The following is a 71,263-nucleotide window of genomic DNA, read 5'->3' as shown; positions in this document are numbered from 1 at the left end:
GGAGAGGAAGAGGGGCACTGGCGCACACGATCGGTGGCCATAACCGTGGCAACCTCACCGGTGATCACTGGATAGGTTAGTATGAGTCACGGCGGCGTGGTTAAAGTGCTGAGGCACGTGGCACAAGACCGCGAGGTGTCTAACTCTGGCGAGGGTAGATTCAAAGCGACCGGGGCTTAGCGGACACCATGGCTCAATAGAGGTGAAGACCTTTCTACCCTGAGGCGTTATCCGGGCCTAAGTGCGCACAAATCACCTCACCGGCGTGAATCCACGCCCGGGGTCGCCGGCGGCCGGTTCACTGAACCAACAGATCTTTCTGGTTACTGTACCATCAGGAACTCCTTCAGTCAGTCTGACAGATCATGTTTGGGGCAAATTTCCTCTAGATTTTGTATGGTGACTAGATCAATGCTCTGCATCAAAGTTGTAGCCTAACAAACCAGCTTTAACTTTGTTACATTGTGCACCCACAAAAAGTCACAGGATCTTACTCAAAATCGAGCTCTAAGTTCATCCAACTTCACTATTTCTGAAAATTCAGACCTAAGGTTGACTGACACCACAACTTTGAGCTTGTTCTTCTCCAAACTTTGTATGAAATCAAAGCTTAATTACTTAAGCAAAGTTGTTCTCCTGTTATAGCTCTATACTTTTTATGTGTTGACCCTAGGCAAATTCCTAAGATCTTTAGAACTACAGAGCTCCAAAGTCAGCCTTGTTCAACTGTTTTCACACTTAACCATTGGAGCACTAAGATGGCCTTTGGCAAATAAGCCTAAAACTCGTGGTTTCTTTTGCAAATCTTCAAATATGTGAACTATATGACTTTAGGTACCCTAACTCCATGGTTTTTGCACTTAGGTCCAAAAGTGTGCATATTTTTACAGATAAACCCCTAGGGTTTCAGTCCAGGGTTTTCCAGGGTTCTATTTAGGGTTTCTGGCACTTCTAGGGTTTGGATGCCACTTAAGTCTATTAATGGTGACATTTTATAATCATTACTAATAAGTTTTGAAGCATTTTCTTATTTAGGCTTTGTTTATTCTTTTAGGCCCAATTTAGGGTTAAGAACCCTACTCTAGGGTTTTACCCATGACATGTCATATCAATAGAACTCATTTGAAATTTTTGCCTAGTGAATGCATTCTAAGTGTAACAATCACATGATATGCTAATGCACATGATGTTATGCTCAAGTTTTAGTGGCAGTAACACCAGAGGTGTTACATCCTCCCCCCCCCCCCCATAAAAGAATCTCGTCCCGAGATTAAAAGTCCTAGGGCAAGTAATGGAAAAGGAAACGCGTCATGACTTTATTTCCTTATTTCTGGTACAAGGAAGGGGTGGTATGGGGTTTATTTCTTTATTACAAGTGTACATATCTTACAATTTACATGAAGCTAAAGAGCCTGGGAATTTCTTGTCTAAAAAGTCTTGAGTTTCCCACGTAGCTTCATCTTCCGTGTGTTGGTTCCATTGTATCTTATAAAACTTGAGAGTTCTCCTTTGGGTAATTCTGTCATTTTGATCCAAGACTCGAATAGGATGTTCTAAATACGTCAAGTCTAGTTCTAAGGCAACATCCGTTACTTCAACAGATCGATTTGGAATCCGGAGACACTTCTTCAATTAAGATACGTGGAACACATTGTGCACAGCAGACAAGATTTCGGGTAATTGGAGTCGGTATGCCACTGGTCCACATTGTTCAAGAATAGGAAAAGGACCAATGTTCTGGGGTGCAAGCTTCCCTTTTACCCCGAAACGTGACACACCCTTCATTGGTGAGACTTTCAGGTAGACATAATCTTCAACTTGAAAGTATAAGGGCTTGCTTCGCTTGTCTACATAACTCTTTTGGCAAGCTTGGGCTTCTTTCAAATTATGCATTATTCGTTGAACCTTCTCTTCTGTTTCCTTTACCATATCAGGCCTGAAAAACCATCTTTCTCCTGGTTCAGACCAGTTTAACTGAGTACGACACCGTCGTCCATACAAGGCTTCAAAGGGTGCCATTTTGATGCTCTCTTGATAGCTGTTATTGTATGAGAACTCCGCCAATGGTAAACAGTCATCCCATTTATGTGGGAATTCCATAACACACGCTCGCAACATATCTTCAAGTATCTAATTTACTCTCTCAGTTTGCCCACTAGTTTGAGGATGATAGGCCGAACTGTGGAACAACTTAGTACCCAAGGATTTGTGAAGTTCTTCCCAGAATTTGGATACAAATTGAGGTCCACGATCCGACACTATTGTCTTCGGAACACCATGCAAACCGAGGATGCGAGCAATATACATCTGGGCATAAGTGATGACCGGGTAATATGTCTTGACTGGCAGGAAATGGGCGATTTTTGTAAGCCGATTAATTATAACCCAAATATAATCATATCCTTTTGCTGTTCTGGGCAATCCCACAATAAAGTCCATGCTTATATCCTCCCATTTCCAAGTTGGGATAGGTAACGATTGCAATGGCCCACCAGTTTTCATATGTATGGCCTTGACACGTCTGCAAGTGTCGCATCTTGCCACATAGCGTGCAATTTCAATCTTCATTTTCATCCACCAATAATGCTGCTTTAGATCATGATACATCTTAGTGCTTTCGGGATGAATAGAATAGTGACTAAGATGTGCTTCATCTAAAATTTGCTGGCGGACCTCATCATTCTTGGGCACAACTATGCGGTTGTTGAACCATACAATGTGTTGATCATCTTTTCTAAATCAGTTGGCTTTACCAGCCTCCTTTTTCTCATGAATGTGTTTCATACCCTCATCATTTCTTTGTGCATCAATTATTCTTTGCAGAAGAACCGACTCAAGCTTCAAATGATTTGAAGTTCCATGTGGAATCATTCCCAAGTTCAACTTCTCCATTTCTTGGCATAATGTAATGTCAGAAGTCTTCATTTTAAGACAATAGCAAGAAGCCTTGCGACTTAGTGCATCTTCCACTACATTGGCCTTACCTGGGTGATAGTGAATTTCCAATTCATAATCCTTAATCAGCTCGAGCCATCTCCTCTGCCTCATATTCAACTCTGACTGGGTAAAGATGTACTTCAAGCTTTTATGATCTGTATAAATATGACAGATATTCCCCAGCAGATAATGACGCCATATTTTTAGGGCATGAACCACAGCAGCTAATTCTAGGTCATGAGTTGGATAATGTTCCTCATGCCGGTGTAACTGTCTTGAGGCGTATGCTACAACTCGGCCTTCTTGCATCAAGACACAACCTAAACCACTGTATGATGCGTCGCAATACACATCAAATGGATTTTCAATGTCCGGTTGAGCTAATACCGGAGCAGTGGTTAATAACACCTTCAGCTGCTCGAAGGCTTCATTGCATCTTGAAGACCAACAATTAAATTTAGTATCGTTCTTCAATAAACTTGTGATTGGCTTCACAAGCTTGGAAAAATCTGGAATAAATCGGCGGTAATAACCAGCCAATCCAAGGAAACTTCGGACTTGATGTACAGTGGTTGGGGGTTTCCACTCCAAAATATCCTTGACTATGCTGGGATCAACCGCAATCCCCTTGGCAGACAATACGTGTCCCAAAAATTGGATCTCCTCCAGCCAAAACGAACATTTACTAAATTTAGCATATAATTGATGCTCCCTTAGGCGTGTTAATATGATCCGCAAATGCCGAGCATGCTCCTCTTCATTCTTGGAATATATCAAAATATCATCAATGAATACCACCACGAATTTATCCAACTCGGGCATAAATACCGAGTTCATAAGATATGTGAAGTGGGCGGGAGCATTTGTTAATCCGAAAGTCATAACCAGATATTCAAATAATCCATACCGCGTAGTGAATGTGGTTTTGGGTATATCTTCGGGTCGGATACAGATCTGATGGTAACCCGACCTAAAGTCAATCTTGGAAAATACCCGAGCTCCGGTAAGCTGATCAAATAAGATATCAATCCAAGGAAGAGGGTACTTATTCTTGATTGTGACCTCATTAAGGGGTCTATAATCCACACACATCCGAAGCGTTTGATCCTTCTTCTTGATAAAGATGGCTGGACAACCCCAAGGTGACGAGCTTGGTCGGATGAATCCCATTTCTAGCAGATCTTGTAATTGTGTCTTGAGCTCTACCAATTCATTCGGAGGCATTCGGTACGACCTTCTAGAAATAGGAGTCGTACCGGGCTTCAATTCAATCACAAATTCTACATCTCTCTCTGGAGGCAACCCAGGCAGATCTTCCAGAAAGACGTCCGGAAATTCACATACTACCGGAATATCTTGGATCTTCGGTATGATGGCTTCATAAACTCTGCCCAATGGTTTAGCTAGAATAGCTACAGGAATGGACAAGAGAACCTCTTCCTGGCCATAGCTCAACCTGATGGTTCTCAGATCAGTGTTGAGGATAGCTTTGTGTTGGGCTAACCAGTTCATGCCCAGAATTACATCTATATCTTGGCCTTTTAGAACAATCATATTTGTAGGAAAGTCATGTTCAGCCAATGTTACGGGCACATGGAAAGCCACTTCTTTAGTGAATATTTGTCCCCCAGGCGAATGAATAACAAACCCTTCCCTTGATTCAATGCATGGAATGCAATATTTCTCCACAAACTTCTTGCTTATAATTGTATGTGAAGCACCAGAATCAAAGAGAATGACTGCAGGATGATTGGCCACGAGATACGTACCCATCATGACCGGCTCTCCCTCCAGTGTCGTGGCCACTTGGGTATAATAGATTCGCCCAGTTTTCTTCATATTCTTGCCCGCTGCATTGTTTGTCGTGTTTCCCTTGCCTTGGCTAGAACTTCCCGGGTTTTGTTGATTATTGGAGTTGTTCCGCTTTGGATATGGGCAGTCCTTGATGAAGTGTCCAGACTTCCCACAATTGAAGCAGCCAGTAGATGAACTCGGGAGTGCAGGGAAACGAGCACCAGGGGCATTCGGCTGAGTTGTTGAGGTGGGGGCAGTAGCAGGGCGGATGAATACATGTTGTTTAAAGGGGTAGGAGGGTGGATGAGGTGAAGAACGGTTTTGATTGAAAGTTCGGATCACCAACCTTTGTTGCTTTTCAGGCCCTTGGTTGGACCTGTCACCTCCATAGCCCTTTGACTTTCCTGGGCTTGCATACTTGGCTTCAACTGCCAGCGTCGTGCTGACAGCCCTGCTGTAGGAGAGGTCGAGGCAGGTGGCCATCTTCTGTTGTAGCCGGTCATTGAGGCCTCTCATAAAACAATTTCTCTTCTTCAGGTCAGTGTTGACTTGGTCAATGGCGTATTGGGACAAATGGTTGAACTTGTTGAGATACTATGTAACAGTATCTCCACCTTGCTTCAGCTTCATAAATTCTTCTTGCTTCATATGGAGCACTCCTTCTGGAATGTAGTGCTCCCGAAATGCCAACTTAAATTCATCCCAGGTGACTTGATGGCCGGCAGGCTGAATAGCCACATAATTTCCCCACCAGGTGCTGGCAGGGCCTCTTAACTGTTGCGCCGCAAATAATGGCTTCTAAGTTTTCGTGCATCGGAGGAGTCCAAACTTTTGCTCAATAACCCGAATCCATTCGTCGGCTTCGAGGGGATCTTCGGCCTTGACGAATAGTGGGGACGTGTTTCCGAGAAATCCAAATATGAAGTTTCGCGGGGTCCTTGCGGATAAGCTCTCCTGCCTTACTGCTGCAGTTGATGTCCTGCCATTTCGCGAAGGAAGTGGGTGTTGTCAGCGGTCACGGTGACCAAGGCGGTGATAGCCTCGGCCAGCGTGGGTGGAACCGGCGGTGGATTTCGTGCATCATCTTGGCCACGGGATGTTCCCGCGCCGACATGTGAACGAGTTCGGGATGGCATCTGAAGCAAAGAAATATTTGGAAAATATCACATGCTGATACATACCATCATTTTACATTACATAAGAGGTAATGTTACAAACTCGTAGTACAACATGACTACATTACCTATTCTACATTAACACTATTTCTATACTATACTACTGCTAGCATTTATTATCCTTAGCAGCTTCGTTGTTGGGTGTAGGAGTCCATTCATCAACCAGGTTCATTGAAGGAGGGGGCTTAAAAAGATCCAGTTCCCCACCAAATACTTCACCTGCTGCTCCAGAAGGTCCAGCTCCCATTCCGACAGGGTCTGTAGGTACATCAGGATGCAGTTGCGGATACAATTCATGAACTTCCTCATGCAATGTATTGCAGTACACCTGCAAGTTATCCACGGCCGTGCTAAGCTCCTCCACACGGGCTCGAGCTTTGGCCTCTCGGTCCCAAGCAATGGAACATGAGTTGACGGCCCAATCGAGTGCCAAATCTCGTTCGACAAGCTCGTCTTGCAGATGTCGAATGTCAGTTCTTAACTCATTTATGTGCTTACCATCCTCGACCCACACACTGTTCCTGTGATGGAGCTCCGTTCAAAGCTGCTCCACCTGAGCTTCTAGATCTCCAATGGGATCGTTGCTGCCGCTGCTACTATCCTCATGCCTTGAAGCTAGCTTATGGCGAGGCACGCCAATCGGTCCGGTGGACTTGCGCGCAGTTTTCCTTGTGCGAGGCGGCATATCTCCATAAGGGGGAAAATCTTATTAGTATACTTTTTAACATGATGCATGCATAATTATAGAATCAACCTTAGTTGATTCACAACCTTCTATACATTGCACTCTACTATCTGGTCTTTAAAATAAGTACTTCAGAAGGTAGTTTAGACAAGAAGAAAAGAAATTTTTTTAGATAAGTCTTTGAAAATTCTTTTTGAAAATGCCTCATAACATCTGTAGAGATGGGCTTCGCTCCGATACCAGCTGTGACGGAACCTCCCAAGTCATTAGGCCCACCTACAGTTGTCCTTGTCCAACGGACCTCAGACAACTCTGTAGGGGCTCCTGATCACTTGACAAGTTCGGTATTTGTATTCTTTACCTTGCCCAAGAGCGTTTCACCCGTCACGAAGGTATTACAACACATCGGAGGAACGAGAATGCGGAAGCAGTTACAATAACTTACTTTATTTTTTAAAGTAAGACAGAGTAGTATTATTACAGACCAGAGCAAATATAGGAGTGCTGGAGTAATATTATTACATAACTTGGGAGGCAAAACCTCCTCCCGATAAATAGTAAAAAGATTTTCTTAAAGGAGGACACTTCCTCCCGAGGCTTCAGTCTTGATTTTCTTCCTTAGGCACCACCTTGGAACAAAAGCAACAAAAATTTGTTGTTTCCTCACCTAAAACATGGGACAAAGCCCTGAGTACGAAGTGTACTTTCGCAAGTCTTACCCGTCAAAATAAAAAGACTCTCAAGGATATGCTAGCCTTTGGGAGTCAAGGTATGGCTTATCAATCATCAAAGATTCTGTTTGCAGAAGTGCTTACTAATAGTGGATCCTTAAAAGTCCAGTTTTATTAGCAAGTTAAGTCATTACCTGAGCTCTAGAGTTCTTTCTACCCTAGTTCAAGCACTTGACCTATACTAGCCAATTTGTTATCAACCCTTCTTGTTTACTGGAATGCTACGTGTAGGTCAGTGACCAAGTCTTCAAGTCCGAGAATTTACGGCGATCCGACTCGATTAATATTCAGCTGAGGATCTCCAATCACACGACATATGTAGCACTTAACCCTTGCATATGTCAACTCGCCACCGAGGTTCTTAAGACTAGATCAGGTTCACGCCAACCGAGAGCACAGATACACCACCGTCCAGCCTCTTGCCATGGAGGGTACACGCTACTCTCGCCATCTCTCCACTCCCATTGTGTGTTATCTTATTCTGGTATTAGTCTGCCCGAGGCAAAGCTTACCCATGATGAGGCATGTGACCAGTTAAAGGGTCCTCGATCATCAAGCCTACATCGACAAGGTCTTTAATCGACTTAGATGGAGACACTACACCGAGACTCTCTTCTCGTGCAAGTCACCCGCCCGGTCTCATCTTTATTATTTCAAACCCAAAGTTTGGTACCTGGCAGAGGTACATCTTTTCCGATGTTGAACCCATCATGGCCATGATGGATCCACCATCAAGTTTTATTTTTGAAAACATCCCACCCACTTTAAAGCATCATCTTTTGTTAAAACAAAACATTTTGTTTTTCTGGAGCAAAGCTAAGCATAAGAAAAACCTTTTCATAAAACAGGGAATTAAGGTAATTAAATCCTTAAGGAGGGAAATGCAGCAACTGGTTTAGCACACAACTCCTATCACCTAATGCATCAAGCAAGTGAAAAAGATTTTAAAATAGCAAGGAGGTGGCAAATGCACCGGGGCTTGCCTTGTGTGATAGGTGAGTTAGGCTCTGCTCCATAGATGTCAAAATAAAAGCAGTTCCCTGCCTGAGGTTCTTCAGGTGGTGGTGGTGGTGTAGTCCTTGCTTCTTCAACTTCTATCTCCTCTTCGTTTTCTATATATAGCCATATATAATCATGAATGCTCATGTAAAGCTTATGAAAGTGCAATGATAACGAAAGTATATTATCTAAGGTCTTGAATATAATTTTCCTTCACGGATCTCCGGGAAACTAGGGTTTTTGGAGTCTATAGTGAAGTTCATAAGGCAGGAGACTAGGGTTTTGGGTTCTAGGTACCAAACAGGACCCAAATCATACCAAACTTTACCCAAGGCTTCTAAATAATATGTAAAGCTTTTCTTAAAAGTTTGGTGATTTTTGGGATTATTAATTAATTTCTAAAATTCCAGAAGTATGGGTTTTGGCTATTTTAAATACTTCATAATTCCTTATTTAGAATAAAAAAACCTAAAACTATTTTTATTAAATACTATAAAAAATCAGGAGTCTAGCAAAATTGGCCTGGTATTTTTAGCATTTTTCTACAATTTTCTAGGAATTCTCTAGTCCTGGCAGAAAAAGAAAAAGAGAAAGGTGCTACAGTTTTGGGCTCATTTCAGTCCGAGACGGCCCAGCAAAGACAGAACTCGCCACCGCGCGTGCCCGCGTGCTGACTTTGCAAAGAAGACCCTGACCTTTTAAACAACCCGAAAGAGTCTGCGACACTATTTGTTTCAGTCGCTGACGTTTGCAAATAGACCCCTGCACTTTTATCTCTTTACAACCCGAGGTCCACGACGGCGAGTGACGCCAGACCGAACTCCGGCGAACTTGTACTGGCCAAACTACGCAACGGCTAGCCCTCCCCTTTGCTGGACACTGAATTCAACCTTATGCGACTATTTCCCCTCAATCAATTTCACTAGCGAAACTCTAAATCACCTAGTCTACGGGGACAGCGCAGACAACAAGTGAACAAGCGTGTTCTCGTTGATCTAGGGCAGTATAGTTCAATTGAATGAGTCGAGCAGCATTAGGAGAGCCTAAGGACACTAAAACGAACGATCAGAGAGTATGAACCGACCTGGAACAAGCTGGCCACGGTGAGGGCTCTTTCACGGTGGCAGAAAACAGATTTGGGGACAGAGAAATTGGAGAGCTATGGTGGCTAATCGGAGGCAGGAGCGGGTGCTCTGGCTTCGTGATTATCTAACGGAGCTAGAGGTGTGCTTAATTTATAGTGTTCAAGAGCGGTGTCTTCCAATTTTGGATTGGCACGCTGGCGGTCGGAGAGGAAGAGGGGCACTGGCGCACACGATCGGTGGCCATAACCGTGGCAACCTCACCGGCGATCACTGGATAGGTTAGTATGAGTCACGGCGGCGTGGTTAAAGTGCCGAGGCACGTGGCACAAGACCGCAAGGTGTCTAACTCCGGCGAGGGTAGATTCAAAGCGAACAGGGCTGAGCGGACACGGCGGCCGGACGGAACAGTGCCCATGGCTCAATAGCGGTGAAGATCTTTCTACCCCGAGGCGTTATCCGGGCCTAAGTGCGCACGAATCACCTCACCGGCGTGAATCCACGCGCGGGGTCACCGGCGGCCGGTTCACTGAACCAACAGATCTTTCTGGTTACTGTACCATCATGAACTCCTTCAGTCGGTCTGACAGATCATGTTTGGGGCAAATTTCCTCCAGATTTTGTATGGTGACTAGATCAATGCTCTACATCAAAGTTGTAGCCTAACAAACCAGCTTTAACTTTGTTACATTGTGCACCCACAAAAAGTCACAGGATCTTACTCAAAATCGAGCTCTAAGTTCATCCAACTTCACTGTTTCTGAAAATTCAGACCTAAGGCTGACTGACAGCACAACTTTGAGCTTGTTCTTCTCCAAACTTTGTATGAAATCAAAGCTTAATTACTTAAGCAAAGTTGTTCTCATATTATAGCTCTAGACTTTTGATGTGTTGACCCTAGGAAAATTCCTAAGATCTTTAGAACTACAAAGCTCCAAAGTTAGCCTTGTTCAACTGTTTTCAGACTTAACCATTGGAGCACTAGGATGGCCTTTTGCAAATAAGCCCAAAACTCATGGTTTCTTTTGCAAATCTTCAAATATGTGAACTATATGACTTAAGGTACCCTAACTCCATGGTTTTTGCACTTAGGTCCAAAAGTGTGCATATTTTTACAGATAAACCCCTAGGGTTTTAGTCCAGGGTTCTATTTAGGGTTTCTGGCACTTGTAGGGTTTGGATGCCACTTAAGTCTATTAATGGTGACATTTTATAATCATTACTAATAAGGTTTGCAGCTTTTTATTATTTAGGCTTTGTTTATTCTTTTAGGCCCAGTTTAGGGTTAAGTACCCTACTCTAGGGTTTTACCCATGACATGTCATATCAATAGAACTCATTTGAAATTTTTGCCTAGTGAATGCATTCTAAGTGTAACAATCACATGATATGCTAATGCACATGATGTTATGCTCAAGTTTTAGTAGCAGTAACACCAGAGGTGTTACAACCAGCTTTTGGGGATACCCGCTTTTTTCACCAAAAGCCTTTAGATGAGACCCTAGAGTGCTAACATGGCAGACCAGGGTTCAGGGGTTTTGATACCCGCTTTTGTGGATCCTTTCAGGTGCTGAATCAAATTGTCTATGATCTTAGTAATACAATTGAAGGTAAACTAGAATTAAATGTTTGTGCGTAGTATCGGCGTTTCGACCCCGCTGCGTGTCCCAGCCAAGATGGGTCGGCGCGAGACGGAACACAAGGGGGGAAACAGTAAGGGGAATCGCGGCCTCGTGTTGTCCTGTTCCCAGGACGGATGCGCTTGCAGTAGGGGGTTACAAGCGTTCACGAGGGAGAGAGAGAGCGAGAGCCTTGTGCGTCGGCCCGTTCTCCCGCGCGGCCACCTTCTCGTACGAGAGCCCTGGACCTTCCTTTTATAGATGTAAGGAGGGGCCCAGGTGTACAACGGGGGGTGTAGCAATGTGCTAACGTGTCTAGCAAAGGGGAGCCAGAGCCCTATGTACATGCCGTCGTGGCTGTCGGAGAGGTGTTGCTGCCCTGTTCATGTGATGTCGTGGCCGTCGGAGGAGCGCTTGAGCCCTGTGGAAGTACAGCTGTCGGGGCTGTCGGATCCTTGCTGACGTCTCCTTGCTTCCGTAAGGGGCTGAGAACCGCCGTCGTCATGGAGCACGCGGGGTGCCATCATTACCTGTTTTACAGGGGCGAGCCAGATGGGACGCCGGTCTTGTTCCCCGTAACCTGAGCTAGCTAGGGGTAGGGTAATGATGGGCCCCCCTGTGACGTGGTCGGTCCGCCCGAGGTCGGGCGAGGCGGTGACTCCTCCGAGGTCGAGGCTGAGTCCGAGCTCTAGGGTCGGGCGAGGCGGAGACCGTCTTCCGGAGTCGAGGTTGAGTCCGAGCCCTGGGGTCGGGCAAGGCGGAGACCGTCTTCCGAGGTCGAGGTTGAGTCTGAGCCCTGGGGTCGGGCGAGGCGGAGACCGTCTTCCGAGGTCGAGGTGGAGTCCGAGCCCTGGGGTCGGGCGAGGCGGAGACCGTCTTCCGGAGTCGAGGTTGAGTCCGAGCCCTGGGGTCGGACGAGGCGGAGAACGTCTTCCGGAGTCGAGGTTTAGTCCGAGCCCTGGGGTCGGGCGAGGCGGAGCTTCCTATGGCGCCTGAGGCTGGACTTGGCTACTGTCAGCCTCACCCTGGCGGGTGGCACAGCAGTCGGAGCAGGGCAGGCGGCGATGTTTTCCTGTCAGGTCGGTCAGTGGAGCGGCGAAGTGACTGCGGTCACTTCGGCCTTGTCGACTGAGGAGCGTGCGTCAGGATAAGGTGTCAGGCGATCCTTGCATTGAATGCTCCTGCGATACGGTCGGTTGGCGTGGCGATCTGGCAAAGGTTGCTTCTCCGCGAAGCCTGCCCGAGCTGGGCCTCAGGCGAGTCGAAGGTGCGCCCATTGCTTGAGGAGACCCTCGGGCGAGGCGTGAATCTGCCATGGTCTACTGTTCCTGCCCGAGGCTGGGCTCGGGCAAGGCAAGATCGTGTCCCTTGAGTGGACGGAGCCTTGACCGGAATCGTGCCCATCAGGCCTTTTGCAGCTTTTGTGCTGATGGGGGTTACCAGCTGAGATTAGGAGTCTTGGGGGTACCCCAAATTATGGTCCCCGACAGTAGCCCCCGAGCCTCGAAGGGAGTGCTAGTACTCGCTTGGAGGCTTTTGTCGCACTTTTTTGCAAGGGGACCGGCCTTTCTCGGTTGCATTTCGTTCCGGTGGGTGCGCGCGAGCGCACCCACCGGGTGTAGCCCCTAAGGCCTCGGAGGAGTGTTTTGACTCCTTCGAGGTCTTAATGCCTTTCGTGATGCCTTGGCCGGTCTGGTTATTCCCTCATGCGAACTGGTCGTTGCCCGGGTGCATAGTCAGGTTCCAAGTTCTCGGGCTGGTATGTTGACGCTGTCAACGGTTTGGCCGGAGCCGAGTTTGCGAGAGCAGCCCTCGAGCCTCCGCACAGAGCGAGAGGACGGTCAAGGACTGACTCGGCTTTTTTCATATGCCCCTTCGTCGCCTTTTCTGCAAGGAGGAGGGGGAAAGCGCCATGTTGCCCTCGGAGGGCGCCGAACATGGTGTCTCCAGTGAGTTGCTAACGGGTGATCCGAGTGGACGCCTGAGCCCCGTTCGATAAGGGTTGGCTAGTGGCCCAGAGGCGCGCTCCAAAAGTACCTGCAGGTGATTTGTCGGACCCGGTCCCATTTGATTGGGTCCGAGGGCTCGATGCCTCCCTCTGATGGGATTCCATTACAGAATCGCTCCTGCTGGTCTCAGAAATGTCCTAGGGTACCACGAGAGCGTAGCCTGAGCCTCGGCCATGTATCGGACGTACCCAGAGTCATCCCTCGCTCTGCGTGCTCTAAGGCGGCTGTCGAACCCTTCGGGGGCCAGCCTACGAACCCCTGATCAGTAGTGGGCGCGGAGCCCGAGTGGCCTGAGGCGGCTGTCGAACCCTTCCGAGGGGCCAGCCTTCGAACCTCTAACCAGTAGTGGGCGCGGAGCCCGAGTGCTCTGAGGCGGCTGTCGAACCCTTCCGAGGGGCCAGCCTTCGAACCTCTGATCAGTAGGAGGGCTCGGGGCCCGCTTCCTTCGCGGAGAAGGATCCCTTTCGGAGTATCCCCTTTCCCGGTCCCTGTAGCAAGAGAGAGAAAGGGGAAGAGGAAAAGGATACGAAATTGAATGACGTGGCGCACCTTTTTTGACGCGGTCATCATGGCGGAGGTGAAGCGTCGCCAGCTTCGCCTGCCAAAGGTGTCGCTTGCCTTGCCGCAGAGTTAATGCGACGGGACGAGTGGTTCGCGGGGCAGCCATTGTGCGTGTGCGAGCCTTTCGAGGAACAGAACACGGGCGCATAGTCTTCACGCCGTGGGAGAGGGTTCTCTCGCTGTCCCAGGAGGAGACGTGAGCCTGCAGACGACTTGATCGCTGCTTCCGCCCGCCTGCCGCCGCCATTACTGCCGGCCCACTTTTGGCCATATCGACCGTTGCGCCTTCTCCCGCGGCTGACTGACCCATGACCGATGTGCTCGGTTGGCACTGTTGGGCCATGTGCAGGGTTGCCTCGAGTCGTGGCACCGGTTCCGTAGTCGAGAAGGCGCGGTACTGGCGCAAGTGGCGGTGCAGTTTCTCGCACGTAGTAACCGGCGCGCCAGTTACATGACGTGTGGGCCTGGGCCTCCATGCTGGATGCGTCGAAGTCGAAAGGGTGCGCCCCCTTGGTGCGGTTGCATGCCGCCTGCATGGCGGTCCGCCCTTTCACCCGCTGGTCTAGGCGAAAGTGGAGGAGTGCTTGTAACCGCTGGGCAGTTACGTGCTCTGCGCGTGGTGGTTTGGCTCCTTCTGTCCTGGGCCCGCTTGCATGACGCGTGGGACCCAGCCCCCATGCCGTAGGGGGAGGACCTTGGAGCGTATTGGTGAAGACTCAGTCCGCGACGGCTGAGGACGCAAGTGGGGAAAGTCGCCTTTAAAAAGGGGGCGACCCCCTTGGATGGCAGCCATGCCTTCGCACTCCCCTCATGCATCGCGTCCTTCCACCTTCCGAGCCCCCGGATGGGGAGCGCCCGCGTTGCTTTCGTCTTGCTGTCGTTGGAGGAACGCAACTTCGCGGAAGTTGGTACCTTTCAGCCATCGCTCGGCTTCAAGGATTTTCATCAGGCCGCCCGGCTGCATCCCCTCGCCGATGGTCACCCAAGACGGTGACCACCAGTTTGATGGTGGGGAGAAGCAAGCCGGACTGCGGCCTCTACCCCGCCCTCAGCTTCAAGGATCTTCATCATCCTTGCTGGGGCGGAGGCCGGGCTGAGCCGGGGCCTGCCTTCGCGTGGGCCGGCGTCCCGCTTCTTCCTCCAGCTTCTGGGGGTGGAAACCATCCTCCAGCTCTACGGAGGAGGCGCCCTCCAGCCATGCTGGGGAAGGCGAACTGTTGCTATCCAGCTAGGGTGCAACATTCCGTCCTTTGTCCGGGCGACGGTGGCCAGCCGCATCGGGGGGTCTCCCAACACGTCATACACCGCGAGGGCGGTACTCGTGTTCCGGGATGGTCCCATTCTCGTTTTCGTGGCAAGGACGGGAGTGAGGACCTGCCGGTGCGCTTTGGGGCGGCCGGCGCCCGCTGGTGCGGGGTTAGTGGGCAGGTGGACGTCACCGTCGGTGCTGAGGTGGTGGCAGCTGGAGAAAGCTTCTCCGCCGACGAGACCGTCAGCGCCACCCGCGGACCGACCTCCGGCTCTTTGGCTTTAATATCTGGTTCTCGTCCCTTGAGTGGGGACGCGAACGAGAGCCTTCCAGCGGTAGCGTCTGTCCTGGGACCATCGCTGCTGCTGTAGAGGTCGTTGGCGAGTCGCCCGGAGTTTGTCGTCCCGCAGGCTCTCCGATGTGGAGGTTGTTCATACCCGCGGGAGTGGAACCAGAGTTCCGTTTGTAATAGCACCTTGAGTGCCAGTGTCTGTTCATTGTGGCTGTCGGGGCCTGAACATGTGTGTATTTGGGCGTAAAGCCGTGTTTTTTCCTCATTTCGAGCACTAGGACTCGCCTGTCGGCTAGCTAAACCGCTTAACCAAGTGTGAGTTGCCCTGTGCGGAAGGTGACCAGTGAGGTATCCGTATCCCGGAGGTGTAGGAGTCCCTTGGCTCGGTCGGCCTTGCCACCCGAGGCTTCTCTTGCTTAGTTAAAGAAACCCTCGGCCGCTCTGCGATGAGCCGGAGCCGGAGGCAGCGGTGTCAGCATGGACAGAGGCGGAGTTGGCTCGAAAGGAAGACTTCGTCGGCCCAGGAACAAGTGACTTCCCAGGCCGAGGAGGCGTAGCAGTGGCGGCCGGAGCCTGGCCGGGTCGTCCACTGGTGGGACCAACGCCGGAGTCGGGCTGCCGAAGCCATGAGCCTAGCCGGTGTCCCCGGGAGACGGCTAGCTAAGGCTACGGAGCGGCCGGTTCGGCCGTCTACTTGGGCCGGGGTCCTAGAGGAGGCCCTGGTGGCGATGACCCAGGTGCTGTGCTGACATTTTCCTTCGAGGTGGAGATCCTTCGACCGTGTTGTCGTCCGAGGCTGGGCCGGATTTCGCCAAAGGTGGAGTCGATGCCGAGGGTGCTGCTGCTCCCCCTACTGATGTCTGATCCTGCGGGAACAGTTTGCATGTAGTGTGCGTATGTTTTTTGCGGCCGCCGAGGCCCAAACATACTGTCGTCGTGTTGTAAAGCTGTGTTTCTTTTCCCCTTGTTTCGAATATCAGGACTTGTTCGTCGGTAACAGAATTGTTTATCCGACCGAGAGTTACTTATTGCGGAAGGTGATGAGTGAGGTATCCGTATCCCAGAGGCGTAGGAGTTCCTCGGTTCGGTCGGCCTTGCCGCTTACGTGCATTCTTACTCGTCCGTAGGATCCTGTTATCGATATAGTCGAGAAGGTACGAAAAATCGTTTCGGCAGAAAAGTTTTCGAGCGTTAAGACTTGTTCGGTCAGCGGAACCGCTTATCCGAGCGTGAGTTACTTATCGCAGAAGGTGATGAGTGAGGTATCCGTATCCCGGAGGCGTAGGAGTCCCTTGGCTCGGTCGACCTTGCCGCTTACGTGTACTCCGTCGTTTTCAGGATCCCACTATCGAAGTAGTCGAAAAGCACAAAAGATGTTCTGGCAGAAAGACTTTTTCCGAGGAAAATTTTGACTCGGAGGGGGTTCCCCCCTTCTAGCCCCCGAGGGAGGGACGGGCTTTGCCGAGGCAAGGCTGACCCTTCCTTGATGGTTAGACTTTATTTGCGTATGTAAATGAGGTGTATGAATGACTTGAAAACATCTTAAGGGTAGAAGCGACGTAGCTGTTGGATGTTCCAAGCGTTGCTGTAGACCTCGCCTTGACTGTTGGCCAGCTTGTATGTTCTGGGCTTCAAAGTCTTGGCGATGATGAACGGCCCTTCCCAGGGAGGTGTGAGCTTGTGGCGCCCTCGGGTGTCATGTCGTAGCCGAAGCACCAAGTCGCCCACCTGGAGGTCTCGGGACCGAACCCCTCGGGCGTGGTAGTGTCGTAGGGACTGCTGATACCTTGCCGAGTGTAGTAAGGCCATGTCCCGAGCCTCTTCCAGCTGGTCCAGTGAGTCTTCTCGATTTGTCCGGTTGCTTCGGTCGTCGTACGCCCTTGTCCTCGGGGATCCGTATTCTAAGTCTGTGGGCAAGATAGCCTCGGCCCCATAGACTAGAAAGAACGGCGTGAAGCCCGTGGCTCGGCTTGGCGTCGTTCTCAGACTCCTGACCACCAAGGGGAGTTCCTTCATCCATCGCCTGCCGAATTTGTTGAGGTCGTTGTAGATCCGTGGCTTGAGTCCTTGCAGAACCATGCCGTTGGCACGCTCTACCTGCCCATTCGTCATGGGGTGAGCTACGGCGGCCCAGTCCACCCGGATGTGGTGGTCCTCGCAGAAGTCCAGGAACTTTCTGCCAGTGAACTGGGTGCCGTTGTTGGTGATGATGGAGTTCGGGACCCCAAAGCGATGGATGATGTTGGTGAAGAACGCCACCGCCTGTTCGGACCTGATGTTGTTTAGGGGTCGGACCTCAATCCACTTGGAGAATTTGTCGATAGCGACCAGTAGGTGCGTGTAGCCCCCGGGTGCCTTCTGCAAGGGACCGACGAGGTCCAGACCCCACACAGCAAACGGCCAGGTGATGGGTATTGTTTGCAGGGCCTGAGCGGGCAGGTGCGTCTGCCTTGCGTAGAATTGACACCCTTGGAAGGTGTGTACAATCCTAGTGGCATCGGCCACCGCGGTTGGCCAGTAGAAACCCTGTCGGAAGGCGTTTCCAACGAGGGCCCGAGGCGCTGCGTGGTGACCGCAAGCCCCCGAGTGTATTTCTTGTAATAACTCCTGACCTTCAGCGATGGATATGCATCGCTAGAGGATGCCTGAGGGGCTGCGGTGATAGAGCTCCTTCCCGTCACCCAGCAAGACGAACGACTTGGCGCGCCGTGCCAGTCGCCGAGCTTCGGCTCTATCAAGGGGTAGCTCTCCACGATGGAGATATTGCAGGTACAGGGTTTGCCAGTTTCGATTAGGCGTGACCCCATTCCGCTCTTCCTCGACGCGCAGTGCCTCACCCTCGGGGCCCGAGGGTGCCTCGGGCTAAGCCGAGGCCTCCTCAGGCTCGGGCGTGTCGTCGGTCTTGACGGAGGGTTGATGTAGGTCTCGGGAGAAGACGTCCGGAGGAACCATTGTCCGCCTCGAGGCTATCTTAGCCAGCTCGTCCGCAGACTCGTTGTATCGTCGGGCGATGTGGTTGACCTCGTGCCCGTAGAACTTGTCCTCCAGGTGCCGAACCTCATCGCAGTAGGCTTCCATCTTTGGGTCGCGGCAGTGTGAGTTCTTCATGACTTGGTCGATGACAAGCTGTGAGTCGCCACGAGCATCGAGGCGCCGGACCCCTAGCTTGATGGCGATGCGCAACCCGTTAACCAGAGCCTCGTACTCGGCCACGTTGTTGGACGCCGGGAAATGGAGGCGCAGCATATAGCGGAGGTGCTTCCCGAGGGGTGAGATGAAGAGCAGGCCCGCGCCCGCTCCTGTCTTCATCAGCGACCCGTCGAAAAACATGGTCCAGAGTTCTGGTTGGACCGGAGCTGCTGGAAGCTGGGTGTCGACCCATTCAGCCATAAAGTCCGCCAAGACTCTGGACTTGATGGCCTTCCGAGGGACGAACGAGATTGTCTCGCCCATGATCTCCACCGCCCACTTTGCAATCCTACCCGAGGCCTCTCGGCACTGGATGATCTCCCCCAGGGGGAAGGATGACACCACAGTCACCGGATAAGACTCGAAGTAGTGTCGCAACTTTCGCCGCGCCAGAATTACCGCGTACAGTAGCTTCTGGATTTGCGGGTAGCGGATTTTGGTCTCGGACAGTACTTCACTGATGAAGTAGACCGGCCTCTGGACGGGCAATGCGTGCCCCTCTTCTCGTCTCTCGACCACGATCGCGGCGCTAACCACCTGAGTGGTAGCGGCGACGTAGATCAAGAGGGCTTCTTCGGCAGCGGGGGGCACCAAGATGGGCGCGCTCGTGAGGAGTGCCTTTAGGTTCCCGAGGGCTTCCTCGGCCTCGGGGGTCCAAGTGAAGCGCTCGGTCTTCCTTAAGAGGCGGTACAGAGGTAGGCCTCTTTCGCCGAGGCGCGAGATGAAACGGCTCAGAGCCGCAAGGCATCCCATGACCCTCTGTACTCCTTTCAAGTCCTTGATGGGCCCCATGTTGGTGATGGCCGCGATTTTCTCTGGGTTGGCCTTGATGCCCCGCTCGGAGACGATGAACCCCAGGAGCATGCCTCGGGGGACTCCGAAGACACACTTCTCGGGATTGAGTTTTACGCCTTTTGCCTTGAGACACTTGAATGTCGTTTCAAGGTCGGAGAGGAGGTCGGAGGCTTTCCTCGGCTTGACTACGATGTCATCGACGTAAGCCTCGACCGTTCGACCAATGTGCTCTCCGAACACGTGTTTTATGCACCTTTGGTATGTCGGACCCGCATTCCTCAAACCGAATGGCATAGTAATGTAGCAGTACATGCCAAAAGGTGTGATGAAAGAAGTCGTGAGCTGGTCGGACTCTTTCATCCTGATTTGGTGATACCCTGAGTAGGCATCGAGGAACGACAGGGTTTCGCACCCAGCAGTAGAATCCACGATTTGATTGATGTGAGGCAGAGGGTAGGGAACTTTCGGACATGCTTTGTTTAGACCAGTGTAGTCTACACACATCCACCCTTTCCCGCCTTTCTTTCTCACAAGCACCGGGTTGGCTAGCCATTCGGGATGGAATACCTCTTTGATGAACCCTGCAGCCATCAGCTTGTGGATCTCCTCGCCTATGGCTCTGCGCTTTTCTTCGTCGAATCGGCGCAGAGGCTGCTTCACGAGTCGGGCTCCAGCTCGGATATCCAGCGAGTGCTCGGCGACATCCCTCGGTATGCCAGGCATGTCCGAGGGACTCCACGCAAAAACCTCGGCGTTCGCGCGGAGAAAGTCGACGAGCACTGCTTCCTATTTGGGGTCGGGCTCGGAGCTGATCCGGACTTGCTTGGAGGCGTCGTTGCTGGGGTCAAGAGGGACGGACTTAACCGCCTCTCCTGGCTCGAAGTTGCCGGCGTGGTGCTTCGCATCTGGCGCCTCCTTGGAAAGGCTCTCCAGGTCAGCGATGAGGGCCTCGGATTCAGTGAGGGCCTCGGCGTACTCCACGCACTCCACGTCGCATTCGTACGCGTGTCGGTACGTGGAGCCGACGGTGATGACCCCGTTGGGGCCCGGCATCTTGAGCTTGAGGTAGGTGTAGTTGGGGACGGCCATGAACTTGGCGTAACATGGTCTCCCCAGCACTGCGTGGTAGGTTCCTCGGAACCCGACCACCTCGAACGTAAGGGTTTCCTTTCGGAAGTTGGAGGGAGTCCCGAAGCAGACGGGCAGATCGAGTTGCCCAAGGGGTTGGACGCGTTTCCCGGGGATGATCCCGTGAAAGGGTGTCGCGCCGACCCGGATCGAGGACAGATCGATCTGCAGGAGCCTGAGGGTCTCGGCGTAGATGATGTTGAGGCTGCTGCCTCCGTCCATGAGGACCTTGGTAAGCCTGACGTTGCTGATGACGGGGTCGACAACGAGCGGGTACTTCCTTGGGCTCGGCACGCGGTCGGGGTGGTCGCCCTGGTCGAAGGTGATGGGCTTGTCGGACCAGTCTAGGTAGACTGGCGCTGCCACCTTCACCGAGCAGACCTCCCGACGCTCTTGCTTGCGGTGCCGAGCCGAGGCGTTCGCCACTTGCCCACCGTAGATCATGAAGCAGTCGTGGACCTCGGGGAACTCCTCTGCCTTGTGTTCCTCCTTCTTGTCGTTGTTGTGGGCTCTGCCACCTTCCGCCGGGGGCCCGGCCTTGTGGAAGTAGCGCCGAAGCATAACGCACTCCTCAAGGGTGTGCTTGACGGGACCCTGATGATAGGGGCACGACTCCTTGAGCATCTTGTCGAATAGGTTGGCGCCTCCGGGAGGCTTCCGAGGGTTCCTGTGCTCGGCAGCGGCGATAAGATCTGCGTCGGCGGCGTCGCTTTTCGCTTGCGACTTCTTCTTGCCCTTATTCTTCGTGCCGCGCTGAGTGGACGTCGCGGGGACGTCTTCCGGCTAGCGCCCCTGGGCCTGCTTGTCCTTCTGGAAGATGGCCTCGACCGCCTCCTGACTAGAGGCAAACTTGGTGGCGATGTCCATCAGCTCGCTCGCCCTGGTGGGAGTCTTGCGACCCAGCTTGCTCACCAGGTCGTGGCAAGTGGTACCGGCGAAGAACACGCCGATGACATCCGAGTCGGTGATGTTGGGCAGCTCGGTGCGCTGCTTCGAAAATCGCCGGATGTAGTCCTGCAGGGATTCTCCCGGTAGCTGGCTGCAGCTTCGGAGATCCTAAGAGTTCCCAGGGCGCACGTATGTGCCCTAGAAGTTGCCAGCGAAGGCTATGACCAGGTCATCCCAGTTGGAGATCTGCGCAGGAGGCAGATGCTCCAGCCAGGCTCGGGCGGCGTCGGAGAGGAACAGGGGAATGTTGCGGATGATGAGGTTGTCATCGTTCGTTCCACCCAGCTGGCAGGCCAGCCGGTAGTCCGCGAGCCACAGTTCCAACCTTGTCTCCCCCGAGTACTTGGTGATGGTAGTCGGGGTTCGGAACCGGGTCAGGAACGGCGCCCATCGTATGGCCCGGCTGAAAGCTTGCGGACCGGGTGGTTCGGGCGAGGGGCTCTGATCCTCCCCACTGTCGTAGCGTTTCCCACGCCTGGGGTGGTAGCCTCGGCGCACCTTCTCGTAGAGGTGGGCTCGACGGTCGCGGCGGTGGTGCTCGTTGCCGAGGCGACCCGGGGCCGCAGGCGCTATGTTCCGCGTGCGCCCGGTGTGGACCGAGGCTTCCCGCATGAAACGGGAAGTCGCGGCGCGATGCTCCGGGGGGTACCCTTGCCTTCGGGAGGCAGAGCTTTCGGCCCGTCGGACCGCGTCATCTTCCAGGAGATTCTTGAACTCTCCCTGGATACGCCGCCCCTCGGTGGTGGATGGTTCTGGCATCGCTCGGAGTAGTATTGCTGCTGCAGCCAGGTTCTGGCCGACCCCACTGGAAGCCGGGGGCAGCCTTGCCCTGGCATCGTCGGCGATGCGGTGCTGGACGTCCTGGGCCAGATGACGCGCTTCTCCAACCGGTGCTCGGCCTGCCCACTCCTGCCCGATATTTTGCCGAAGCTGCACAAGTTGTCCTGCTTCCTCGTCGAGCCTGGCCTGCATCTCGCGGATTTGCTCGAGCTGTGCGTCCTGACCCCCCGCAGGGATTGGGACCACAGCTAGCTCCCGAAGGATGTCAACGCGAGGCGCAGGCCTAGGGGGATCGCCGTCCTCCGGCATACCAAGGTGGTTGCCTTCGTCGAGACCCCCTAGATCGACGTGGAAACATTCACAACTTGGGCCACAGTCCTCGTCGTCAAGGCTGTGGCCATCATCGGAGCAATCGGAGAGGCAGTAGTCACATGCGGTCATGAAGTCCGGCATGCCACTGGGGTTACCGAGCCTGGAGAAATCCCAACCATAGTCGGGCTCGTCATCTTCCTCGGAACCCGGGGGCCCGTAGGTCGAGACGGCTGTCATCCGGTCCCAGGTTGACCACATATGGTACCCCAGAAGGTTTGGATATGCCTTTATGAAAGCATCCACCGAAGCGGGGTCGCTTGGTGGATCGAAGCTGAATCTAAAAGGCATAGGATGGGAAACGGACGGTACCTCCTGATCGACGGATGGTGACGAAGTCGCGTCAAGGACGGACTGCACTGTTATCTCAGGCACGAGGCTAACGCCCAGCAAGCCCTTCGCGAGCGTGCTGGCGTCGTCCGTCTGCTTGGGGTTAGCGTGTTGTGGGGAAACAACGCTCGTCTTCATCTCAGACGCGAGGTCAACGCCCGACGTGTCCCCCGCTGGGGCGCCGACGCCATCGACTCGCTCGACAGCCGACGAGGTGCCGCCTCCTGCTTGGCCATGGCTGCCCCGCCTCCTCCTCCGTCGGCGGGGAAGGTGACGGGACAGACCTGGATGTTTCTCTTCCGCCACGTGGGGAAGACGTCGTTGATTCCGCCGCCGGCGGGCGGGCTGACGACCGCCATTGTCGTTGTCGCGCGGCGGAGGAAGGAGTATCATGTCGTAGCTGTCGTCGAGGGACATGAACTCAAGACTCCCGAAACGGAGCAGCGTCCCGGGCTAGAGAGGTTGCTGGAGACTACCCATCTGGAGCTTGACGGGAAGCTGTTCGTCAACACGCAGCAGGCCCCTACCTGGCGCGCCAACTGTCGGCGTTTCGACCCCGGGAGGTCCCTGGACCGACGAGTAAATTGTCGCTACGTGTCCCAGCCCAGATGGGTCGGCGCGAGACGGAACACAAGGGGGGAAACAGTAAGGGGAATCGCGGCCTCATGTTGTCCTGCGCCCAGGGCGGATGCGCTTGTAGTAGGGGGTTACAAGCATTCGCGAGGGACAGAGAGAGAGAGCGAGAGCCTTGTGCGTCGGCCCGTTCTCCCGCGCGGCCACCTTCTCGTACGAGAGCCCTGGACCTTCCTTTTATAGATGTAAGGAGGGGGCCCAGGTGTACAACAGGGGGTGTAGCAATGTGCTAACGTGTCTAGCAAAGGGGAGCCAGAGCCCTATGTACATGTCGTCGTGGCTATCGGAAAGGTGTTGCTGCCCTGTTCATGTGATGTCGTGGCCGTCGGAGGAGCGCTTGAGCCCTGTGGAAGTACAGCTGTCGGGGCTGTCAGATCCTTGCTGACGTCTCCTTGCTTCCGCAAGGGGCTGAGAACCGCCGTCGTCATGGAGCACGCGGGGTGCCATCATTACCTGTTTTACCGGGGCGAGCCAGATGGAACACCGGTCTTGTTCCCCGTAGCCTGAGCTAGCTAGGGGTAGGGTAATGATGGGCCCCCTGTCACGAGGTCGGTCCGAGCTCGAGGTCGGGCGAGGTGGTGACTCCTCCGAGGTCGAGGCTGAGTCCGAGCCCTGGGGTCGGGCGAGGCGGAGACCGTGTTCCGGAGTCAAGGTTGAGTCCGAGCCCTGGGGTCGGGCGAGGCGGAGACCGTCTTCCGAGGTCGAGGTTGAGTCCGAGCCCTGGGGTCGGGAGAGGCGAAGACCGTCTTCCGAGGTCGAGGTGGAGTCCGAGCCCTGGGGTCGGGCGAGGCGGAGACCGTCTTCCGGAGTCGAGGTTGAGTCCGAGCCCTGGGGTCGGGCGAGGCGGAGACCGTCTTCCGGAGTCGAGGTTGAGTCCGAGCCCTGGGGTCGGGCGAGGCGGAGCTTCCTATGGCGCCCGAGGCTGGACTTGGCTGTTGTCAGCCTCACCCTGGCGGGTGGCACAGCAGTCGGAGCAGGGTAGGCGGCGCTGTTTTCCTGTCAGGTCGGTCAGTGGAGCGGCGAAGTGACTGCGGTCACTTCGGCCTTGTCGACTGAGGAGCGTGCGTCAGGATAAGGTGTCAGGCGATCCTTGCATTGAATGCTCCTGCGATACGGTCGGTTGGCGTGGCGATCTGGCAAAGGTTGCTTCTCTGCGAAGCCTGCCCGAGCTGGGCCTCAGGCGAGTCGAAGGTGCGGCCGTTGCTTGAGGAGACCCTCGGGCGAGGCGTGAATCTGCCTTGGTCTACTGTTCCTGCCCGAGGCTGGGCTCGGGCGAGGCGAGATCGTGTCCCTTGAGTGGACGGAGCCTTGACCGGAATCGCGCCCATCAGACCTTTGCAGCTTTGTGCTGATGGGGTTATCAGCTGAGATTAGAAGTCTTGGGCGTACCCTAATTATGGTTCCCGACACGTAGTAATGACTATGATAGTTTGTAATGAATAGACCTTTTTGTGCTTTTCAGAAACAATAATATCCATATATATATGTTTTTAAACTTTGTTAGGGCACGTACAACGTTATTAATGAAGATGTTTCTAAACAGCCACATAAGAAGCCACTATTAGCAGAAATCCTACGTGAACAGTAATTAAGGAAGAGAGAGGCATCCATCGCCGTCTTGCAAGGCGCCCGGTGCGTCTCGTGCTCCTATGCTCAAGAGACGACGAGGCGATGGTTGTACGATGCAGACAGGAGCGGATTTAGAGTAAAGGTTAATGCTTTTGAGTATCACTTCCATGTCCGGGTTCGATCCTTCTAGGGAGCGAATTTCGGACTTAGTTAAAAAAAACAAACTCTCCTCATTATGTCTCGTCCGCTTTCGGGAATCGAGATCCTGCGTGCTACCATCCGGCTAGGCCGTTGCAGAGTGGATTGTTGATCGGTCCGTTAGTGATGGTAGGTCAGAGTTCAGGAGCTTTTTTGGCCTGAATCATGTTTCATCTTTTTTTAATATAATACCAAAAGAATGGTCTTTCCCTACCCGCTGATTTTTTTAAAAAAAACTGAGTAAAACTGAAAGGTGACTGACCTAAATCTTAGTTTTAGTCACCTCATATTTGTCCATATCATATAGTTTGGGTCACTTTATTATAGCACTCGACAGCAGCTACCAAAGTTTACTGGACCAGCTCCTGCAATGACAGTTCACAGCAATGTTCCATTAATCCGTCACACCCAAATAGGAAAAAAAATAGATTAAATAATACAATATTTTTGGCGGTGACACATAGTGCCCGTCCCTGCTAATAGCTAGTTGGTTCAACTGGTAATCAGGTTTTTAGCTGCAGTATCTGATATTATTCGATATTAAGGCCTTGTTCGTTTGTTTAGAAATGGACCAGAAATCATTCCAACTGATTAAAATTTATATAAATTATAGAAACAAACCGGTTAGTAATCAATTCATGCCTCCGTTCCTGAAGTAACGAACGACCCTAATAGTGTTGGTCCCGCGCGAGCCACACAAAACAATAAAGAGTGCTAAACAACGTTGTGAAACGAAAGATCACCGAGTAAAGCCTACTTGCTCTTTTAATGTCCCAACTACAAGATACATTAAGCTCTGTGGATGATAGAAATATATATACTCCTAGGAGCTACTAGCATCAATCTCACTCGCTCGTGTACATTAAAAGCCAATCCACCCTAAGAAATGTAATGCTAACAAAACAGCCACGCCATACGACTCCAGTTGATCGATTTTACTGGTAGAATTTGTATGTGGTGGCTGACAAAATGATCTGCCGGAGCCCTCCTATCGGACCCAGAATCAACAGCAGCACTCCAATAACGATGCAGATCTGAAGAACATGCATGGGAGACACAGATAAATCAGAGGACACAACCTTAGCAGAGTCATTATTATACTAGGAAGGCTGTTTATGTTTCTCAGTTATTACCCAGTTGATGAACCATGAAAGGCCGAACCGTTTGGGCTTGTAAACCTTGAGCCACATGATGCAGGGAAGCTGGAAGAAACATGCAAGGTTTGGTCAGCTCTAGAATACATTTCCGAACTTGATGCGAAATTCAGAATGCGCCATTGTTGTTGTTGCAGGAAAAAAAATGGGTCAATTAATGCAATCATGCATGGATCTTTGGAAAAGCTTACAAAATAAGTTGTCGGTGCGAAGGCTAATCCGCCGAAGAAACTGAGCAATCCACCGAAGAAGGGGAAAGTGATGCCTAGAAACATTGTGAACGCTGCACACATGTTGCACGCACTTGTTTGTTAGGACGTCAGATGCTTGTCGATCTACTGCTTTAGGGTTCAGTTCAGATAGAGGCATTACCAACATAGACGCTCCGGGCAATAAGACGGAGCGTGAGGCTCGGAGCGAACCTCATTTTCTTGACCAGCACCGTCTCTATCATGTCAAACACCGGCATGGCATAAACCTGCACCGACAACCAATGACATGGATATGGAGTGTATGTGACTTGGATATGGAGAAGTGAAATGTTTGTACCGTACGTACCTGGTAACTGCCAATGACATGGACGACGACCATCATGTTGGCGAGGGCAATGAGCCACTTGGGCTTGGAGAGCGTGATGAGGATGTTCTCGTCGACGCCGCTGCCGAAGGCCCAGTACCCGACGAACGTGACGGGGAAGTAGCAGATGGCGACGACGACGTAGGCGACAAAGGCGCCCTTCCACATGGCCTTCTTGGACGGCTTGTCCGGCGTGGACGGGATGGTGGCCTGGATCTCCAGCACCACGTTGTGCCCCGAGTAGGCGAACGCCACGTCCCCTAGGCCTCCCAGGAAGCCGAACACCTTCCCTGGGGTGGTCGTGGCGCGCAGGTGGTAGTCCACGTCCTCTCTCCTCCCTCTGTGCAGCGACGCGCCCCACGCAATGGTGGAGTAACTGAGCGACATGACGGCGGCGGCGAGCGACACGGCGGAGATGGAGTTGAAGTTGGGGAGCTGGGAGAGGACCAGGTGGACGGAGGCGAAGATCATGATGAAGTAGGAGAGCTTCAAGTCGCCGCCGCACCTGCCGCCGTCGCAGATGACGTCGTGGAACTTCTTGAGGGACTGGCCGCCGGTGACCATGTAGATGATGTTCAGGCTCACCTCTACTGCCAGCTGCTGCGCCACCACGATCCAGAGGCCCAGCCTGTCGCCGAAGACGTGCTGCCCGAGCTCGTGGTACCGGTCGAACCGCTTCCCAGGCACCATCTCGTGCATCTCCACCATCTGCCATAGCGTGTATAGGGTGATTATCCACGACAGGATCATCACCGCGATGCCAGGGCCCCTGTGTGCACGCCAATAATCAACAATGAACCATTTATCTGCCCGTGACCCCCTAATAATCTTTATCTGACAACGAGTTAATCGCTCGTACAATTGAATCACTTTATTCAGCTGTTGATAAAAGGATCGTATTTTAATTAATTGTAGTCCACATGTTACTATATACGATACAAACTGAGAGCACCAACTTAAAAAACCCTATTAAATATGATAGTCATCATGACGTGCATATATATGATGATATAGATGCCAAATATTCATGTATATACTCTCAAATTATAGGTATACATCATGACGTGTATTTAACTTATCGGGTGTGACCGGTATTCAGGTTTTTGTTCATGTACCTATCATGTTACTTTTGTAACTGTCACATCGTCTAGACAAAATCGGCCCAACAGCGCAAATTAACACACATGAGACTACTAGACCAAAAAAAAAAGAGGCAAGTCATGAGACATAAACATAAGGACCGGAAAGAGACAACAAGCTAACTTGAGATTTTTTTTCCCGGCACCAATCAGGGTGGGGGAAAGAAAATCTGGATTTTTCTTATCTCATCAATCTTCTTAGCTTGTATTGAGGTCGAATCGATCATCATCGGAAGCCGGATTTAGGATTCGTGACATGAAGTATACGTACCAGCCAAGCTCGGACATGGCGTAGGGGAGGCCGAGCACGCCGGCGCCGACCATGGCGGTGACATTGTGGAAGGCGGAGTACCACCACTTGGCCTTCCTGGAGGAGTTGATAGGGAGCCAGTCGTCGATCGACTTCTCCTGCTGCTGGGTCGTCCTGCCGCCGCCATCGTCCACGTCCTGCTCCTGCATCTGCATGCGAGTTTTTATATGTATGTTATTGACGCCCCCAGCCCCCTATAGATCATGTAAGAGATCGATTTCCTTGGTAAGAGAGAGAGATCGAGAAGAAGGCGCCGCACTGCACGTACTACGTCGTACGCGCACCTTTTGAGAAGAGAAGCTCTGGGTCTGGGGCGGTGCTTGCGTCCCCAATGGAATCGATATGGCGAGAGAGAGAGAGAGAGAGATGGAGAGGAGGCGGCGGCGGGTCCTGCTGCCGAGAAAGACGACTCAGCGTCAGCTGGTTTCCGATCCACCCGATCGATGGCCTAGCTAACAGCACATAAGTAGCCGAGTTAGTTTCGGTGGCAGCGCGTATACCGCTACGTACATATTCTCTCTCTCCGAGTTATTATCAATAATAATAATAATAATAATAATACTGTGTACTGTATCATTAAGGCCCTGTTCGTTTTTATCAAATCTATGGAGATTGAGAGGGATTGAATCCCCTACAAGTCAAAATCCTCCTCAATCCACTCCAATCCCCCTCAATCCCCATGGATTAGGGATGAAACGAACAAAGCCTAACGTGGTACACGTGTGGTTTTGATTTGTCAACTACGTGTACATTTTTTTACTAGTACGTACGTATGGCAGTACCAGTACTGGGCTTGTGTATGTCGTGCCGAGAATTTGGAAGCAGGGAAAGGACACCTGTGTGGTTCACCGCGGCGCCGTCCATTGTTCAGAAGTTATATATATTGCTTTTTTACGCTTTCACACACCGAAGATAAGTCAGCTCAAACCTGATCGATGATGTGTCGTCGTCAGGGACTCAGGGTTCAGGAATTGCGTATGCGTCTTCTTGTGGAAAAACGTGTCTCAAGAGTCAAGAGTCTTCTCTCCACCGTCGAATCATGCACTTATACTAGCTAGCTATATCTTGACCGCACATCAAAATATAGCTATATCAAGATATAGCTAGCTAGTATATGTGTATGATTAGAGCTGGAAACAAGCCGGCTTGGCTCGGCAGTGCGACGAGCTGGGATAACCGGGTCGGCTTAGCTCGAACAAGGCTCACGAGCCACTGTGCCACCTAGACTGTGCCGCCCAGGCAGTGGCGGTCCTAACATTTTAGGGGCTCGGGAGAAGGTTTCAAATAGAGATCATTCAAATTATTTTTAATATATAAATGTTACTAATTAAACATTTTTAATACATCTAAAAATATTTATGTCAAATAATAAGTAAATAAAAGGATATATGCACTTTAAAATTTTCTTCTAACATGTTTAGATATTCATTACTTTATTAATAGGTTATTGAATCACATGATTAGAATTGGGTCCTATGAATTCGGAGGCCCAGGGCAACCGTCCCTCTGCGGCATCCTCAGGGCCACCACTGCGCCCAGGTGACAGATTCGGTTGCCAGCAAGCATAAGTTACAGATTTGAAGCTATTTTCAGGTCACAAGATAGACAACACAGTAATAAACTGTTAATACTTAATAGACGAGAGATGAAATAATGAAATTATAATTTATTTACACATCCATGACCCATACCATGCGGTCCAATGATCCCATCACATTCCATATTCCATAAGACCATGACCAAAAGTATGATACTCTAATCTAATAAGCTATCACCAGTCACCATAAGGCATAAGTCTCATCACATTTCAAATTTCATAAAGCAGTCTAAGCAGCAGAGGACAAAAGATCTGTTAACAGATGCATGAGGACAGCCTGACGTACGGTGCACAGCAGTGTTCAGGCGCCCAGCAGTTTGACAAGAAACCTGTTAACAGATTAAGTTTGACAAGAACTGAGTAAGTTTTACAGATCACATCAGATAACTTAGTACTCTCAGATAAGCACCAGCCTCCAGGCTGCAGCTGAGCAGCAAGCAGGCAGGCAGCAAACATGCTGAACTGCATAAGTGCATAACATCATATATAAGCATAACAATACCAAAAGCAAGTGACAGCCTGACAGGTTTTTCAGTTTTGAACCACCAACTTCTAAGTATCAACCAGAAGCACGACTTGCATCTTTCAAAAATACCAAAAGCATCCAGCAGCTTCTATCAACCAAAAGCACCAAACACTTGCATTGCACCTGAACAAGAAAACAAATGTACATAAGCAGCTTACATTCTTACTAGCCATAATTAAAGTATTAAATACAACTAATAAATTGCAACGTATATTACTAGTTGCTCTGCACAAAGCTTTTTGGAAATGAGATAGTCTTCATACCATCGTCATCTTGTATGCCCTAAAACAAACACAAATGTGAATCAAAATCTGAAAACAAACATAAGAAATGAACTCTAATAAACAATAAAAGAGCAACTAATAACCACATATGTTATGCTTAAATCATGCGAACCCCGAATCCAGCTCGAGGAGCATACCAAAGCCTCCACCAAGAAGGGATGAGAGAACTCCGATAATTATCTAAAGTTCTACCCCCGTGCAAAAAGTAGACTCTGAAGGCACAAATGTTGCTCGTACAATTAAGAATTTCATTGCCATCCTTGAGACAACCAGAAACCTATGTGAATTAACCTTCCACTAGCTCAACAAATCAAACTCCTTATCTGCTAGACTGACATTTGTCTCATCTAAATAGATAAGCAACTCACCCTTTGATGGGTTAGCTTCAGTGGATGATATAAATGACTGAAATTTGCATGAAGCAGAAGACAAGCTACAAGTAGTATCAATGGTTAAATATGAAGAACAACCACTAGATTTGCTTTGAGGAGCTTTTCTCACTCTATGTTGCAACTAACAGTCCTCAAATAATTTTTCCAACTCACCTCGAACTTCATCTATCTCAAATCTAACTTGGTCACCATTAGAGATCTAACCAAAGCACCACTCGATATACCTCATCTTACACCTTGGATCTAGAATTGTAGCAATAACCATAACATTATGTTTTTTCTTCCCAGTACTTATTGATCTTCTCCATCATCACAGTACCCATTTTTCTCAATGCAATCTTGACATCCACATGTGAGGATAGAAAAGATTTGCAGTAGGATATGTAGAAGCTAACAATGAACTGGTTACTTTGGCTAAAGAGGCAAGAATTGGCTCAATCGCAACAAATAAATCCCATTCCTAATTTGTAGTTTCCCATTTATAATTTAAATCAGCATCGACACGTTTGAATTGCTTCTTTGTAAGCTATACTAGTACTCAACAACTTGTATGTTGAACTCCATCTAGTTGACACATCAAGACTCAAACCCTCTCCAATTTGCAATGCAAGAGATCTACAAATCTCTACAAATTTATGCATATGAGATGGGGATTTCTTAATGTATTTCACAGTTGATCTTAGGTTGTCTATCAAAGAAGCCAAAATAGTAGTCCCATCATTGACAACCAAATTTATAATATGTGCACAACAACGAACATGGAAATATTTTGAACTGAATGTATTTCCCCGTCTAGCAGCAAATCTAGCCCTCAAACCACACACAACACCATCACTGTTTGAAGCATTATCTAAAGTGATAGAAATAATCTTATCCTCTATTTTCCATGTTGTAACACACTCATAGGCTGCTTGCCCTATCATAGGTTCTTTGTGTGGAGGATCTAACTCAAAGAAATTGTAATACCTAACTTTGGAATATAAGAGAAAGAAATAAGTCTTTATGTGTAGTATCTCTTCATTCATGAGAATTATTAGGAGACTTATATAAAGTGGATAATTCTCAATAAAATGTGCATCATGCTGGAGTTTAGTTGTTTGTGCATCTAATAAAATAGTAACAGGGATAAAGAGATAATAATGAGTTGAGAATTTTGATTTAACCCTAAAAGGGCAAATTAGGGGAAATTGGAAATAATATAGAAAGAGAGAAATACTATACAAAACAAAATAAAATTATAAAAAAATAATAAATTATCCCATACCATGTTCAAAATAAACATTTTAATGTGAAGGCAAAATTGCCACAAAGATTTGGATTAAATTGGAATTGGAGTTTGAATTTGGAAGAGAGGAAAAAGGGAAACAGAAAATAAAAAGAATAAAAGAAAAAAGGAATCCCGGTGATTGGGCCCAATTCTCGGCCCATCTAACCTTTCTCTCCCTGTAGCCCAACCCTCTGTGCTACTGACGTATGGGTCCCACGGGTCAGCGTCCTACGCGCACGCTGGCTGCGGAATACTCGCGATGGCAGGTGGCCCCCCAATGTCGGCCACTCCCGCACCCGTTCCTTTCGCTGAGTCCACACGAGCTTCTGCTGGTCTGCCGCTGGCAAGTGACCCCACCAGTCAGCTGCTTCGTCGCCGTTGCAACGGACCCGCAAAGACAGCGGCGATGCACCCGCGCACGCTCTGCCTCATCGAGGCTATAAGCTCGGTAGTTCCTCTCCCTCTCTAGATCGCAACGCGCCTGCGAATCCATTCCCCGTCGAACGCTCCCGCTGCCAGAACCCTAGTAGCGCAGCGCTCGGTGGAAGTAGGTCACGCATGGCCGTCAGATGAATCACGCCTGCGCCACCGATTGGTCACAGCATGTGGCTTTGGGGTGTTCGGCTGGTCATCGCGGAAGTGCGGGTGGTCATCAGGGGAGCAGAAGGGCACCACAACTCCGGCAATTGCTCGTCGGAGTACCTTCAACAACACCGGACCGCCAAGCGTCTTGGTCGGCCTCTTTCGACCCCGTCTCCGGTGAGTATGCCCCCCCATCGAATCCGCACGTGTCCCATAGTCGTGTACAACCCGTTAGAATGGAGTTTGGGGGCACAGGGGTGTGCTGCGGCGAGGCCCGTCTATGACTTGTGGGTAAAGATATGCAACCTCTGAGAGTGTAAAACTGGTATATCAACCGTGCTCACGGTCATGAGCAGCTCGGGCCCTCACATGATTAACTTATGGAACTAAATTCAATTTGTCATCTGCATTGCATTGGTATTATTTTACTATTACTTTTATTTATTATTACTATGGTTTGATATTTACTTACACTTAGTAACTGCTAATAAAATTTTGACCAACTTATAAAAGCAATGCTCAGCTTCAACCTTTATTTTGTTGATCAGCCTTACACTTCACATGAACTCCCACCTTTGGTGAGTTCATGCACATTATTCCCCACAACTTGTTGAGCTATGATCTTTTGTGAGCTCACTCTTGCGATATATAACCCCCTCCCCCCACAGGTGAAGAGCAGGTGGTCGAAGAGGAGCCGCGCAACGAGGAGTTCGACTTGATCTAGGTGACGTCTCCCAGTCAGCCTTGTGGCACCAGGGAAATAATAATTAGTTCATTTTATGTTTATCATTTATTTTATAAGACTTCCGCTATGTAATAAGTACATTTATGATATTTATGACATTTATCTCTATGCACTCTGTTATTATATCTATTGTTCTTCCTTGGCGCACATATGAGACACACCCGACTTTATCCTTTGAATCTGGGTGTGACAGAAATTTAGCACACGACATTGCATTTTCCAATCACTATCTATGTAGTATGCAACCAAACACATATGTGACAATGTTTGATTAGAAGTCCATAAATCAGTGGTCAATGAAATATAATCCACTCCTTTAAGGGCCTTTGAAAGTATTTCTTTTTCAGACTCATACACCTTCAAGCATTCTGCTCTAATTGTCTTCCTACCAATGAACTCATATTGTGGATTCAAATACTTCATGAAAATGTTAAACCATGTATGCTCAACCATCCTAATTGGGTACTGTTGGATTAATGTGGACTTGACCTAAATTAATATTCAATAATAGTCAATGCTAAAGGATCACTTTAATGCTATGGTATACTAATAATTTAGTACCATATTGGAAGTTCAAGGAAGAAATCAATCAACTTAAATAGGTGGAGCATTGGTGCATCTATTGAGAACTTGAGAAAAGGATGAAGGACTGCCACACGCGCGCGTGCCGTCGGCCGGGTCGGGCTATAGCCGTGGCTCGTGGTAGATCGGACCTTGGTCTGATTATTCCTTCCTAACAATTGTGCATTGTGCCTGGAGTAATGACCGTCTATGTCCTGTCTTATGGCTAGTAACGGATGTCTCTTATGGCACGTCGGTTTCTAGCGGTTGTCAATTTCTGGCTCTTATGGCGACCGTTACTATCTGTTCCCCTCCCTTTACGCATGTTTATGGCGACCGTTACTGCCCGTTCCCCTCCCTTTGCGTGTGTATAAACACGGAGGAGGTGGACACTCTTTCGGTTACGTGAACGCAAATAGGCTCTCAGACATGTTGCACTCAGCCCATTCCTGTCGCACCTTCTGCGAGCACAGAGCTCCTGAAGGCTACTAGCGGAGGAGGACGCAGGAGCAGGAGCGCCGTCTCACTGAGGCACGGAGGCACCGAGCCACCAACAATCGACCACATGAGGCTGAGTCCTCGCAAGCTCCAAGCAGGCGAGGATGAGGTGATGGACTGGCAGTGGTCAACTACTCGACTTCGACTAGATGGTGGAGGGCCTAGAGGGCGGAGGCGGCATCGACGCGACGTCGTCCAGTGTTCTAGTCTCGAGCTCTCGGTCGTCTCTCGAGTAACCAGCCACCACACAGACGCAACATATAGGATTAGGGGTGGGGTGGTTATGTTGTGTTCCTTACTTGTAACCTTTGTAACCTATGTACATGTAACATGTTGGTCTATTGCAAGATTAGGCCTTGGGATTATGGGACGTTGTGGGTTGTAGCCTGTAGCGTTGTGCAAGGGCTAGCTTGTGAGCCAGCTTGCGAGCTCATACGAGTTGGATTGGCTTGACCCGCCCCTTTACCGAGCTCAGAAAACCGGCTTGGCTCGGCTCTCCAGGAGTTCACGAGCTGTCTTGAGCGGAGCCACAACGAGCTCGAGGTGGCTTGTCGAACCCGAGCTTTTTCCAGCCCCATTGATGGTACTCAACTATCTTTCAATGTACATTTCAGATCTTTCAGCATCTGAACAGAAGCGAACGACACAGATTAGATCTGTCCTCATCTGAATAGGTACTGTACGTAGGCCCTCATATCTAGATCCAACGACCACAGTTTTAAATAGCGCGGATCGCATGGCATCCGCCTGATCGCGATCCAACGAATCATATCCACCTTGTGAAGGGTTATGCCAAATTCCAATCTCAACCATTGGTTTTATGATCTATGGGCACACATACGTCTTCACCTATTCCGGCGGCACGCCGTGGCAGAGCCCAGCGCTCCCTGGTAGGACCTTGCCGGCGAGTGGCACCTCGACGCACAGATGCCCTATTATAAAAATGGATCCACTCTAGACGTAATAGGGAAGATGACGAACTTCAGAGAAGGTGTCTTACTGGCAATTGCAGCGCAGACACCCCTGGCCACGGCGCACGGTGCACACGCGGAGGAGCTCGCACTATGACGACGAATTCTGAGGTCTCCAGCCACCAACCCACCGCAGCGAGACCATCGATTATGTCCCCGAAGCACGCGAGACTCCTAGGCACCAATTCGTGGACCCGACGGCGATGAGCCCACCGAATCGGACCCAGCAACCCTCTCCCCTTCACTCTTCTGTACTGGCGACTTTAACTCTCCCTCGTGGTGGTGGTTAGACGAGGCGGATGAGAGGAGTCAAGAGGGATTGGGTTCGCTTTTGTAGTTGGGACAAGGCGAGGCCGTGGGCGGTGGAGATATCAGGCAGCGCAACAACCCGCCAGAGGTGCCCTACGAGGAAGAGAAGCAGGAGAGGGGGGGTCCCATGCGCCAGAGAGAGATGGAGTGGCTGGCGCGCGCGTGACTACATGATCAGCGACAGACACGTGGGCCCCTCACGTCAGAGGACATGGGTGCACGGTCGTGCGTGCGTGACCGAGACGGGCAGATAGGGCCCGCTCGACAGCGTCATGCTGCGCGATCGATAGTTGGGCCGCACATAGTGGATAGGTGAGCCGACCTGGCGCTTTTGGCCCAGCCACAGGTTAGGGTCTTTTTCTTTTCATTTTTTATTCTCTTTTCTCCTTTGAATTTTTATCCATGTTTCAAATTAGGTTAAGCTCCACTTCAGCATTTAATGTATATTTATCTTTTATTATTATTATTATTATTATTATTATTATTATTATTATTATTATTATTATTATTATTATTATTATTATTATTATTATTACTATTATTATTATTGAGTGCACAAACAAATAACCCCAACATGATGCATATATTGTTTATGTATCTTTAGTTAATTTATTCACTCCAAATATGATTATCCATTTGTTCTAATGAGCAAGGACTAGCACATATAAGAAGATCCACTCTCCTCTTTTATTACCCACAAGTTGGGTATTACACTACCCTTGAGTGCTGCCCATTGGTAATCACTTATCATCAACTCGAACCAAAAGGGACAAGTCAACCTTGTGTTCGCAGAGTGTACTTGTATTTTTTGATCCTATATGTAGATGTCATATTGTCTCCTATGCTCTAAGTGTTAGGAGCAGGTATTAGTCAAATTATGGTGAAGCCCAATGGACAACCGTGAAGAACATCCTTAAATACTTTAGAAGAACTAAGGATGTGTTCTTTGTGTTTGCTGGTGAGGAAGAGCTCGTTGTAACTGGTTATACCGATGCTAACTTCCAAACAGACAAAGATGATTCCAAACCGCAATCCGATTTTGTTTTCTGCCTCAATGGTGGGGCAGTGAGCTCGAGGATGTGTAAGTGCAATCAACCCTAATTGAGGGTTTTGGTGATTAATGACAAAACAAACTAAGATTCTAACAAGTTTGCTCCTAGTATGTACACAGTATTTCTACAGACAGGAGAAGCACAGATCTTACGAGCATAAAAGTATAAAGCACAGCGGATTTAAAATTCCACATCAAATGGCGTGCTCCAAGTGCTATGAAACAATGGCGGTGCTAAGTTTATAATTCTTGAGTCATAGGAATCGCCGTACAATTAAGAGGGATCCGCGACGGTTAAGTAAGTTGTGAAACGAGCCAAGTTCAAAATCTTTTGAAAACTCCTTGGAGAACATTTTCCCAGATCATGAATGCCCTTGAGAAAAACAAAATTTACTTCCCACAAAGTCTCCCCTTTTGTTCTCTTTAAAATTCTCAAAGTTTGGTTTCAGCCCCCAAAACCGGTTGAGCCGAATTTTGTCCCTACTCAGCCGGTTTTGAAACCGGTCCAGTGTCCGGCTGAGTAGCCCAGTTGTAACGCCCTGAATTTGGGGGTAGAATTTTTTCTTCTCTTCTCTCACCAAATTCGGGCGTTACTCTCTTTTCTCTTTCCCCGTTTGCTCTTTCTTCCCAATTTCAAACCAGTATAGCGGCAGGTGTCCGTGTCATGTATAAACCAAAACCTAAGTGTCATGGGTGTTGCATCATGCCGAAGCACATTTCTTTGTCTGATGTTGAGTGTTCGTCTTGTTCCGTTCCGGATTTCGATTCGCGATTTAATTCCGTTTAGTGGTCCGCGCTCGTCGTGGGTTTTCGATCCGCGAAGTGGCCCGGCCCAACCTAGTCCAGCCCAGCCCAGCCGGCCCGGCCCGACCCGGCCTGCGCGCCCCTGGCGCCTAAACCCCCCATGCGCCCCCTCCCCTCTCTCTCTCTCATTTGGATCTCCCGCGCAACAACCTCTCCTCTCCCTCTTCCACCTCTCTCTCCCTGTGGTGCCCTAGGATTTGGAGACGGCGATCACCGGATTTTGGACCCCGAGGTGAGCTCCCCTCCCCTTCTCCTCTCTCTCTCTCGCTCTCCCTCCTCTTCTTCTCCCCGCGCGCGCCCTCCCTCTCCCCCTACCCGCGCGCGACCCCGCCCCGTCCCCGCCCCCGCGGCGGCGTTCGGCCCCCCGCCTCGGCCCTCCCCGGCGGCGCCCGCCCGGTCTCCCTCCCCGGCGGCGCTCGGCCCCTCCCCCTCCCTCCCCGGCGGCGCGGCCCCCGCTCGGCCCCTCGGCGCGGCGGCGCGGTCCCCGCCCGGCCTCCTCGGCGCCCCCCCGCCCGGCCTCCCTCCCCGGCGGCGCGCGGCCCCGCCCCGGCCCCCCAGCGGCGCTCGGCCCCGCCCCCTGCCCCGCCCCGGCCTCCCCGGCGGCGCTCGGCCCCCGCCCGGCCTCCCCTCGCGGCGGCGCGGCCCCGCCCCTGCCCCGGCCCCTGCGCGTGGCGCTCGCCCGCCCCTCGGCTCGGCCGGCCGTGGTGGCCCGGCGCCCTCCCGCGGCGCGGCGAGCCCCGCTCGCCCGCGCGCCCCCTCCCCCGGCTCGGCCGCCCCTGGCCGGTTCAACCGCCCCCCTGGCCGGTTCAACCGCCCCGGCCCCGGCTCGGCCGCCCGTTCCCCCGTCCCGGCCTCGCCCGACCGTATCTTCGCTCGCCCGCGCTTGCGGTGATTGTTTGTTAATTAGCGTGTTGCGTCGCGCGCTTCGCCGCGCGACGGATTTGTCTAAATTCAGATTCTATCTTGTGTTGCGTCGTGCGCTTCGTCGCGCGACGATCCATTTTTGTTTCAGGTTGTTTGAGGTGTAACGCCGCGTGTGTATTCACGCGACGTTCCACTTTGGACTCAGTTTAGTCGATGTATGCCGTCGTGCGCTTCGTCGCGCGACGCTTAACGTCTTTTCATAACTAAGGCAAAGTGTCTCGTTGCGTGCTCGGTCGCGCGACGAGTCGTTAACTTTTTAATTTGTTTTAGAGAGCTTTGTCGCGCGTCTCGCCGCGCGACCATCCTTTTATTTATCTCCACCTGCTTATAATAATTAGACATGAAACATGACTTTACTTTACGCTAAACATAGTGTCTACATTAAATTTCCTTCCATTAAGCGAGTGGTTAATTTATAATCATGTAACGTGATCGTTTCTCGACTGTCTTTTCCTCTTTCTCTCTTAACCATACTCGCGAGCCCGCGTGGAACGTCTATTTACTTATTGCATTCTATTGTATGGTGTACTGTTCTTTAGTATTAAATATGTGGATGTATGTATGTTTGCGCTCGCATAGAGAACGATCCGGTTAAAGAGCCCGAGGAACTCGCAGGAGAAGCCCCTGAGCAGCAATCGGTTGGTGGAGGCAAGTGTCCCTTGACCTATCTATGTCCTATTCATTATTTAATTCACCTCCCGCTTTACACATTTATGCCTAAGGATTGACTAGCTTTTGTTATCCATGTCCTTGATTACCTATTTGGGTTGGATTATTACTGTTTAGCTTTATGCTATTGCTCAACTATAATCAATGAACATGATGAGATTATCTATGATACGCTGTTTTCCCTTCTCTTATTATGATGTTATACTTGTGGTCTTCAAGGGGGCTCGAGCGGTTTCTCGAGTGCCTCTCCGTAAGGACCTGTTCTATGGATGACCGCCCGGGAAAACAGTGCAACCATGAGGGTGGAATGGGATGCCCTTAGCTGAATAATTAGAGGATCCGGGGTGTAGTTCACTTAGCCGTCGTGCCGTCAATGGGGCTCGGTGTATGCGGCTCGCTCTGCCAAGTTTGGGTTCGCCCCTTGGGGAGGAGTGCGGTGCATTTAGGAAACCTAACGGGTGGCTACAGCCCCGGGGAATCTTTGTAAAGGCTACGTAGTGATGCCCTGCTGGGTCACCTTGGTAGTGATCAATGGAGAGTCATGATCTCCGGGCAGAATGGGAATCACGGCTTGTGGGTAAAGTGCACAACCTCTGCAGAGTGTTTGAAAACTGATATATCAGCCGTGCTCGCGGTTATGAGCGACCAAGGGAGCTCCAGTGATTAGTGGTACTTGATCAGAGATACTTTGGTACAGGTGGTTATGAGATTGATGGTTCGGTTATGACTATGGTGCTGGTAAGTGGTATTCTTTCCGTTTGGAAAGGAGTACGTTCGGGTTAATAACTTGGGTTAATGCTAAAACTTGGCTTTCTACTAGTAAGTAATAATCTGACCAACTAAAAGCAACTGCTTGACTTATCCCCACATACAGCTAGTCCACTACAGCCAAACAGGATACTTGCTGAGTATGTTGATGTGTACTCACCCTTGCTCTACACACCAAACCCCCCCAGGTTGTCAGCATTGCAACCACTGCTCAGGCGAAGATGAAGCTGTGGAAGGAGACTTCCAGGAGTTCCAAGACTACGACGAGTTCTAGGTGTGGGTTAGTGGCAACCCCCAGTTGGCTGCCTGTGAAGGCCGCGGTTATCTACGTTTCTTTTCCGCACTTTGATTTATTGTAAGAACTATATGGACGTCTCAGACGTATGATGTAATCGACTATTTCCCTTATTAATACTATTTTGAGCACTGTGTGATGATGTCCATGTTATGTAACTGCTGTGTACGTGAATAACTGATCCTGGCACGTACATGGTTCGCATTCGGTTTGCCTTCTAAAACCGGGTGTGACATAAGTGGTATCAAAGCCGTGCTGACTGTAGGACCGCTAACCTAGAGTAGAATGGTCGTTCTAAGGACTATAGACCTCTGTCCCTGCCTTGACTTTGAAATCCCTTTAAAAGTTGGTCATACCGACCAAACCTATGTTCTACTATATATTATACCTTGCTGAAAATCATGTTTTATTCTAATCCTTCATTTACTTATGATTCATTATTTGCTGGTCATATTAATTCTGTTCTCACCCTTTTGCTTGCGATGTCTTTTGTAGATGGCTCGACTTAGACACACTGCACGAAAGTCAGTCATCCCCTTCTTACCCTCCCGCCTTGCTGAGCGTCTGCTTCGCCGTCCCGTGGCCGGACAGTCCAGCCACTTGGAGAGGCTACACCACCGCCTGCGTGAGGAGCAGGAACGTCGACGACAGGAGCAGCAGAGCTCTTCCTTCTCGCTCCACCAAGAGATAGAGTCTGTGAGGAGCTGCTCCCCTGTGCTTCCTCTGGAGGCGCCCCCTGCACCACCACTGGGCGCCCCAGCTTCTGGAGTAGCTGCTGGAGGAGACCCAGACGACGGAGATGGCGACGACAGCTCGAGCCACGACATCGACTTCTCTGCTAACCCTGAGCCGGAAGGATGGGTTGCTCGACCCATCACTCGCGACGCTTCTCGCGGGTGTCACTTCCACGATGCGCTCGACACCCTGCTACGTCGGGCATTTAACCGGCATACTTGGTCCGTCGAGTATCGCTGTGTGGTCTACCAGCATAGTCGCGGGGTCTACCCGGACCGCTAGGAGGCAACCTGTTTGGTGCGCTGCCCGGAGAACAGTCTCCAGGGTGCGGAGGCCTGCTCAGAGCACTATTCTATCTCCGAGCGGGACTCAGCTGAGGCAGCCATGCAAGATGCTGCACGGCGTGCGCTTTCGCACTACTGCTTGGTTTTCGGTGGGGCAGCTGACGGTCTTGACCTGAAGTATTACCCCCGCCGTCCATCTGGCAGCACAGGAGGCGTGATTGTCTCACCTGTTGGTGAGGGCAATCCTATGTTGAGCAGCACAGTCAACCTAGCCGCCGTGCTAAACACGGAGCTGGACCATGCATTAGACGAGCTGAGTAGGGCTCGTGCTGAGATCGCCCTGCTGCGGGCTGAGCGCGCGGAACGTCGTCACCTGGACGGTGGTTCCCCCGCTCCCGTCGGGACTCAGCACCCGTACCGCTCACCTCAGCGTGGACACCAGTCTTATGGCAATCCCGACTGCAAGACCAAGATAACTCTAGAACCATAGCTCGTTAGAGTTGGATCTTGTAATTAATACGAAATATATATACGTAGAAGCTTCAGTCTTAGCGTTAGTCTCGGTCTTAATTAGTCTTAGTTAGACAGGGTAGTTTGCTATATCCTGTGCATTTATGTTTGTCATGATGAACTATGTTTGGTTTGGATCTTTGTAATGACTGTCACCAGAGTGTGGGTATCCCCTGCATTTTGGTTTACACATTATGTTAATGGAGTTAGTTATATAGTTGGGAAACCTTTTTATTCCACTCTCCTCTTTATCTGGGAAGCTGTGTGGTCTGTGTTGGAGATCAGTGAAGATGCTCATCTGTTCAGTGCTGTTGAAGTCTGATGTGTGGTTGCATTCTGCAGATGTCAGAGAACAGGCGCAGAGGAGGAAGGCGTGCTCAGCAGGAGCGAGCCGCTCAACAGGAGGAGGTGCCCCAGCAGCAGCACCTGCCGCCCCCGCCCCCGATGTCCATCGAGCAGATGTTTCTGATGCAGACTCAGGCAGTTCAAGCCATCGGTCAGACTTTGGCCGCCATTCAGCAGCAGCAGCAGCAGGCCCCACCTCAGCCTCAGATGCCTCAGATGCCCAGAGACAAGCGTGCTGAATTCATGAGAGGCCATCCACCAACGTTCGCTCATTCTTCTGACCCCATGGATGCTGAAGACTGGCTGCGCACTGTGGAGCGGGAGTTGCATACCGCTCAGTGCGATGACAGGGAGAAAGTCCTGTATGGTCCCCGTCTGTTGAGAGGGGCAGCCCAATCATGGTGGGAGTCTTACCTCGCCACCCACGCCCATCCTGACGCCATCACTTGGGAAGAGTTCAGAGGTAGTTTTCGTCAGTACCATGTTCCTGCAGGTCTGATGACAGTGAAGAAGGAGGAGTTCCTGGCTCTCAAGCAAGGGCCATCGTCTGTCAGTGAGTACCGGGACAAGTTTCTGCAATTGTCTCGCTATGCTCCTGAAGATGTCAACACCGACGCCAAGCGGCAGTACCGTTTTCTGAGAGGCTTGGTTGACCCTCTGCAGTACCAACTGATGAACCACACTTTCCCGACATTCCAGCACCTGATTGACAGAGCAATCATGACAGAGAGGAAGCGTAAGGAGATGGAAGATCGTAAGCGCAAGATCAGTGGACCCCAGCCTGGAAGCAGCAATCGTCCTCGTTTCTCAGGCAATCAACCTCAGCAGTTCAGGCAGAACCAGCGTCCACCTCAGCAGCATCAGCAGTTTCAAAGGCAGTATCCTCAGCACCAGTACCAGAACCGTCAGAGCAATCAGTCAGGAGGTCAGTTTCAGAGGCAGAATCAGCAGGCACCTCGTCTTCCTGCCCCAGCAAACCAGCAGAACAGTTAGGCAGCACCAGCTCAGGTTGGAAACAGAGCATGTTTCCACTGTGGAGAGCAAGGCCACTGGGTGATGCAATGTCCGAAGAAGGCAGCCCAGCAGCAGTCAGGCCCCAATGCCCCAGCAAAGCAGAATGTGCCTCAGCCTGGAGCAGGCAATCGCTCTCAGCCGCGCTATAATCATGGAAGACTGAACCACTTGGAGGCTGAAGCAGTTCAGGAGACCCCCGGCATGATAGTAGGTATGTTCCCAGTCGACTCCCATATTGCAGAAGTGTTATTTGATACTGGAGCAACACATTCTTTCATTACTGCATCATGGGTAGAAGCACATAATCTTCCAATTACTACCATGTCAACCCCCATTCAAATTGACTCAGCCGGTGGTAGAATTCGAGCCGATAGCATTTGTTTGAATATAAGTGTGGAAATAAGGGGGATAGCGTTTCCCGCCAACCTTATAGTAATGGGTACTCAGGGAATAGATGTCATCCTAGGGATGAATTGGCTAGATAAGTACCAGGCAGTTATCAGTTGTGATAAAAGGACCATCAAGTTGATGTCCCCACTAGGAGAGGAAGTGGTGACCGAGTTAGTCCCGCCTGAGCCAAAGAAAGGAAGTTGTTATCAGATAGCTGTTGATAGCAGTGGAGCAGACCCAATTGAGAGGATCAAGGTTGTGTCCGAGTTTCCAGATGTGTTTCCAAAGGACTTACCGGGTATGCCACCAGAGCGGAAAGTTGAATTTGCCATAGAGCTTCTTCCTGGAACCGCCCCTATCTTCAAGAGAGCTTACAGAATATCCGGACCAGAGTTGGTTGAGCTTAAGAAGCAGATTGATGAGCTGTCAGAGAAAGGTTACATCCGGCCAAGCACCTCGCCTTGGGCCGCCCCTGTCCTATTTGTGGAGAAGAAAGATGGCACCAAAAGGATGTGTATCGATTATCGAGCTTTGAATGAGGTCACGATCAAGAACAAGTATCCCTTGCCCAGAATAGAAGATCTGTTCGACCAGTTGAGAGGAGCCAGTGTGTTCTCCAAGATTGATTTGAGGTCAGGTTATCATCAGCTCAGGATCCGACCTTCGGACATTCCGAAGACGACATTCATTTCCAAGTATGGTTTGTATGAGTTCACAGTGATGTCTTTCGGTTTGACCAATGCGCCAACGTTCTTCATGAACTTGATGAAGAGTGTATTCATGGATTACCTTGATAAGTTTGTGGTGGTATTCATTGATGACATTCTGGTTTATTCTCAAAGCGAAGAAGAGCATGCAGATCATTTGAGGATGGTATTGCAGAGATTGCGAGAGCACCAGTTGTATGCAAAGTTGAGCAAGTGTGAGTTCTGGATCAGTGAAGTCCTGTTCTTGGGTCACATAATCAACAAAGAAGGATTGGCTGTGGATCCGAAGAAAGTGGCAGACATTTTGAACTGGAAAGCGCCAACAGATGCTCGAGGAATCAAGAGTTTCATTGGAATGGCCGGATATTATCGGCGATTCATTGAAGGGTTTTCGAAGATTGCGAAACCAATGACAGCGTTGCTAGGCAACAAAGTTGAGTTCAAGTGGACCCAGAAATGCCAAGAGGCCTTTGAAGCGCTGAAAGAAAAGTTGACTACAGCGCCTGTCTTAGTCTTGCCTGATGTGCACAAGCCCTTCTCGGTGTATTGTGATGCTTGTTACACAGGTTTGGGATGTGTGTTGATGCAAGAGGGAATAGTTGTGGCTTACTCGTCCCGACAGTTGAAGGTTCATGAGAAGAATTACCCAATCCATGATCTAGAGTTGGCAGCAGTGGTTCACGCACTGAGGTCATGGAGGCACTATTTGTATGGACAGAAATGCGATGTTTACACAGATCACAAGAGTCTGAAGTACATATTCACTCAGTCAGAGTTGAACATGAGGCAACGAAGATGGTTAGAGTTGATCAAAGATTATGAGTTGGAGATCCATTACCATTCAGGCAAAGCAAACGTAGTGGCAGATGCTTTGAGCAGAAAGAGTCAAGTCAATCTGATGGTCGCTCGTCCGATGCCTTATGAGTTGGCCAAAGAGTTTGACAAGTTGAGTCTCGGTTTTCTGAACAATTCGCGAGGAGTCACAGTTGAGTTGGAACCTACCTTAGAGCGCGAAATCAAAGAAGCGCAGAAGAATGATGAGAAAATCAGTGAGATCCGGCGACTGATTCTAGATGGCAAAGGCAAAGATTTTCGAGAAGATGCAGAAGGCATGATATGGTTCAAAGACCGCTTGTGTGTTCCCAATGTCCAGTCCATTCGGGAGTTGATTCTCAAGGAAGCTCATGAGACAGCTTATTCGATTCACCCTGGCAGTGAGAAGATGTATCAGGATCTGAAGAAGAAATTCTGGTGGTACGGAATGAAGAGGGAAATCGCAGAGCATGTGGCTATGTGCGATAGTTGTCGAAGAATTAAGGCAGAGCACCAGAGACCTGCTGGATTGTTGCAACCGTTGCAGATCCCTCAGTGGAAATGGGATGAAATTGGTATGGATTTCATAGTCGGATTGCCTCGCACTCGAGCCGGCTACGATTCCATTTGGGTAGTGGTGGACCGCTTGACCAAGTCAGCCCACTTCATACCTGTCAAGACCAACTACAGCAGTGCCGTATTGGCGGAATTGTATATGTCTCGGATCGTTTGTCTTCATGGTGTGCCAAAGAAGATAGTGTCAGACAGAGGAACGCAATTCACCTCTCATTTCTGGCAGCAGTTGCATGAAGCCTTGGGCACACATCTGAATTTCAGTTCAGCTTATCACCCGCAGACAGATGGCCAGACCGAAAGGACCAATCAAATTCTTGAAGATATGCTGAGAGCCTGTGCGTTGCAAGATCAGTCCGGATGGGATAAGCGATTGCATTATGCAGAGTTTTCCTATAACAACAGTTACCAGGCCAGTTTGAAGATGTCACCATTTCAGGCGCTCTATGGAAGGAGTTGTAGAACTCCGTTGCAATGGGATCAGCCTGGAGAAAAGCAAGTGTTTGGGCCAAACATTTTGCTTGAAGCCGAAGAGAACATCAGGATGGTTCGAGAGAATCTGAAGATAGCGCAATCGAGGCAGCGAAGCTATGCAGACACAAGAAGAAGAGAGCTGAGTTTCGAAGTCGGAGACTTTGTCTATCTGAAAGTGTCACCGATCAGAGGAGTCAGAAGATTCGGAGTGAAAGGCAAGCTAGCACCCCGCTACATTGGTCCGTACCAGATTCTTGCAAGACGTGGAGAAGTGGCCTATCAGCTCAGTTTGCCCTGAGAATTTGTCAGCTGTGCATGATGTCTTTCATGTGTCTCAGTTGAAGAAGTGCTTGCGTGTGCCAGAAGAGCAGTTGCCAGTGGAAGGTCTTGAAGTCCAGGAGGACTTGACCTACGTTGAGAAACCAGTGCAAATCCTTGAGGTTGCAGACAGAGTCACCCGAAGGAAGACCATCAGAATGTGCCAAGTCAAATGGAATCATCACTCTGAGGAAGAAGCAACCTGGGAGCATGAAGATGATCTGATGGCTAAAAACCCTGAGCTCTTTGCTAGCCAACCCTAAATCTCGAGGGCGAGATTCTTTTAAGGGGGATAGGTTTGTAACGCCCTAAATTTGGGGATAGAATTTTTTCTTCTCTTCTCTCACCAAATTCGGGCGTTACTCTCTTTTCTCTTTCCCCGTTTGCTCTTTCTTCCCAATTTCAAACCAGTATAGCGGCAGGTGTCCGTGTCATGTATAAACCAAAACCTAAGTGTCATGGGTGTTGCATCATGCCGAAGCACATTTCTTTGTCTGATGTTGAGTGTTCGTCTTGTTCCGTTCCGGATTTCGATTCGCGATTTAATTCCGTTTAGTGGTCCGCGCTCGTCGTGGGTTTTCGATCCGTGAAGTGGCCCGGCCCAACCTAGTCCAGCCCAGCCCAGCCGGCCCGGCCCGCCCCGGCCTGCGCGCCCCTGGCGCCTAAACCCCCCATGCGCCCCCTCCCCTCTCTCTCTCTCATTTGGATCTCCCGTGCAACAACCTCTCCTCTCCCTCTTCCACCTCTCTCTCCCTGTGGTGCCCTAGGATTTGGAGACGGCGATCACCGGATTTTGGACCCCGAGGTGAGCTCCCCTCCCCTCCCCTTCTCCTCTCTCTCTCCCTCTCCCTCCTCTTCTTCTCCCCGCGCGCGCCCTCCCTCTCCCCCTGCCCGCGCGCGACCCCGCCCCATCCCCGCCCCCGCGGCGGCGCTCGGCCCCGCCCGGCCTCCCTCCCCGCGGCGGCGTTCGGCCCCCCGCCTCGGCCCTCCCCGGCGGCGCCCGCCCGGTCTCCCTCCCCGGCGGCGCTCGGCCCCTCCCCCTCCCTCCCCGGCGGCGCGGCCCCCGCTCGGCCCCTCGGCGCGGCGGCGCGGTCCCCGCCCGGCCTCCTCGGCGCGGCGGCGCGGCCCCCCCCCGCCCGGCCTCCCTCCCCGGCGGCGCACGGCCCCGCCCCGGCCCCCCGGCGGCGCTCGGCCCCGCCCCCTGCCCCGCCCCGGCCTCCCCGGCGGCGCTCGGCCCCCGCCCGGCCTCCCCTCGCGGCGGCGCGGCCCCGCCCCTGCCCCGGCCCCTGCGCGTGGCGCTCGCCCGCCCCGCCCCTCGGCTCGGCCGGCCGTGGTGGCCCGGCGCCCTCCCGCGGCGCGGCGAGCCCCGCTCGCCCGCGCGCCCCCTCCCCCGGCTCGGCCGCCCCTGGCCGGTTCAACCGCCCCCCCTGGCCGGTTCAACCGCCCCGGCCCCGGCTCGGCCGCCCGTTCCCCCGTCCCGGCCTCGCCCGACCGTATCTTCGCTCGCCCACGCTTGCGGTGATTGTTTGTTAATTAGCGTGTTGCGTCGCGCGCTTCGCCGCGCGATGGATTTGTCTAAATTCAGATTCTATCTTGTGTTGCGTCGTGCGCTTCGTCGCGCGACGATCCATTTTTGTTTCAGGTTGTTTGAGGTGTAACGCCGCGTGTGTATTCACGCGACGTTCCACTTTGGACTCAGTTTAGTCGACGTATGCCGTCGTGCGCTTCGTCGCGCGACGCTTAACGTCTTTTCATAACTAAGGCAAAGTGTCTCGTTGCGTGCTCGGTCGCGCGACGAGTCGTTAACTTTTTAATTTGTTTTAGAGAGCTTTGTCGCGCGTCTCGCCGCGCGACCATCCTTTTATTTATCTCCACCTGCTTATAATAATTAGACATGAAACATGACTTTACTTTACGCTAAACATAGTGTCTACATTAAATTTCCTTCCATTAAGCGAGTGGTTAATTTATAATCATGTAACGTGATCGTTTCTCGACTGTCTTTTCCTCTTTCTCTCTTAACCATACTCGCGAGCCCGCGTGGAACGTCTATTTACTTATTGCATTCTATTGTATGGTGTACTGTTCTTTAGTATTAAATATGTGGATGTATGTATGTTTGCGCTCGCATAGAGAACGATCCGGTTAAAGAGCCCGAGGAACTCGCAGGAGAAGCCCCTGAGCAGCAATCGGTTGGTGGAGGCAAGTGTCCCTTGACCTATCTATGTCCTATTCATTATTTAATTCACCTCCCGCTTTACACATTTATGCCTAAGGATTGACTAGCTTTTGTTATCCATGTCCTTGATTACCTATTTGGGTTGGATTATTACTGTTTAGCTTTATGCTATTGCTCAACTATAATCAATGAACATGATGAGATTATCTATGATACGCTGTTTTCCCTTCTCTTATTATGATGTTATACTTGTGGTCTTCAAGGGGGCTCGAGCGGTTTCTCGAGTGCCTCTCCGTAAGGACCTGTTCTATGGATGACCGCCTGGGAAAACAGTGCAACCATGAGGGTGGAATGGGATGCCCTTAGCTGAATAATTAGAGGATCCGGGGTGTAGTTCACTTAGCCGTCGTGCCGTCAATGGGGCTCGGTGTATGCGGCTCGCTCTGCCAAGTTTGGGTTCGCCCCTTGGGGAGGAGTGCGGTGCATTTAGGAAACCTAACGGGTGGCTACAGCCCCGGGGAATCTTTCTAAAGGCTACGTAGTGATGCCCTGCTGGGTCACCTTGGTAGTGATCAATGGAGAGTCATGATCTCCGGGCAGAATGGAAATCACGACTTGTGGGTAAAGTGCACAACCTCTGCAGAGTGTTTGAAAACTGATATATCAGCCGTGCTCGCGGTTATGAGCGGCCAAGGGAGCTCCAGTGATTAGTGGTACTTGATCAGAGATACTTAGGTACAGGTGGTTATGAGATTGATGGTTCGGTTATGACTATGGTGCTGGTAAGTGGTATTCTTTCCGTTTGGAAAGGAGTACGTTCGGGTTAATAACTTGGGTTAATGCTAAAACTTGGCTTTCTACTAGTAAGTAATAATCTGACCAACTAAAAGCAACTGCTTGACTTATCCCCACATACAGCTAGTCCACTACAGCCAAACAGGATACTTGCTGAGTATGTTGATGTGTACTCACCCTTGCTCTACACACCAAACCCCCCCAGGTTGTCAGCATTGCAACCACTGCTCAGGCGAAGATGAAGCTGTGGAAGGAGACTTCCAGGAGTTCCAAGACTACGACGAGTTCTAGGTGTGGGTTAGCGGCAACCCCCAGTTGGCTGCCTGTGAAGGCCGCGGTTATCTACGTTTCTTTTCCGCACTTTGATTTATTGTAAGAACTATATGGACGTCTCAGACGTATGATGTAATCGACTATTTCCCTTATTAATACTATTTTGAGCACTGTGTGATGATGTCCATGTTATGTAACTGCTGTGTACGTGAATAACTGATCCTGGCACGTACATGGTTCGCATTCGGTTTGCCTTCTAAAACCGGGTGTGACACCAGTGGACCGGGATCCCCCTGGTAGAAACCGGTTCAACCGGTTTGAAAACCGGTTCAACCGGTTTTTGCCCATTTTCTCCCAACGACTGCCAGCTTTTGGGGGTCCTTTATATACCCCCTCACTCTCTCTCTCTCTCATTTACTTCTGCCTCTCCCACGAATCTTTGGCTGACCAACCTTCAAACAAGAGCATTCACTTCACCTTTCACACCCGCAATCGCATCTCCTTCAATCATTTGAAGGACCCTTGGTGTGAGGTGAACTCGATCGAACTCGCTGTCAATTTCATCTCGATTCTTCCATTCTCTTGTTCTTGAGCTCGTTGCAAACTTAACCGTGTGCGGATTTGTTACTCTTGGAACCTCATGTTCCTTGACGGTTAGAGGTTGCTTGGGAGTCTCCAAATTTGTGGATGACCCCAAGAAGTTTGTATCACCCGCTCCTTGAGCAGATTTGAGAAGAGACTGCCCTGACCTTTGTGGTCGGCTTGTGGAGGATTAGGGTTGGAAAAGACCCGGCCCTTTGTGGGTTCCTCAACGAGGAGTAGGACACCTTTGTGGTGGTTGCCGAACCTCGGGTTATATCGCGTGTTCTTGTCTGTTCTTGTCAAGCGCTTTATATTCGGTGGTTGGTTCATATTATTCATTTAAGTAATTCTTGTGTATGGCAAATCTTTAGCTATATTCTTGACTACTTCGCATTTGTTCAATAGATTATCAAATTTAAGTTGAGCGGGTTCAAACTTGTTCAGTTGTGATTAAAATCGACTGAACCGGTTTGCACCTATGCAACTTTAATTTAACCTATTTCGAAGTTTTTAGTGAAAATTTTCAGGTGTAGCCTATTCACCCCCCCTCTAGGCTACTTTCAATTATTATCAGAACTTCGTGCCTCGTTTTACGCTTAACCGCGTGAGGAAATGATCATGTCTACACAACGGGACCATGTGGATCCTCTCCTCGAGGAAATCCCCGTCACATCTTCCGGTGAGGAAGTGGACCCCAAGGTCCTCGACCTCGCCATGAAGATTGCCGAGAGAATGTTCCTCAAAATGAAAGAGGAAGATGCTAGGAAAAAGGCCGAAGAAGAAGAATCAAGAAGAAAGGCCGAAGAAGATAAAGGTAAGGGAACATTTGATTATAATGACGATCTAGTGGATCTTTTGGTGTCTAAGGTATTGAGCAAGGTAAGTCTCAACACCGAAGGATCATCTACCAAAAGCAAAGGTAATGACTTTAGCAAAGTTCAATTCGATTACTCTAGAAATTATATTCCCAACTTCTCTTCTGCCCCACTTGGAAAGTTACCAACTCTTAGTGAGTTGAACTATGATGAGTGGGCCGACAAGATGAAGTCGCATTTAATCGGTGTGCATCCTAGTCTTTGGGAGATTGTTAATGTAGGTATGTATAAGCCCGCCCAAGGAGAAGAGATGACTCCGGAAATGATGCAAGAGGTTCATCGAAATGCTCAAGCAGTGAGCATAATTAAAGGAAGTCTTTGTCCGGAAGAATACCGGAAAGTTCAAGGAAGAGAAGATGCCCGTGACATTTGGAATATTCTTAAAATGTCACATGAAGGAGATCCCAAAGCTAAAAGACATAGAGTTGAAGCTTTGGAAAGTGAGCTTGCAAGATATGATTGGACAAAGGGTGAGTCGCTCCAATCACTCTTTGATCGGTTGATGGTATTGGTCAACAAAATAAGAGTTCTTGGGAGTGAAGATTGGAGTGACTCCAAGGTCACAAGATTGTTCATGAGAGCTTATAAAGAGAAGGATAATAGTCTTGCAAGGATGATAAGGGATCGTGATGATTATGAGGACATGACGCCTCATCAATTATTTGCAAAAATTCAACAACACGAGTCCGAAGAAGCCCCCATCAAGACAAGAGACTCTCATGCCTTGATCACAAATGAACAAGACAATCTCAAGAAGAGCAAAGACCACAAAGCAAAGAAAGTGGTCGAGACCTCAAGTGATGAAGATAGCTCAAGTGATGAAGACACAGCTATGTTCATCAAAACTTTCAAGAAATTTGTAAGGAAGAATGACAAGTTCCAAAGGAAAGGAAAGAAGAGGGCATGCTATGAATGTGGCCAAACCGGTCATTTCATAGCGGATTGTCCTAACAAGAAGGAACAAGAAGCCAAGAAGGAATACAAGAAGGATAAGTTTAAAAAGGGAGGCAAGACCAAGGGATACTTCAAGAAGAAGAAGTATGGACAAGCTCATATTGGTGAAGAATGGAACTCCGATGAAGAGAGTTCTAGCTCCGAGGGAGAGGAAGTGGTGGCAAATGTGGCTATCCAATCTACATCAAGCACGCAACTCTTCACCAACCTTCAAGACGACTCCTACACTCCAACTTGCCTCATGGCAAAGGGAGATAAGGTAACTTTATTTAGTAATGATTTTTCAAATGATGATGATGATGATCAAATTGCCATGAAAAATAAAATGATTAAAGAATTTGGCTTAAATGGATACAATGTTATCACAAAATTAATGGAAAAGCTAGATAAAAGAAAAGCAACTCTTGATGCTCAAGAAGACTTGCTTATCCTTGAAAAGGAAAGAAACCTAGAGCTCCAAGAGTTGATTCACAATAAAGATAAAGAAGTAATTAACATGAAAACCTCTATTGATAATCTTGCAAATGAAAAGAATGCACTTGAATCAAGCATGTTAAGCTTGAATGTTCAAAATCAAGAACTTCAAGTGCAACTTGAAAATTGCAAGAACATCAATGCCCCCTCTTTAGTATTTGAATCTAAGTCTAGCTCTAATGATGATTCTTGCAAGCATTGTGCCAAATATCATGCTTCTTGTTGTCTAACTAACCATGCAAGGAAGCATAGCCCACAGGTGAAGGTCAAAGAAATTTTGAAAAGATGCTCTAGCAATGATGGGTTAAAGAAAGTTGAACCCAAGTACAAGTCCCTTAAGCCCAACAATGGAAGAAGGGGGCTTGGGTTCAACTCATCCAAGGAAAACCCTAGCACAGTGCATAAGGGGTGGAGATTCCCCAAGTTCATAGAGGGAACCACTCTATATGATGCCTTGGGGAGGATCCACTCCTCAAATGACAAGTCATCTCAGGTAAAGGTTAACTTGAGTTCCACAAAGAGTAAGATGAAGGAAGTGGGATTCTCAAGTGGACAAAAATCTAATGCTCCCATTTCCCACTCATATCTTTGTGATTATATGTTGACTTGGGATTCAGGGAAATTGGTTGTGAAATATGTGGGTGCCTACACTAAACGAAAAGTCATGAAAAGAAGTGTGTGGGTACCCAAGGCTATAACTAACACTGTAGGACCCAATTCAATTTGGGTACCTAAAAGCATAGCCTAAACTTGTTTTGCAGGTCTACTCCTCTGGTGGGTCAAGTTGGGTGCTTGACAGTGGATGTACAAATCACATGACCGGGGAGAAAGACATGTTTCATATATTGCAACTAACTCAAGAAGCACAAGAAATTGTGTTTGGAGATAGTGGCAAGAGTAAGGTGATTGGTATTGGTAAAATTCCTATCTCTGACCAACAATCACTTTCAAATGTTTTATTAGTAGATTCCTTAAGCTATAATTTGTTGTCCGTTTCACAACTTTGTGGAATGGGTTATAATTGCTTATTTTCGGATGTGGATGTGAAGATCCTTAGAAGGGAGGACTCCTCAGTTGCCTTTACCGGTCGCTTGAAGGGCAAGCTTTATCTTGTTGATTTCACAACAAGTAAAGTGACGCCTGAGACTTGTTTAGTGGCAAAATTCGACAAGGGTTGGCTATGGCATCGCCGGCTAGCCCATGTCGGTATGAGGAATTTGGCCAAACTTCAAAAGTATAATCACATCATTGGACTAACAAATGTTGTATTTGAGAAAGATAGGGTTTGTGGCGCATGCCAAGCAGGAAAGCAACATGGAGTCCCACATCAATCAAAGAATGTGGTCACAACAAAGAGGCCATTGGAGCTTCTTCACATGGACCTCTTCGGACCTGTGGCCTACATTAGCATTGGTGGTAGTAAGTATGGTTTAGTTATTGTTGATGATTTTTCTCGATTCACCTGGGTTTTCTTTTTGAGTGACAAAGGTGAAACTCAAGAAATTTTAAAGAAATTCATGAGGAGAGCTCAAAATGAATTTGAGCTCAAAATCAAGAAAGTGAGAAGCGATAATGGGACGGAATTCAAGAACACAGGTGTCGAAGAATTCTTAGGAGAAGAGGGAATCAAACATGAGTTCTCGGTGTCGTACACTCCATAACAAAATGGTGTTGTGGAAAGAAAGAACCGAACTCTAATTGAAGCTGCAAGAACCATGTTGGATGAATACAAGACACCTGACAACTTCTGGGCGGAGGCGGTCAACACCGCCTGTCATGCAATCAACCGTCTCTATCTTCATAAGATCTACAAAAAGACTGCTTATGAGCTTCTCACTGGTAACAAACCTAAAGTTGATTATTTTAGAGTATTCGGTTGTAAATGTTTTATTCTTAACAAGAAAGTCAAGAGCTCAAAGTTTGCTCCTAGAGTGGACGAGGGCTTCTTGCTTGGTTATGCATCAAATGCGCATGGATATCGTGTTTTCAACAATACCACCGGTCTTGTTGAAATAGCGATAGACGTGACATTTGATGAGTCTAATGGCTCGCAAGGGCATGTTTCTAATGACACTGCAGGAAATGAAGAACCACCTTGTGAGGCCATAAAGAAACTTGCAATAGGTGAGGTGAGACCTCAAGAAAGGGATGATGAAGAAGGAACCTTATGGATGACCAATGAGTTAGTTGATGTGGGTGCAAAGGTGGTGAGTGACAAAGTCTCCACCCAAGCAAACCCATCAACCTCAAGTCATCCAAGCCATGAAGAAAATCATCAAAGGATGCCAACAGTGGTAGAAGATGAACACGAAAGCATTGATGGTGAAGTGCCTCTTGATCAAGTGAATGATGAGGAGGAGCAAATACAAAGACAACCATCAGTGCCTCATCCAAGAGTCCATCATACAATTCAAAGGGATCATCCGGTGGACAACATCCTGGGTAGCATCAGGAGAGGGGTAACGACTCGATCTCGTTTAGCTAATTTTTGTGAATTTTACTCATTTGTTTCCTCTCTTGAGCCACTTAAGGTTGAAGAAGCATTGGGTGATCCGGATTGGATAATTGTCATGCAAGAGGAGTTGAACAACTTCACTAGGAATGAAGTCTGGTCCTTAGTCCAAAGACCCAAACAAAATGTGATTGGGACTAAATGGGTCTTTAGGAACAAGCAAGATGAAAATGGCGTTGTTACAAGAAACAAGGCACGGTTGGTTGCCCAAGGCTATACTCAAGTGGAAGGACTTGATTTTGGTGAAACATATGCGCCGGTAGCAAGGTTAGAATCAATTAGAATATTAATTGCCTATGCTACTAACCATGATTTCAAGCTATATCAAATGGATGTCAAGAGCGCTTTTCTAAATGGACCACTACAAGAAAGAGTATATGTGGAGCAACCACCGGGTTTCGAAGACCCAAAGAAGCCAAATCATGTTTATCTTCTTCACAAGGCACTCTACGGGCTTAAACAAGCCCCTAGAGCTTGGTATGACTGTCTTAAAGATTTTTTAATTAAAAATGGGTTTACAATAGGAAAAGCTAACTCTACTTTATTTACTCGAAAAGTTGATAATGAATTATTTGTGTGCCAAATATATGTTGATGACATTATATTTGGTAGTACTAATGAAAAATTTTGTGAAGAGTTTAGCAAAGTAATGACGAACAGGTTTGAGATGTCTATGATGGGCGAGCTTAAATACTTCCTGGGATTTCAAGTCAAACAACTCAAGGAAGGTACCTTTCTATGCCAAACTAAATATACTCAAGACATGCTCAAGAAGTTTGGCATGGAAAAAGCAAAGCACGCCAAGACTCCTATGTCATCAAATGGACATCTCGACCTAAATGAGGAAGGTAAACCTGTAGATCAAAAATTATATAGATCAATGATAGGATCACTGCTTTACTTATGTGCATCTAGGCCTGATATAATGTTAAGTGTTTGCATGTGTGCACGTTTTCAAGCAAATCCTAAAGACTGCCATCTTGTAGCCGTTAAGAGAATTCTAAGATACTTAGTTCACACCCAAAACCTAGGATTATGGTATCCTAAAGGCTCCCTTTTCGATTTGCTTGGCTACTCTAACTCAGATTATGCCGGTTGCAAAGTAGATCGAAAAAGCACTACTGGGACTTGCCAATTCCTTGGGCGGTCCTTAGTGTCATGGAGTTCCAAGAAACAAAATTGTGTTGCACTTTCCACTGCAGAAGCTGAATACATAGCAGCTGGGGCATGTTGTGCACAGTTGTTATGGATGAAGCAAACCCTTAGAGATTTTGGTTGTGAGTTTAACAAAATTCCACTTCTGTGTGACAATGAGAGTGCCATAAAACTTGCAAACAATCCGGTGCAACACTCTAGAACTAAACATATTGACATCAGACACCATTTCTTGAGAGACCATGAAGCCAAAGGAGATATCGAACTATTTCATGTGAGCACCGAAAATCAACTAGCCGATATCTTCACAAAACCCCTTGATGAGACTAGGTTTTGTTTTCTTAGGAGTGAGCTAAATATCTTGGATTCTCGAAACGTGACTTAATAACTAAAATTTTGATCAAATTTGATGGTTGAAAATTGATTGTTTGAGCAATATGAAATGAGAAATATCATTTTTATCTTAAAAATATCTCATGTCATATTTGCTAAGTGCTATTACAGCCCTTCCGGGCAATATTTGAAATCTGGTTGAGTAAACCGGCTGAGTAGACCACTCAACCGGTTTCTCCCTGGTGGAAACCGGTTGAACCGGTATAAAAACCGGTTGAACCGGTTTTGGCCGTCGCGCCGTCAGTCAGCGCGCAGTCTGCGCTGACAGCTGCGCAGTCTGCGCTGTCAGTTTTGCAGTCTGTGCTGTCAGACTGCCAGGATTTTCGCGCAGTCAACACCGTTTTCTGCGCGCTTTTACTGCGCCGTTTGACCCGAAACCGGTTGAACAGGTTTTGGAACCGGTTGAACCGGTTTTCGGTTTTCTGGCGGCCGACTCCTCCCCTTTTTATGTCTCTCCCTCTCTCCTCTTCCCTTCTCAGACTCATTTTCCAGCCGCCGCCGCTCTCATTCCTCTCTCACTCCTTCACACTCCACTCCAAACTCTCTCGAGCCCTCACTCTTTTGGAAGAGTGGTTGGAGATCCGTTCTTCCCGGCGTGTTTCCACCATCTTCCTCCATCTCGTTGGGAGATCTTGACCCAATCTTTGGATCGAGGTATTGCTCTATGTTATTTCCTTGTACTCGATCCTACGCGTTCTTGATTATCATATGTATCATTCATTGGGTACATTTTAGTTTAAGTGATTGCAACACTTAGATTATCTTCATTTTGTCACAAACATTGTTAGAGATTAGCGATTTGATATTGTTCGTTGTAGTTGAACCGCTCATATGAACGGTTGAAGTGCATGCTCAATATCTTATGCGTTTCTTCTCAAACGTGTTTGATCCTTGCTCATCATAGGTTCTATTTCTTATTTCTTATTTCTTAGAATGGTGCGTCGAAGGAACCCGTCGGTGGTCGAATCCGACTCCTCGGATGACCAGGAAATCCACGTGATACCCCACCTCGCTCTCGATCCAAGCGAGGGCGCGGAAGCGGCAATGTCATGCCGGGTGCTGAGGCCTCCGGGTCTCAAAGTACTCGCGGTCGAACATCCCGGAATCCTTCCGGACGGTCTCGACCTGCGACGAATCCACAGGCGTGGGAGCCTGCAAGTGATGATGATGGTGGGAAGGACGATGAAGTTGATCTTCCCCCGGCCCATGCTCCTGTGATTCGCGGCTTGGTCCTCCACCGTGTAGAGGCTCGGCGTGCTGGCAATGAGCCAGTCACTGACTTCACTGCCAGTGGAGGGTCTGCTCTTCTCTAGGATCTTCGTTTCCAAAATCCTGTATTGCGTATTCGCGATGCCAGGATCGATGGAAATCGCTTTTGGACTCTTCACCACGTGGATTTCTATAATTCCGTCATTCTACCCAAGAAGCATCAACCCATCCTACATCAACGATATATTAACTGGGAAGGTTGTGAAGCGATTGGGGACCCAGAAATGTCACAGGCACTGAGGGCCTGTGAAAGCAAACAAATGAAGAATATCATGACATTCCAATATGATTGGAATGATGAAGTGATTGCTCAATTCTACTCCACTCTCTGGATAAAGCTTGCTGACGAGGAGAGTCATTACAACTACCCCTATCTGAACTTCTTCATTGAAGGTAGTTGGTACAAGGTGAGCTATCGTCGATTTGCTCACATTCTTGGCTTTTCTGACGATGATATATCTGGAGACAAGATCAAGATTCATGATTTCCGGCAGCCCACAAGAGATGAAGCCAAGGATCTTCATCTGTCTGAGTCTGGAAAGTATTGGGAGTCGACCAACGTTCATAAGTATTATCGTTATATCAACTCCCTCTGCAGGATGACCCTCATTCCAAAAGGGGGAAATCAGATGAACATCCTTGGGGAGAGCAAGGTCTTGCTCTCTTTTATGAAACCCAACAGCTCAGAAAGGATTAATATCTTTGACATGATATGGCAGGAAATTATTCATGCAGCCTGCTTTCCTTTGAAGGGGTGTCTTCATGCTCCATTCATTATGAAGATGATTGAGGTCATGACCCAATTCAGATTTGACAAAGGCACCCGACATCAGTCATACACCCCCTTCTGGATTGATCCCAACAATCCAGCTGGGCGCCTCAGGAAAGCCCCCTCCAGTTCTCGTGGTCATACATCTGCGGGTCCGTCTGCTGGTGCTGGTGCTGGTGCTGGTGCTGCTGCTGCTGGTGCCTCGCGCCCTTCCCCTGGCCGCGGATATCCCACACCACGTGGTCGTGGTCGTGGTCGAGGTCGTGGCCGTGGGATGGGTGCCCGCCTGGCCCACGGGTTTGCAGCTTTCTTCTCCATGTGCCGAAATATTGCTGCATATGTCCATGAGGTTGCTCGACGTCAGCGGGAGACCGACGACAACCTACGTCGTCAAGCTTCCGCTTTGGGTACTCCCTTCGCCCCTCGCTCTCCTGATGTACCTCTCCACCCTCCTCCTCCAGATGTCAACGAGTGGTACCAGCAGGCATATGGGGTACCTTTTTCAACAGCCGATGACGTCGAAGAAGAAGAAACTTATTTTGATGATCCGGAGCAGTTTGTCCCGCCCCTATATCACGGGGATCCGGGCCAATCGTCCTCTTATCCTCCGCCCCAGGACCCGTCTGGCAGTGCTCCTCCTCCGGCCCAGTCTGGAGAGGAACACTTTGCCTCTGACCTGGCGCAACACTTCTTCGCTCCTCATCATCCTCCTCCTCACTGGTGATCATTGGATTGGCGCTTCTCTCTCTCTCTTTTTGGTTCTTGTTGCCAAAAGGGGGAGAAAGTTTATTATTCAGTACCCCTTTATTTTTGTAATGAACACTTGGTCTGTAATAACTATTTGATGCATGCATGGCTTGAATGCCATAAACACTTTTATGATGGGATGAGACGAGCTCTCATTATTGTAATAGCTGTAGAACCTTTTCATATCATATGCTATGCAATAATGAGCTTGAATGTGCTTTTACTCTTTCTATTCAACTATGTTTCATTCCTCATCATTTCTTGTGCATGGTGTTGATTGTTCTCTCTAAATATGTTGCAAATTGACATATCAAGTCAATGTTAATATCGCAAAACTCATGCACATATTTAGGGGGAGCTACACATACACAAAAGATTTTATATCACAAGTACTTGTAACTTTTAATTCTTATTTCTATTCTAGTTTGTTTTGGCATCAATCACCAAAAAGGGGGAGATTGTAAGTGCAATCAACCCTAATTGAGGGTTTTGGTGATTAATGACAAAACAAACTAAGATTCTAACAAGTTTGCTCCTAGTATGTACACAGTATTTCTACAGACAGGAGAAGCACAGATCTTACGAGCATAAAAGTATAAAGCACAGCGGATTTAAAATTCCACATCAAATGGCGTGCTCCAAGTGCTATGAAACAATGGCGGTGCTAAGTTTATAATTCTTGAGTCATAGGAATCGCCGTACAATTAAGAGGGATCCGCGACGGTTAAGTAAGTTGTGAAACGAGCCAAGTTCAAAATCTTTTAAAAACTCCTTGGAGAACATTTTCCCAGATCATGAATGCCCTTGAGAAAAACAAAATTTACTTCCCACAAAGTCTCCCCTTTTGTTCTCTTCAAAATTCTCAAAGTTTGGTTTCAGCCCCCAAAACCGGTTGAGCCGAATTTTGTCCCTACTCAGCCGGTTTTGAAACCGGTCCAGTGTCCGGCTGAGTAGCCCAGTGGACCGGGATCCCCCTGGTAGAAACCGGTTCAACTGGTTTTTGCCCATTTTCTCCCAACGGCTCCCAGCTTTTGGGGGGTCCTTTATATACCCCCTCACTCTCTCTCTCTCTCATTTACTTCTGCCTCTCCCACGAATCTTTGGCTGACCAACCTTCAAACAAGAGCATTCACTTCACCTTTCACACCCGCAATCGCATCTCCTTCAATCATTTGAAGGACCCTTGGTGTGAGGTGAACTCGATCGAACTCGCTGTCAATTTCATCTCGATTCTTCCATTCTCTTGTTCTTGAGCTCGTTGCAAACTTAACCGTGTGCGGATTTGTTACTCTTGGAACCTCGTGTTCCTTGACGGTTAGAGGTTGCTTGGGAGTCTCCAAATTTGTGGACGACACCAAGAAGTTTGTATCACCCGCTCCTTGAGCAGATTTGAGAAGAGACTGCCCTGACCTTTGTGGTCGGCTTGTGGAGGATTAGGGTTGGAAAAGACCCGGCCCTTTGTGGGTTCCTCAACGAGGAGTAGGAAACCTTTGTGGTGGTTGCCGAACCTCGGGTTATATCGCGTGTTCTTGTCTGTTCTTGTCAAGCGCTTTATATTCGGTGGTTGGTTCATATTATTCATTTAAGTAATTCTTGTGTAGGGCAAATCTTTAGCTATATTCTTTACTACTTCGCAATTGTTCAATAGATTATCAAATTTAAGTTGAGCGGGTTCAAACTTGTTCAGTTGTGATTAAAATTGACTGAACCGGTTTGCACCTGTGCAACTTTAATTTAACCTATTTCGAAGTTTTTAGTGAAAATTTTCAGGTGTAGCCTATTCACCCCCCCCCTCTAGGCTACTTTCAGGATGTAACACCCAAAATCCTTTTTTGGTATTGTAAGAGTTTCTCCAAAAGATTAAGAGTTAAAATGTCCTTTAATATAGGTTCTTCGGTTCTAAATTTATTTCCTCCTAAAATAAATTGTTGGCAATACTAAAATGTTGCTAGTCAAATATAGAGCTTAAGACTTTTGAAATTAGAATTTAACATAATAATAGAAGACCCTTCAATGATTACCAAAATGGGGTATTCTTCTCAGTAACTATATAATAAATACTTCAAAGTGGTTGAATTAAAAGTAACTCAAGATAAAAGATTATATAACAACTTTTCCTAAACTAAATAAGGATTTTATAGTCATGTTTTTGTGTACAAATAAATATTAAGTTTTAAATGTGGTCAAAATTGATCTTCTTAACTAAATAGTATGAAAGGATCTCTAATTATTTAATAGGACGAGTAAAAAAAATTTAAAACAAAGAATACTAGATAAAATAAAAATCTTGCATCTCATGCTGGTTAGTTTTGATTGTTGCATATTTGAATTTGGAATTTGGATTTGAATGAGGCATTTGAAATAGAAAAGAAAAGAAATAGAAAAGGACCTGTGCTGGGCTGATTCCCTCAATTTGGCCCACTTGTCCATTGCCTCGGCCCAGCCCCACCTCACCAGCTCCCTACTCTCACTCGGTCGAGTGGGCCGTGCACCGCGGCCTAGCATTACTCACCACACTGACTAGACAACTAACTTGTGGAGCCTGGGTGCTAGCGCCTCACCCCGCTTCACAACCGTTTCACGCGTGTGGCACCCGTGACTGGCTAGCTGGACCCGCTCGCCAGCAACTCACAGTCACGATCCCTGTCGGCTCACTCCCTTCACACTATGTCACCGAGACGTGGGGACTCAGTGTTAGACTCCTCTTCTCCGTGTCGCACGCTCTGGTAACAAAGCCCGGACGCCGCACGAACGACCCGTAGATCCCGGGATAACCCACCGGCCTTTTTCCTTGCCCGAGCCCTCAGGTGTAAGTTGTGAGGCCGCCACGCCCCCAAGCCAAAGCTACCACAAAGAAACCGAAGCCACCACCACAAGAGTGCATCGACTCGTTGTGAATCATCTAGGCCCCTTGGTGATGTTTTGGTAATTAATGACAACTGCCTGTGGACTAACGATTCTTGGAGAAATAAGAATGCATGGTTGGACCACATAGAACAGGAAATCTTGGAGATTAATAAGCATTGGTTGTGGATCAAGTGAAGGCAAAGGTATAACATAGGTTTTGTTTTTGCCGGTCTTGAGGAGTTTAGAGAAGATACTTGACCGGATTAGTAGGCTAGATAGCCGTACTATTAAGAGGGGTCAATGACTTTGATCTGTGTAAAACTTAGTGCCTCATAGAGCATCTAGTGGTTGCATTTGCATGAGGACTAATAGCGCTTCAAATTTCATGAGTTAAAAATTCTTTCAAAAGCTTGTTTGAAAAGTACAAAGTCTTGGATGCGCGGACCGTCCGGGTCTTGAGGGCGGACCGTCCGCGATCCACCAGTGGGGTCCGAAGTCTGCCCACTTCAGACATTTCCTGTTCCTTTGCACTACGGACCGTCCGGGCCTTGGGGCCGGACCGTCCGCAGTCCTGACCAGAGAAGTCTGCTTTCGGGACAGTCCCTGAATTATAGTGCGGACCGTCCGGCTTTGATGGGCGGACAGTCCGCAGGTGCCAAATATGGTTTGGGCAGGGACTGTGTGGTTTTGGGTTTTGTACTACGAACTGTCCGGAGGATAAGTCCGGACAGTACTGTCTCCAGGTCTCGGACCGTCCGGCCTTGTAGGCGGATGGTCCGCCTGTGTTAACAGCCCTTGGTCAGAGGTCCGGGTGCTTCAAGTTGCCAGGTCGCGGACGGTCCGAACATGGTGGGCGGACTGTCCGGACCTAACTTTCTGACAGCTCTGACAGATTTTAAACGGGGAATATAGCCATTATGTGTACGGCGGACCGTCCGGCCCTAAGGCACGGACCGTCCGCGTGTACGCAGAACATATGCTTTTTGCTCATAACGGTTGGAATTTTGTGGGGGACTATAAATAGGATGGTAGCTCGTGTGTGAGACCTCTCTTGGCTATTCCTTGCACACATTGAGCTCATTTGTGATCCTCTAACTCACTCTCTCACACTCTTTGCTTGAGATTGCATTCTAGTGAGAGATTGAGTGTTCCTAGTGCATTTGCATCCATCAGTGATTCTTGAGGCACTAGGTGGTACACCGAGCAAGCGTCATCGGCTTGTTACTCTTGGAGGTTGCCGCCTCCTAGACGGCTCGGGTGATTGTCTCTGTCGAGCTCTGCAAGAAGATTGTGGAGAAGCCGTGGTGTTGATTGTGAGGGGTTCGCGCCTACCTCGCCGGAGCGGCAAAGGTGACATTAGTGAAATCGAGGTATTGAGTGATTTCTTGTCCACTTGGCTCAAAGATCAAGCCATGTCTTGATAGAGGAGCAAGTGAGAGCTTGAAGTCCACCTCAATGAGGATTAGGGGTGATCGGCAAATCACCGATACCACGGGATAAAATTTGGTGTCTTTACTTTCTTGCATTACTTATTGTCGTGCAAATTATTAGTGTTTTGCATATTGTTCTTCAAGTATTCAATCACCTTAGTTGATCATCATAGATTGTTTACTTGTTATCACTAGAGAATTTATATCTCTTGTTATATTGATTAAATTTCCCTAGTGTTTTTTATTTTAGTCAAAACCGTGTATTCACCCCCCCTCTAGCCGGTGTCCTAGATCCTACAAGTGGTATCAAAGCCAATGACTCCATTGTTTGTGGATCTAATCATCCCGGAGTGGGACAAAATGGCTAGTAACAACAATGTGCACATTGGGAAGCCACCGCATTTTGATGGGAATAACTACGACTATTGGAAAATAAGAATGTCAATGCATCTTAGAGCAATGGGTGGAAAATTTTGGCCATATGTCAGGGATGGATTTGTTGTGTTGAAGGAAGATGAACCATCCATTAGTGACAATGAGAATATTCTTACAAATGATCAAGCCATGAATGTATTCTATGATGCTCTTGATATAAATGAATTCAATCGTATCAAGAATCTCACAACCGCTCATGAGATTTGGATTAAGCTAATGGAAATTCATGAAGGAACTACAATTGTGAAGAGTGCCAAGCTATATGTGTGCAAAGGGAAGTTTGAGCAATTTATTATGAAGGAAGATGAAAGTGTATCGGATATGTTCAACTGGTTAAATGAGATAGTGAATGTTGGGGACTTGTTCTCAAATGCTATGAATCAAGAACAAGGCAACACAAAATGTTAAATATCAAAGGCCCTTCGTCCTTCAAATCGTTACTTCCCTTCGGACATAACGAACTTAGGACGAAGGTCATGAAGGACATGCCTTCATGATCATAATAAAAAATGGAAAACATTCAAACAAAATATAGAAAGTGACACAATTTCTATAAACATTATTATTAATCTATTTCTATTTTTATTACTTGTTTGAACAAAGATAAATTACAAATGTACCTTCGGCTTGAAGGAAGAGAATACAGGCGTGACGCAAAAGTGAATGCCAAGTCAACGTGAACAGTATAGGGATACTGTTCACCTATTTATAGGCACAGGTCGCAGCCCATGCAAAATTACAATAATGCCCTTTACATTTATCAATAACCCTATAGTAATTCTTCGAGGTCTAGTTTGGCTTTTCATCTTTAAGTCGGTTTCCCCTTCCCGCCGTGATGCCGAAGCTCTTCTGCATATAGCTTCGTGATCATCTTATCCTCTGTCATGATCGCCGTCCCAGTCAAGCTTCGTCTTGACCATGCTTCTGTATACCCGCAACCTGATTCCTGATTCCGAAGGTACCTGCTTGCATACTTAGAAAACATTGTCAAATCACGTTTTTGAGGACCTTCGGAAGCCGAAGACCCCCAACAGTAGCCCCTCGCAATATTAATTTGCTGGAATGGTAAATTTATATTGCGACATGGACGAAGGCTTTGAGCCGAAGGTCCAAAAAAACACCTTCCCTTTGCTAGAATAGCAACAGTCTTTGACAAGCGGGACCCTCCAGTTTTCGACATAATGGGTGTATAAATAGGGGCTCGCCACAATTTATTTGGCACGCTCTCTTGCCATCTGTTTTGCCTGCTCAAATAGTTTTCTGCCCACAAATATTTGGTTGACTCCCTAGTTTTAAGCTTCGGAAGCGAGAGGCAAGAATTCCGAAGGGATGTCTGAGGAGAAGAAGATTGCTGCCGAAATGAAGCTGAGTCTTTCTGAAGAGATGCATCTGGGTTTTCTTGAGTCGATAGCAAAGACGAATACGGAGAAGATTACGAGGGAGATTTTAGAAGGTTTATCTGAAGATACTGGTGATAGTGACAGTTATGATGCAGACAGTGGGGGTGAAGATTCCGAAGATCGACCATGGCGACCAAGCCATTCAGTCTTCGGAAAATCAACTATTGGGCAAAGTCACCTTGAAAACATGAAGGGGAGATATTTTCGAGATATGTCCATTGTGAGAGCAGACGCCGAAGAAAGAACTGTGCCGACTCCCGAAGATGATGAAGTCGTTATCTTCCGAAGCTTTTTAAAAGCTGATCTACGATTCCCTATAAGCAGATTCGTGGTAATATCAGGTTTACCTTCATCAACTTACCCCTGAAGCAATAATAAGAATGGGAATCTTCGTCTGGGCTGTGAAGAGTCAGGGTCTAGAGCCAAGTGCGAAAAGCTTTTGCAATATACATGAATTGCTATACGAAACGAAGCCCTGGGGTAAAGAGCAATATCATAACAACTTTGGTTGCTACAACTTCGGTGCTCGCGCTGGATCAAGTTGTCACGTGCCCACCTTTTGGAAGAGATGGCCCGGAGAATGGATGAAAGAATGGTTCTATGTGAAAAATGATTTGAAGGTTCGAGAAGATATTAAGGATGTCATCATGTGCCCCATCTGGCAGCGCTTTGGGCTCCGGAAACCGAAGGTAGAAATGGATGAAGTAGCCGAAGAATGCCAACGGGCCTTCAGCGTAGTTTGCTCTTTTATTGGGACAAGGGATTTAATACAAGAACACATTGCCTTCAGAGTGTGGCCTCTTGCAGATAATTGGGAAATGCCGAAAGAAACTGTTAAAGAAACTGACGAAGGTGGGCTAGTCAGGCTGAAATATACATTCAAGTACGGAGACAAGTTCGTTGAACTAGATGATGATTGGTTAAAGAGCATTGAGACTGTAAGTGATGAATTGCTTGGGGTATATTCGAAGGCCGAAGACACTGCATTGTCAGCGGCCTTCGGAGGCCAAAAAAGGAAAAGGCTCAACCGGGTGTTTGATGCAGTCAGGTTTGTCTACCCTGACTATCGCTATCCAATACGGGGGCAAAAAAGAAAAGGCACAACTTCTGCGAAAGAAAAAGCTGCAGCTGCTCCTAGCGAGCCAGCGCCGAAGAGAAAAAGGGTAAAAGTTCTCACACACCGGCCACGCTATATTGAACCAGCCAAGGTACCTGAGTTCACCGGTGAGACCTCTTCGGCCACCGAGGCTGAAGAGCCAACCCTGCTGCCAGAAGTCGCAGAAATGGCCGAAGTGCCAGCGACAGAAAAGATGAAAGAACCAAAGACGAAAGGAGCGAAAGCATCAGCTGAGGGAGTGAAGGTATCGGAAATTTTAAGTCCTTCAGAAGAAATTGAAGCATCAAAAATTAAGAAGGGGCCAACAGTGACCCCAAAAAGGAAAAGAATGGTTAATGTGTTAGATGTTTTGGAAACAATTAAACTTCCAAGCACAACCCCAAAGAAGACTGCTGAAACTTCTGAGGCGCTTGCCGAAGTGTCCGTTGCTGAAGCTCCGAAGCAACAGACTGGAGTTGAAACCGGGCCTTCAGAACCAACCAAGGTAATACCTTCGGAAGCAGAAGAAGTAAAAATTGCAAAGGCAACAGAAGAAATGAAAATGTCAGAGCCAACTTTGGTCGAAGAAATTGATACCGCCGTCCCCGAAGCATCTTCCAAAATATACGACTATATCGTGCGACATGCTTCGGGGAAAAAGTTATCGGAAGAAGAAGTTTTTGAAGCTAATCACTATGCCAAAGAATTGAAATATCTGAAGGGGGCACTAGTGTTCAATGGGACGAACGAAGAAGATTTCCTATACTGCCTCCCAGACAACAAAGAATTATCCGTATGTCGGGAGATGGCTAGAAGTATGGGATTTCCGAAGCTTGAAGCTGGATTATGCGCTATGACGAAGGACGATCTTGCGGATAGTCTTGCATACAATAGCCTGAAGGTATGGGAATTGGGCGTTTGGAAATTTTATAATTCACAACTCACTCTTTTATTCTTATACCAACTCTTTTTCATATAGGGTTTAATTCTAAGCAACGCATTGAGAGCACAAAAGAATGCCGAAGACGAAAGCTATGAAATTGCGTTCAACAACCTACGATCAGAAGTTGTTAAACTAAGAAACGAGGCTCTGGAAAAGGATAAGATTCTGCTTACATTGGTAGACAAGGTAAAAAAGGACGAAGCTGCCTCAAAGGCCCAGGCCGAAGCCCAAAAACGTGAAATTAAAGATCTTCAGAAACAGCTAGCTAGAGCCAAAGAAGAACGTATACTTGAAGAAACAAAACGAGAGCTTAGTGATCAATTGGCCAATCATTTAGAGATAAGTGTTAAGGAGCTTCGCGCATCCCAGAGAAAGTGCTATGTTAAATCCATAGAGTGCGTTAAGAAGATAAAATCCAGCTTCGCCAGCGTTGGCGCATTCTCTAGTGAAGAGAATTTCTCAAGAGGCAATCCTGAAGGTCCAATGGAATGGATCAGTCACGAAGCAGAGGCCTTCGATGAAATCCTGAATAGCCGTGGTGATATCTGCGCTTTTTCGGGTGCTAGAGGGATTGCTGCTGTTTTGGAGAGGAAAGGTTGCGAGCATGTAAGATCCTTGGCGCAGTCCGAAGCTACCTTGTCCTCTGAAGACATTAAAGACCCCTCGCCCGAAGCAAGCATGGTCGGCGGGAAATTCTTCACCGATATCTGGGACAACGGCGGCCGAGAAATGGCGCAAGAAATTATTCAAAAGAGTGAAAAAGGCATCCACGATGCCAGAAAAGTAGCAGAAGCTGCGGAGAAAAGTACAGAGCCCGAAGAGCAAATAGGTATTAATTAGTGATTTTTATTATGCTGTAATTTTTAATTCCAGACTTTGTTCGCGGTTTGTAATAGTAATATAGCCGTATCTTCTCTTCCCTCAGAACCTGCTGAGGCATCTCCGGGCCCCCACCCGAAGGGGGACGATGAAATTAGAAAAATGGCTGAAGCCATTATGGACAAGGTTGTCGAGCAACTATTGAATGAAGCTGCAGAAATAGTGCTTAAGGAGGATTGAATGTTACTGTAGAAACATTTGGAATGTAACATATGTAATATATTGTAACTTTGAATGTAATATATAATCTATAGTTTAATTCTTTACGATGCATGAAATTTTGCATACATACCATTTTTTGAGCCTTCGGCGAAAAAACACCTTCCCTTCTTTTCATGCTTCGTGAAGAAAATCCTTTCTATATCACAAGAGTTTGCTTACTTCTCTGATGAAAAATGTCCAAACTTCGTGAAATATTTTCCGAAGCTATAAAAAAGTTTTGTGTTGCATTTCCGATGAGGCTATACTTCATCTCGATTTGTCTTGTGCCTTAGCACGATTTTCTCTTTTCCAAAATATTCTCTAAAGACCAACACTGTATCCCCTTCTTGTTCCAGGTGCAATATGTTGTATGATGCTTATGTTATGCAGAATGATGTGATGATGTTATGTTATGCAAAATGATATTTGTGCCGCAGATACATATCCCTGTAATAGAGCACACACACTTTTTATCTCAGCGCTGACTTTTCGCTGTAAGCCTCCCTTAGGAGTTTCTTCGCCTTTTACTTTCAGCGGAATCAGCGTTTATTTTTCGCTGTAAGCCTCCCTTAGGAGCTTCTTCGCCTTTTACTTTCAGCGGAATCAGCGTTTATTTTTCGATGTAAGCCTCCCTTAGGAGCTTCTTCGCCTTTTACTTTCAGCGGAATCAGCGTTTATTCTTCGCTGTAAGCCTCCCTTAGGAGCTTCTTCGCCTTTTACTTTCAGCGGAATCAGCGTTTATTTTTCGCTGTAGTTTCAGAAAACTTACACTGCGTTCCCTTAGGAGCGACTTTTTACTGTTTCGGGGGATTTGTACTATATCCGTTAGGACAAATGTTTGATAATACGAAGGTCCTTCATGCCACCATAAATTTGTATGCTTCGGCAAATCAAGCCTATGGAAAGGACATATTTTTATTATGGTAATAGACGAAAGTGGTACAAGAAATTGAAAAAACGATAAAAGACACTTAAACTCCTCATAATTGTTCCTTACTAACAAAAAGGTAATACTGAATGTAAGAATGCGAAAGAACTGCTATTGAGGTAGGATATTCATCAATAAATGTGCTTCGACTCTAGCACAGTGCTGTTGACTGTGCGAGCTTCAGACTCCTCTCTAAAGTCCCTCTGAAGGTGATTGTGCTGACTCCCTTCTGGCTGCTGACCTCGCTGCGTTGGCGGTGTTTGTGGAGGGTGCTGCCAAGACGCTTGGGGCTGGCTTGCCGAAGCAACAGACGCTGCAGGGTGGTTGCCTACATATTCTGGAATATAAGGCGAATGATACGAAGCAGTATGCATGACTTGCTTCGGCTGACTTTGTTGCGCTGCTGCTTCTGCTATCTCCTTCTGCTTTTGGATGGTAACGTGGCACATCCTGGTGGTATGGCCCTTGTCTTCACCACAGAATAAGCAGTAAATTTTTCTTGACTGATCTCCAAACCTTCCCCCGAAGCCCCTGGCGCCTCTGCCCCTCGGCGCTGGCGGCCGAAAAGAAGTTTGCTGCTGCCCCGAAGCTTGTGAAGAGTATTGTGGCCTTTGCTGCTGGCTCCCTCGATCATCGGTTTGAGTAGAGTTATGAATTGACCTAACGTGCCTCGGGTGAAATCTTCCTCCGAAGCCCCTGGTCATTTCAGAGAACCTGAATGCTTCCTCCCTTCTTTGGCGGAAGTCATTGTCAGCTCGAATGTATTCGTCCATCTTCTGGAGCAGCTTTTCCAACGTTTGTGGTGGCTTCCTGGCAAAGTACTACGCTGAAGGTCCCGGCCGAAGCCCCGTAATCATGGCCTCAATGACAATTTCATTGGGCACTGTTGGCGCCTGTGCTCTCAGACGCAAGAACCTTCGAACATACGCCTGAAGGTATTCTTCGTGATCCTGAGTACACTGGAATAGAGCCTGGGCGGTGACTGGCTTTGTCTAAAATCCTTGGAAGCTGGTTATCAACATATCCTTCAGCTTTTGCCAAGAAGTGATTGTCCCTGGCCGAAGAGAAGAGTACTAGGTCTGAGCAACGCTCTTGACGGCCATGACAAAAGATTTTGCCATGACTGCAGTATTGCCACCATACGAAGATATGGTTGCTTCATAGCTCATCAGGAATTGCTTCGGGTCTGTATGACCGTCATACATGGGGAGCTGGGGTGGCTTGTAAGACTGGGGCCATGGTGTAGCCTGTAATTCTGTTGAAAGAGGAGAAGCATCATCAAAAGCAAAGTTTCCATGATGGAAATCTTCATACCAGTCGTCCTCATTGTGGAAACCTTCCTGATGGAGCTCTCTGCGTGGAGGCCTTCGGCTCTGATCATCTTGAACAAGATGACGAACCTCTTCAGAAGCTTCGTCTATCTGTCTCTGAAGGTCAGCTAGACGAGCCATCTTCTCCTTCTTGCGCTGC

General features: G+C 48.7%; 1 protein-coding gene and 1 long non-coding RNA gene across 3 annotated transcripts; both read right to left on the bottom strand.

Moving 5' to 3' along the window:
* Positions 1–25,800: 25,800 nt before the first annotated feature.
* LOC100285777 (LHT1) lies at positions 25,801–28,675 on the bottom strand. 2 transcript variants are annotated; one of them, NM_001413989.1, is made up of 7 exons: positions 28,520–28,675; positions 28,213–28,400; positions 26,785–27,571; positions 26,599–26,704; positions 26,418–26,509; positions 26,206–26,274; positions 25,801–26,106 (listed from the first exon to the last, which is right to left on the bottom strand). In NM_001413989.1, the coding sequence occupies exons 2-7, from the start codon at positions 28,398–28,400 to the stop codon at positions 26,008–26,010; spliced, it is 1,341 nt and encodes a 446-aa protein (NP_001400918.1). In that variant the 5' UTR covers positions 28,520–28,675; the 3' UTR covers positions 25,801–26,007. The 2 variants fall into 2 exon arrangements, with proteins under 2 accessions (NP_001400918.1, NP_001152139.2); NM_001158667.2 differs by having other exon boundaries at positions 28,536–28,675.
* A 1,190-nt stretch (positions 28,676–29,865) lies between these two features.
* Positions 29,866–36,160, bottom strand: LOC100304039 (uncharacterized). The gene is made up of 4 exons (XR_560079.4): positions 35,704–36,160; positions 30,592–30,656; positions 30,351–30,497; positions 29,866–30,177 (listed from the first exon to the last, which is right to left on the bottom strand). It is a non-coding gene; the product is annotated as an uncharacterized lncRNA (long non-coding RNA).
* Between the last annotated feature and the right edge of the window lie 35,103 nt (positions 36,161–71,263).

Source organism: Zea mays, chromosome 10 (genome assembly GCF_902167145.1).
Source record: "Zea mays cultivar B73 chromosome 10, Zm-B73-REFERENCE-NAM-5.0, whole genome shotgun sequence".
NCBI lineage: Eukaryota > Viridiplantae > Streptophyta > Magnoliopsida > Poales > Poaceae > Zea > Zea mays.
Note: the sequence above shows the minus strand (reverse complement) of the source record. Positions and strands in the feature narration are given on the sequence as shown.

What these genes read in the sequence shown, in the direction of transcription:
- LOC100285777 (NM_001413989.1), bottom strand. Translation starts at nt 28,400, where the DNA reads ATGCAGGAGCAGGACGTGGACGATGGCGGCGGCAGGACGACCCAGCAG. An exon ending in GCCATGTCCGAGCTTGGCTG is followed by an intron (nt 27,572 to 28,212) that starts GTACGTATACTT and finishes GCGTGCACACAG; the next exon opens with GGGCCCTGGCATCGCGGTGA. An exon ending in TCGCACCGACAACTTATTTT is followed by an intron (nt 26,275 to 26,417) that starts GTAAGCTTTTCC and finishes TGTTTCTTCCAG; the next exon opens with CTTCCCTGCATCATGTGGCT.